Source organism: Aegilops tauschii, chromosome 1, assembly GCF_002575655.3.
Source record: "Aegilops tauschii subsp. strangulata cultivar AL8/78 chromosome 1, Aet v6.0, whole genome shotgun sequence".
Lineage (NCBI taxonomy): Eukaryota > Viridiplantae > Streptophyta > Magnoliopsida > Poales > Poaceae > Aegilops > Aegilops tauschii.
Genome location: NC_053035.3, coordinates 121630800 through 121702622, shown reverse-complemented (window position 1 = coordinate 121702622; position 71823 = coordinate 121630800). Strand labels below are relative to the sequence as shown.

Genomic DNA, 71823 nt, shown 5'->3' with positions numbered 1-71823 from the left:
TTTTCCTATAAACTGGACGAAATTCATTACACATTTCGCACAAACCATACTAAAACCTACTGTAAACCTAATCTAAACGATCGCCGGGCCCCGACCACCATGTCCAGCCCTGAACCCGAGAAAGCCGGCCATTGCCTTTGCCTCCTCCTTATCCGCCTCGATAACCTCCTCCTCCGAAGCACAAGGTTATGTAGATTTCCGCCTCCACGTCGCTGTCAAGCGGCTAATCGGCCGCCGATTTTTATCCCACCAAGCTTGGCGTCGACTGAGTGGAGGAGCGGTGTCCTTCCTGGGACCAGAGCGGTGGCGACCTACCGTGTACTACTCTTCCTCGCTGCCGGCTACGCCCGCGCACGCGCGCCGGCTTCGTGGTCATGGCGGCGGAGGGTGGCCGGGGGGGGAGCCGGCGATCTTCTTCGTCTTCTCCTGCGAGAGTACATCCAAGAGAGCTTTGGAGCGCGCCCGGAGCGGAGCCACCGATGTCCTTCGTCTGCTCCTGCGACAGTACGTCCAAGAGAGCTTTGGAGTGCCCGGAGGCCATGGTTGGAGTGGTGCCAACAGAAGGAAGGGACCGGAGGAGAATGAGTGTGGGTCTTTGGCTATGGCTGGGAGCTGGGGCTCAAGTTAATATAGCAGGCGAATGGCAATGAGCCGCGGCAGACGGATGGACGGCTGGCACCGGAGTAGGTTCATCGGTAGGCGTGGCGTAACGCGGAGCAATCGCTTGCACCGGGATGCCGCGCGGGTGGTGCTCTCTCGGCCGTCGCGCTGCTGCAATGCCGGCGCCAGTGAGAGGTCGCGTCGGGCGTGAATGCGGACGCTGCTTCAGTGACTTAACCACAGGTGCTTTGTCTCACTGGCATGTGGGCCCAACGGGCATCAGGCCCGCATGTCAGTGACACACCAACTGCACTTGCAGTTAAGGCTGGTGAATGCGGCATTGACGTTCTGGAGAGACGGTGATCATTTCAGGCGGGAAGCGCGCGCTGGCGATGGAAGGGGTTTCGGTAGGCCAGGGCGGTCAGGACGCTGGCGTGGTGGTAAAATGTGAACTCATGGATGACGAGCCTTTGAAGCGTATGCGGCACGTATTGACAACCAGGCGTCCATGCAACCGCTCTTGTCGCCAGCTAGCATTCGACGACCACCATTAGACACCACAAAACCATACATAACTTACGAATAATGGACGAATCGCTCAGACACACACTCGTGTGCAGTGGCACTATGATCGGTTGCTCATGATAGTACATACTCCGCACCATAGTACCCTCTCTAGCTAGGCTGTTTTATAGATTGTCGTTGTGATGGATGATATACATGAGCAAGGCGCCGAGTCACGAGTATGACTGTTGGTGTTGATCCAGGTGAATACATGCTCGGTGTTCGCGGAGGCCTCCAGCAAACGTCTAAAAAGTAATGTCACATACGCATAATTTGTGTTTTTATTTCTTTCTCCACTGACAGGTAGTCCCGCATAGATAGATAGATAAAGAACACGAGCTGATGAGGCGCATGCGGACTGTTTGACTCGTCAACCAAACAAATACGGAGCTATACGCTGAGCCAGTGACCGTATAATCACCATATCTCGTATACAATGATCAAAGTGAGCTATCAAGACAAGTTCAATGACCGCCAATGCATTTTACTCGGTAATAAATGACCAGGATTGAAGGGGAATCCAAATTTCCTTCCTCTTCTGTCCTTGAGCTCTTGACAAACCAATGCACTTTACGGTTGTCCGGCCACTCCACCCCAGAGCTGTCACCAAGTGTCGTTCATGCCACCGCGCCGCACACTAACCGGTAAGGAAGCGATGGCATCCCGCCGCGCCGAGATCCTCGCCGCCCACGACCGCACATAGAATGGTAGGCAAGCGGTGGCATCCCGCCGTGCCGAGTTCATCGCCGCTCGCGACCTCACACCTATGTGGGCGGAATTTGAAGCTGCCAAGGCCGAATGGGCGGTAGAGCAAGAGGCGGCCAAAGCCGCACAGAGGGAGCGAAAAAGTCAGAAAGCACTCAAGAAAAGAGAGGCCCGCCACCGCAAGAAAGAAGAGGACGCACGCGTTGCTGCGGAGAGGTCGGCGGGGATCCAAGCACGGTGGGGTGTCGCCGACAAAGCCGGGAAGGAGAACGACGGCGTCTGGCCAGCATGTGAGAAGTAGTAGTACTAGTAGTTAGTGTGTGTGTCTGTGTCGCCCGTACGTTTGTTTAATTAATTACGAGCATGTAATAGTACTACTACTACTGTAGTTTTTAGAGCAAATTACCAGTACATTAGCCTAGACTCAATGGAAAAATTCCTATCCTATGCATCAAGTGGCATATCTTTCTCTATAGGAATTGAGATGCATGTCATCTCACTTCCTATGATTTTCATATTCCTATAAAATTCCTATCCTATGAACCAAAGGAGGCCTCTGCTGGAGTAACTACTGTAGCTAGCAGTACTGCTGGTACAGTAGTTTTCTTCAACAAGGGGAATTCAAAGTCATGATGGTTCCTTCATCCGAGCAACTTCACAGTGGGTAAGGTTGGGCCTATGATTTGACGGCTCATTAGTAATTACTGTGGCACGACGACCGGGGTGAGTCTCCCTTGGAGTTTTGCGGGCATGGCAAGTGGACCAGGATGGTCGACGTCCCACATGTCGGCGAGCGGAAGTATTCTTTCCGATATCGAGGAGCAAGGAAACCGCGTGGTATAGTATCACTGGTGATTTATATTTATTTTTTATTTCTAATGAATGCTAGCGTTTCAACTGTTACGACGAAGGAGTGCCAAACACATGGCACGTGCTGGATGTTGCACACGTCAGCAAAAGGAGTGGGACATGAACAGTGTGGTAGAGCGTCTCCACTTCTGGGTCAGAGACCACACGTAGTAGTACTACTATACTAGTGGTATGAACGATACAAAGTGCGACCCGGAGAGAAAGACACGTCTAGTTGGAAGGTCTCGGGGCATACACGTAAACAAATATAAAACCTAATGTGTGCCTCCAATTAATATAGTAGTAGTAGAGTACTTAGTCACGTACTCCATAACATCACCGGGCATTGCACGTACAACATTTAGTGGTAGAGACAAATGCCTATATGCCACGCATGTTCATACTATTTGTGCCTTTCTACTTCACTTACTGCGCTACGTTACACAGGTTCGCACGTCCACTCCTGGGTACATGTCCATCTCGTAGTTCTAGTCCCATGTGTTCTTCATATAGATGGAACGATCCTTGCATGACACGTGCACCTTGATGCTAGATGTGTCGCGTGTTGGCAAAAGGATGAACAAAGCTCACGTAAAAAAATAGAGTGGAAGAACATAGATTCCCGACGACCGAGAAGGAGCAAGGAACCTCGGGGTGGAGCGTCTGCACTCATAATATTTTATATTATTCAGCGATATAAAATCAACCAATCATCTCCACAGTGGACTGGAAGAGTACGAAACACGGCAGCCCAGTGTAGTTACATCATACTAGTACATGGCTAACCCACGCTATCATCATATTTCTTGGCTTCCGTGAGACACCTATCTCTAGTAATCCAGCAGCCCGTACCGCTTCTCCCTCCTCGTCTCTCTCAAAGGCCCTGTTTGGATACTCTAACTCAGTTAAAGGTTAGAGTTAGATTCTAATCCTGAACTAACCCTGAAGTAACTCTAGCGAAAGAGGTGTTTGGATGACAGGGTTAGATGGAGCGCGGATACGGCGAGGTGCATTCATGGGCGGTGCGAGAGGGAGGGAGGGAGAGGACGAGAAGCTTCGAGGAAGTGGGGAGGGATCTGCTACGGGAGAGCGAGAGAAAAATGTGTTTTTAGTGTCCCGAGAAGAACTAACCCAAATAAGCACCTCTTGGGTGGGTTAGATTATTTTTGGGTTAGTTGAGTTCAAACTAACCCAAACTAACTCTAACACGTGGATCCAAACAGTAACCCAAACTAACCCTCCTGTTTGGATATTTTTGGGTTAGTTGAGTTCAAACTAACCCAAACTAACCCTCCTGTTTGGATATTTTTGGGTTAGTTGAGTTCAAATCGCACAGCCCGACCTTTCCAGTTGTAAGTAAGTTGAATCCGCTACTCCCTCACCCTCCTCGCCTCTCTGTCAAACCGCCTACGCGAAAACTGTCGCGCGTACTGCCCGGGAAAAGCCCCGCCCTCAACTTTTAACTACGCGAAAATAGTTCGAGCTTGTTAGTTCTATATAAATACTAGTACTATATGTTTATTCACCCGTGGGGTTATTCAGTGAATGGAGGGCCGGGGAGCACAAGTGAACAATACTACTACTACTAGTAGTAAGTAGGAGTCGTACAGGTAGTCACCTTAAACAGAGAGTTTCTTTTCTTTAATGCCACGTACACAAATTGAAACGCTTGTTGTGGAGAGAAAAAGATAATCACTCCACTATATATGTACGCAGGGGCCTGAGCGCGCTTTACTAGGGTTGCTCTCTTCATTCTCTCATCCTCTCCAGATATAAACAAGACAGCGGTAGCAACATTTTCTCTCTGGTCACCGCTGGTCACAGATCCGGCCGGATCCCTTCGGCTGGTGTGTGTAGAGGACTAGGTGCATCGTTCACGTGGTCATCGCCGGCGAGGGAGGAAACCCACAGCTGTCAGACGGGCCCAATCCTCTGCCCGTGTCGTTCTCTCCGACATAGTGCCGGCTCGGGAGGTCCTCCGACCCTTCTTCCTCCCTGTCGTATTGTCCGTAGATCCGACCTGCCGCCACCGACATCCCGACGACCCTCAGGTATAAGTTCTTCGAAAGCGGCCTTGCTCTACTGCCCCAGCGCCCCATGTGTCTGCATGTGCATCTTTTTCTACTCCCATCAGCTCTTCCAAAGCCACCTAAATTTTTAGTATTATTAGAGGTAAAGCTACTTCATGCATTCGAATCTAGGGCTTTGTTCAAGCAACAAAGAAAGGGGGGAAAGTTGTAGCATGAATCTAGGACTTGATTCAAAGAGGAAATAATATGGTGAAAGTAGTAGAGACCGGATACCCAACCGGTCTCTTGGTTGAAAAGGGAAATAATGGGAAAACGCAGTACAAACTAGATAAGGAACAGATCTATTATTGGTTGAAAAAATGATAGAAAGTGGCGGCTGGTGGACAAGTCAACAGAGTATGTCTAGGATTAGATTTTTTGCCCTCACATAGTAAAAGGTCTCCAGGATTAGAATTGCTGCCCTCACATAGTAAAAGGTCTTAGGATTAGATTTGCTGCCCTCACATAGTAAAAGGTCTCCATGATTAGATTTGCTGCCCTCACATAGTAAAAGGTCTCCAGGATTAGATTTGCTGCCCTCACATAGTACAAGGTCTCCAGGATTAGGTTTGCTGCCCTCACATAGTAAAAGGTCTCCAGGATTAGATTTTCTGCCCTCACATAGCATGAACAAACTCTGCATCACCACTTTATGCCTCCTTGTAGGTACATTGTGTTGATGCGTCCACTGTCGCATGTCCTTATACCAACCTTTTGTTGTTGTTAATGTAAGGGCGCATGTAAAATGAAGCGATCACACTGTTACCTTAGGGACATGTCTAACCAGTGTTATTGTTAATCTAATGCCTCCAGTGATAAGATGCAATTAAACTGTGTTACAAATGGCACTCCTGCTATTTTCCCCAGTATGATAAGTAAGTTGCTCCTTTACGCTGCTCAGTGTCCTGGTGTCCCCACGGTCCCATGCCCTTAAACCAACTCTTTAGCTGCTGTTGATTTACTGTATCTGGTAACAAGCAATGCCACCATTAAAGTAATCTCATATTTGAGTAATCTCATTGTTGATCGTAATGCTTCTGGTAACATGAAGCATTGCTGATGTTTTAAAATTTCTACTGTCCTTGCGTGATTGCCATGAACATAATTAAGATGCTTCTTTTCATTTCGTATATGTTTCATATATTCTTATTGACCAGCAACTGTTTACTTTCTATCTTTTTGTGCAGATAGGGATATCCATTTCACCTTGTTGCTATTGTGACCTTTTGGTGAACTGCACAAAACACTTTTTTTTTTGAATGAGTGTCTTGTGCAGTTCAACTAAAATGTCACGTGGGCAACATCTCTCAATTTTGGTGGAACTGCACAAAATGGTGATTGGAGTTTCCAAAATCTCCGTCAAGTTCTGCTGGTAATCTCGTGCAACATTTTATTAGCCTTTGCAAGATGAGCCGTCACTGTCACCACAATGGCACTTTATTTTAGTGGAACTGCACAAAAGGATAAGAAAATTATAGTTGCACCTTACATGAGCCGGACAGCCAACCTTAATGTTCCTCAATTTTAGTGCAACTACTAAAGAAGAACCTGCCAGCTCACGAGAGCAAGTACTTCTTGCTAGCTGAATGATGCAATCTTTGCTTCATTTCAGGTGAACTGCAGAAAAAGGCGCATGAATTAAATCATGAAACTCCAGGCGGGCCTCATCCTAGTGGAGCTGCAGGTTGAGTAAAGGAGGCCACTATTAAAGTGAAATCATGCTCTCCTGGTTTGTTGTGTGCAAACAAGAATACTCAACTACAGATGTTGTGACGGTCAAGAGCATTCGCCAAGTTCTTAGATTGTATGACAAGGCTAGCCAAGATGGATTTAATCCCGATATTCACTTTATCAAAAGGCTCTAATGGGTTGGTTCTGAATCTTGCAAGCTGGGAATCAATGAGATGTGTAGGCATCTTTGTTGTACTTATTATTTGGATCTTATTTGTTGGTTCTGAATCTTGCAAGCTGGGAATCAATGAGATGTGTAGGCATCTTTGTTGTACTTATTATTTGGATCTTATTTGTTGGTTCTGAATCTTGCAAGCTGGGAAACACGGCATGATGATGCAGAGGACAACAACCATAACAAACAGTTCAAACTTGGTAGTATTATCTTTGTGAAAGTGCGACAAATGTGCTGATCATGTGCGTCCTGAGAATAATAATTCTAATTGTTGTGCATGTTGACGAGCCAATGCATTGCTTGTTTTAATTATAAATTTCTATTAAAGCTAATTAAATTTAAGTAAAGTGACCAGTAACTCCTGTTATTACAGGACCAACACAGACCCGCTCGTGAACCGCCGTGTGGCTGGAGTAGGTTTCTTAATGGAGGCGTTTGAATGCGCCGAGGGTGCATCTTCTGCCGGGCGTGCAGCGGACGAGGGAGGGGTAGTAACTGTTGTCGCCTGTACACACTCAGTTTACTGTTGAATCCAGTTCCCCAAGAGCTGAAAAATGAACTGTTGCCGCCGCCTACACACTCGTTCACTTGAAGAGACTCCAATGGCGATCCGAGGGGTGAGCCTGCTGGATATGGACTTCAGCAAGGAGTTCCCCTTTGAGTTCGCCGTTCAGTCCTATGGCTGCACCAAGTTGAATGTGATGTACACCAACGATCTGGACTCAGTGAAGCTCTGCCTCGCCGAGTTCAAGCAGTACCTACAGGACGAGAAAGCACAAGGTTCTAGGACTAGACCTTGTGCCCATCCATTCGTCTCCTGACAGGGACCAGCGGATCGCCGTCGCCCAGGTATGTGTGCGGGACGAGGTTCTCATCTACCACTTCTGTAGGGCCATCAGAGGTTCTGGAGCATTCGCCCGTTTCATCGGCAGCGCCGACTGCACCTTCGCTACAGTGGAGAGAAGGAAGAACGTGACGATTCGGCCATCTGGTGCAACAAGCTTGTCGACATCCAGAAGCAATACAAGATCATCAGCAATGGGCAGGAGAAGGACTCCGTGGTTGACCTTGCCGAGACCATCATCGGCCCCTGATACGCCAACATGAAAGAAGATAATGATACCAAGGACCTGAACACGTGGGAGGTACCTCTGAATCTAGCCTACATAACCTACGCGGCCAAGGACGCATACGCATGCTACGACATGTACAGGCAGATCTTGGACATGAGGGCGTGTCTGCTTCCTGTAACCGACGAGTACACGGACAGCCGCAGCGTCATGATCAAGTGTGCCAGGAAGGTCTAGATGTTGTACTTTATCTGTTTATAAGCACCTTTATCATCTGAGTGTTTCATGCAATAGCCTCAGTGTCGTAATTATCTGTTTTGTCCAAAAAAATTCTTTTAAGAACTCATTAACCTGTTTGCTTTTTTTAGTGGCTATTTGCTTATGTATGTAACTAGTTCACTTGTCCGTTAAAAAAACTAGTTCACTTGGCTGTCGTGCTTTGAATCTCCTTCCTCCCAACATATTCCCCTCCTCAGGTGGACCCAGCAGGTCTCGTACACAGACATATGGGACCAACCACCTATCCATTTGTATTTCTTTATTTTGTTCAATCTTTCATCCTCTTCCTATATAGCTCAGTTCTATTTTTCGTTTTCATTAATCCTATATCTGAATTTTCTCCCACTTTCTTTTTCGATGTAAACTAAGTTTTCTCCCAGTACTTTTCCCTAGAACCAACTCAACTGTCCCACGTCTAGCCTAAAAATAATAATACCCCATGTACTATTAACTCATCAAATTTAATTGATATTTTATTTCGTAAGTTGAGAGTTCTTACAAAATAATAATAATAATTGTTTATATATAACTTGGCAAGTTAACTCCTAGTGATTGCGTACATAAGCTTGCAAAGATTTTACTGACCAATGCAGCAATAGACATGCAATCATGTGTTTATGTTTTTATAACATTTCTCCGTCTAGCCCAACATGATATTTTCACCCAGCCCAGCAAGTCCGCGGATTTCGAGAAAAATGCAAATGGGCTTTAAATTCTGCCATACATATAAACGGGTTGTATAGATGCTACATCATTGCTTCACCCAGCCCACCAAATGGACTAAAAAACAAATGGACTTGCTGACATGTGGGTCAGTAGGTCGAAGCCTAAGAAGGCGTTGGATTTAAATCCAACGGCCGGCATTCTTCTTCAATCTCTTGTCTTCTTCCCCCAGCACTGCCGGGACCACCTGCTCCAGCCTCTGGCGTCCAGCGGCGTTGTTTTGCGCTCCTTAGCAAAATGCTACCCCACCGACGGCCAGGCCATCCCTCCACTCCGCACCTCCTGTTATTCTCTGCCGAGTGTAAGCCCACCCCGCACCCGAACCAGTCAAGTTTCCCACTCCTCTCCGTCTGCGACTCCACTGCCGCGTCTTCCCCATCTCCGGGTCATTCCAGTCTGGGTCCTCGCCGCCGTCCACCGCCTCGGTGCGCTTGGCGTGGCGTGGTCAACATACGAGAGTCATCGGAAGAGGACTGTACGTGGAGAGCCTGACGGCTGGGACCCACGAGGTCCATGGTCGCACGCAAGGAAAGTTCCTCCTTATTACGCACTGTACGTGGACTGTACGTGGGAAGGGCTTCTGTATTTTGCGAAAAAAACGTTCCCCCCGCTGACAGGTTGGACCCACCAGCTATATCTTTACACGCAAGGAAGTGCCTCCTTATTACGCACAAAAAAATGAATACCCCCCTGCTAGCTAGGACCCACCATAGTGGGTGGCTGACTTGTGGGCCTACTAAGTTGACGGGGACGGAGGGCTTTGTCAACTTAGTCAATATGAACGATTCTAGCTCCAGCGACCGTACGATGTCCATCCAACGGCCATAGTGCTTCTTCAACCTCTGGTCTTCTTGTTCCAGCCGCCCAAAGCAGCGCCGGGCGTGCCGCGTGCTCCTGCCACCCATGGCCGGCTGTGATGCCGCGGAGGCCTCACCGTCCCCTACTACTCCCACCGCTGGCCAAGGCATCCCTCTACTCACCCACACCCCCTGTTATTCCGCGGCGACGGCAGCCTCACGCCGCAGCCGAACCAGTGAACCCTCGTACTCCTCTCCGCGTGGGCATCCACTTCCGCGTCTTCCCCGACTCCACGTCGTCCCCTTCCTAGGCCTCGCCGTCGTCCACCGCCTTGGTGCTCTCGGCGCGGCGTGGTCAATGTGGTCAACGACCGACTTCCATCGGAAGAGTACTGTACGTGGAGAGGCTGACAGCTGGGTCCACGGCTGCAGCTGGGTCCGCAGCTACAGCCCAGTTTTTTGTGATTTGCCAAGTAAGTCGCTTTGTTAGGCCTGTTGGGCTACAAATCTTTCAAGACGAGGAGAGCTTCATTCGGCTGGCCGAGAAAATGGCCTATCAGTAATGAGAAATGGGCTGTACATTTTTAAAACACATCAAACCGGCAATTAGTTTCAAATTTCTTTTTTTCATTTTGAGATTTTAAATTGCATTGATTTTTATGCGTGGACAATTTGTTGGATTTTATATTGATATACATTTATTTTTAAAATCAGTTTGAATGTGACTCGAAATTTCGGGATTAAAAACAGCTCGGACCGCACCGAAGTATGCAAAATTTCGTATAATTTTTTAACCGTGGCCACAATATGCGCTATAATGCTAGCAAAAAGAATATGGGCTCCAAAAAAACCTTAAGAATTAGCAAATGGGCTGTAAATTATTAGAAATAATGGCAGATGGGTTGTATGCTGTTTTCCACAGATTTGAGGCTTTCCTAAAAAAAGGTTGACGCACAAGTAGTGACTGTTGGATTTCCATCCAACGGTCGTCGTGCTTCTTCAATCTCTGCTCTTCCTACTCCAGCCACTCAAACAAGCGCCAGCGGGACTGCCTGCTCCCTCCTCCCCGCGGCTGGCTGTGCTGCCGCGCAGGCCTCACCGTCCCACCGTACTCCCATCGCTGGCCTAGCCATCCCTCTACTCACCCACACCTTTTGTTATTCTCCGGCAACGGCAGACGAACCAGTAAACCCTCGTACAGTCGTACTCCCCTCCGCGTGGGAAACAACTGCCGAGTCTTCCCTGCCTTCGTGTCATTCCCTTCCTAGGCCTCGCCGTCGTCCACCGCCTTGGTGCTCTCGGCGCGGCCTGGTCAACGTGGTCAACGACCGACATGCATCTGAAGTGGACTGTACGTGGAGAGGCTGACAGCTGGGTCCACGGCCGCACGCAAGGAAATGCCTCCTTATTACGCGCAAAATAATGATTCCTCCACCTGACATCTAGGACCCACCGAAAGGGCCTCTGTATTTCGCGAAAAAAATGTTACTGCCGCAGACAGCTTGGACCCACCAGCTATATCTTCGCACGCAAGGAAGTGCCTCCTTATTACGCACAAAAAAAATGAATACTCCCCCTGCTAGCTGGGACCCAGTATAGTGGCAGGCTGACTTGTGGGCCTACTAAGTTGACGGGGACAGAGGGCTTTGTCAACTTAGTCAATATGCACGATTCTAGCTCCAGTGACCGTACGATGTCCATCCAACGGCCGTAGTTCTTCTTCAACCTCTGGTCTTCTTGCTCCAGCCGCCCAAACCAGCACCGGTCGTGCCTCGTGCTCCTGCCTCCCGTGGCCGGCTGTGATGCGGCGGAGGCCTCACCGCCCCCTACTACTCCCACCGCTGGCCATGCCATCCCTCTACTCACCCACAGCCCCTGTTATTCTGCAGCGACGGCAGCCTCACACCGCAGCGAACCAGTGAACCCTCATACTCCTCTACGCGTGGGCATCCACTTCCGCGTCTTCCCCGGCTCCGCGTCGTCCCCTTCCTAGGCCTCGTCGTCGTCCACCGCCCTGGTGCTCTCGGCGCGGCGTGGTCAACATGGTCAAGGAATGGCTTCCATCGGACGTGGACTATACATGGAGAGGCTGACAGCTGGGTCCACAGCCGCAGCAAGGAAGTGCCTCCTTATTACGCGCAAAATAATTGTTCCTCCACCTGACAGCGGGGACCCACCGGACGGGCCACCGTATTTCGTGAAAAAAACGTTTCCCCCTGACTGCTGGGACCCACCAGCTACATCTTCGCACGCAAGGAAGTGCGTTCGGGCAAAAAAATGATTCGCCCCCTGACTGCTGGGACCCACCAGCTACATCTTCGCAGGCAAGGAAGTGCCTGACAGTCGAGACCCACCTGGTCGAAGCGTACGTAGTGTTGTCATTCTGGTCGCGAACGTGTACGTACATATTGGTCGTTGTAGAGGCGCACACGTGTCGTAGTAGAGGCGCGCACGTAGCATGTACACGTACGTGCAGCGCCAGGGTGCAAGAAAGAAAATACGGCCACGTACGTACATACGGGCAGGGTCTCAAACGCCTACTCGCGCATACGTACGGCCAGGGCTCGTGTACATGGCTGGGTCGGAACGGAGAAACTGCGTCATCGTCGTGTTCATGGGGAGCCAACCGGCTGGGTCAGAAGGGAATATGCCGTCGTGTTCATCGGGAGGGCTTGGACGGAACAGCCGATGGAAACGAGGCCTGGCGTACCGTAGAACGGAGGAAACGGCCTTGTGTTCGACCGGCCATGTTCGAAACGGGATCCTGTTCATCGGGAGGGGTCTGGCGTACCGCAAAAGGGAGGAAACGGACCTCCTACAGTCGAAACGGGGGTCCTGTTGATCGGGAGGGGTGTGGCGTACTGCAAAACGGAGGAAACGGACTTGTGTTGGAGCGCTATGGTCGAAACGGGGGTCCTGTTCATCGGGAGGGGTGTGGCGTACCGCAAAACGGAACTCCACAGGATACTGTTCATCTCCATCGTCGACCCCCTCCAGCCTCCACAGGCTACTGTTCATCCACCGTCGACCTCCTCCAGCCTCCACCTGCGACTGTTCATCCACGGGCTCCTGTTCATCTAGCCTCCACCGTGCGCTACTCCACCGGCTACTGTTCAACCAGCCCTCTCCATGGGCTCCTATTCAACCACCCTTCCACGGGCTCCTGTTCATCCAGCCCTCCACCGTCTACTGTTCATCCTGCCCTCCACCGGATGGTCCTGTTCATCCTGCCCTCCACGGGGTCCTGTTCATCCAGCCCCAACCGGCTCGAACGATCAGGGTCCTGTTCATCCAGAGGCAATGCCATGGGGTCCTGTTCATCCACCCCCACCGGGAACTGTTCATCCAAACCCCCCAGCAACGTTCACTGTTCATCCAGAGGCAGCATCGATCGGCTTTAGTTAGCAGCAGTAGTGAAGGAATCGCTCGATCGGGTTCAGTTAACAGGCATCGATCGATCGCTCGGGTTCAGTAACGCGTAGCCTGCAGTGCAATCGCTCGGGTTCAGTTAGAGCCCACCGCCTCGCTCGGGTTCAGTTAGAGCCCAACGCCTCGCACACACGCGCGTACGTACAAGAGAAATGCGCATCACTTGGCCCCCGACCACCCACCGTAACCGGGGACACCCCGATATTTTCCTCGCCCTCGCTTCTACCACGGTTTTTTCCGTCATGGACGGCCCAAAGAATGTCATGCAGCTGCGTCTCCGGCCCGCCCAGGACGAAAAGCCCATTTTCTGTCATGAATTTTTGTCATAGAAGTAGGACCCCACCACATCTATGGTGATACCGTGTTTTGTCACAATTATCATCATAGAAGTGTCATAAGTATGACAGAAAAGATTTTCGTTCGGCCCAAAATGTCACGGATGTGTCTTTTTTTGGTAGTGATTGTCGGTGTAAATAAAACTAGGGTGGTGACAGCCTAGCACAACGGGCCTAAAACAATTTGGGTCGTACACTTTTCTTGGACAGGAAGGAAGGCTTTAGGAGGCTCTGCAACATCCGGTGGACTTTGGCCTACATCTATACATAATGGCTCAAGACATGATACCGGATGGACTCTTGGGATCACTTCGTGGGGTCCTCCCAGGAGGATGCGTAGATGCGTTCGAGAAGAGAAGACCTCGACCCCGGGAGAAGGATAGCAACCCATGCCCCGGAGGACGGCTACAGGCGCTAGGTGGCAGGCCGAGGGGTCTCAGCGTAGGCTCTAGTAGGATCCATGTGGACCAAGTCATCTGCAACGGCCACAGTAAGATTCACCTGCTGTCTACACTACTATAGTGGTTGTACTTCTCTGCCACCTGACGTTTACCAAATAAGGAGGAGGTGAGTACCCGGGGGGTAACATGCTTCCCTCGGAAGTCATCATCATCACACATACAAACGTTCCATGGGCAACCATACCCCCATGGTACATGCCAGACCAGCCTACTCCAATGTATATTCAACCAACTGGAACCTCCGTCCGGTCCTCCCTCGACACTATAAATAGGGGAGACCAAAGCCTCACAAGGGGTCGATGTATTCAGCTTGTAACAGACACATCGTAGCTCTCCACCATTGCAATACAAAACAAGGCAGGAGTAGGGTATTACACCAAGAAGGTGGCCCAAACCTAGGTAACTCTTTGTGTTCATCTGTAGTTCATCCACCACATTTTCATTCATGACTTAGGATTGCTAGACGTGTTCAGTCCCTGGCCAAACTCTCAAAGAGTTGTTGCTCACAAATCATGTGTAGGTTCTAGGAAATCGACAAACTGGTTCAACGAATTCTTCCTATGTCCGACTTCTTGTTCGTCCAAGCTTATCCGAAGAGTTTTCATGCCCTCCTTGTTTTCTGACAAGTGTCCCGCTGCTCCTAAATTGCGCTCACTCTCTAACCCACCTGGTCAAGAGGCGTCTTCTTCATGACAGTCACCACCATGTGTGAGCGTGGGTCAGAGCTCACCATCGCCTAGTCCCATGAAAAAAGGTGGTCGTGGGCTTTGAGGCATATAATAATTAACCGTCAGCCCCTTCAATCTTCACGCACGACGCACAGGAAATAAGTGGATTTAATTATCATGGCCCAGGTGTGCCGCCGTTGTTTTGCAAATTACTTGCACATATAAAGGTTGTGGGGTTTCAAGGGTGAATATTTTACATGCTCAGCTTACTCCTCTCCCTTATCTTTTTCCTTGAGCTCTACTGCCCCTATCCTTGTCTTACCTTAGCACCCTTTCCTTCTTCCGCCAATGGTGGCAACCATTTGCGGAGAAGATCCAGGGGCATCACTTCAGCATTAGCCTCATCCTCGCGCATGGCCGGCTCTGTCGAGGGAGGATGGAAGCATTGCACTATGTCTCAATGTAGACTGGACCGACTTCCCACAATCGGCTAGCTGCTGGCACCGGAGATAGTATATGCACGCTCGGGGCTAGTCGCCGTCGGCGAGGACATCTTCCAAGAATCCACCCCCAACCCCCAAGAGATCGAGCGGGTATGCTTTCTTACTTTCCTCCTTACGGGTCTGGGATTTCCAATCCACCCTTTTCTATGAGGCCTTCTACACTTTTACTGCATCCAACCGCATCATCTTTCCCCAAACCCCATCCTTCACATAGTGTTCTTTGTCACATCGTGCGAGGCCTTCCTCGGATGTGCACCGCACTTCGGCTTGTAGTGTAGATACTTGTGTGTCCAACCACACTCAAGGGGCGACATGTTGTTGGATTGTGGGAGCATCGTTATCTACAGGTTGGCCGATTCTGGGTACCTTGACGGCTTCGTAGAGGGGACCACCAAGGACTGACAAGATGAATGATTTCACCATCCTAATGTGCCACTTGAGGATCCTCCTTGGGTGGGATTGCCAATTGCTTTCACCACGACCCCGCTGAACAAAATGTACCCCTCGTATTTGAAGAGTCAGCTTCAAGAAGACTCATAAGCGATGGCCATGTTAGCGGGGCAGGTGGCGCGACTTTGTCAAAACGGTGTTACTCTGGCCAGCGTGATGGCAGTGGCACTCAACTGGGGAATCCAACCACTCCAATAGTGAAATCATCCAATGTGGGAACATAACGGCTCGGGTGATTCTACTCGGGCGATCCGAGGACGGTTCTATGAAGACAAGTCCCTAAAGGACATGCTCGCACTGATGTTTAGGGGCGGGTGACGGTGTCCTGGATTAGGGGGTACTCACCACGTCGTCTCCCGATCAGTTAGATTGGGCCGAGGACCCCGTGGCCGCATGCTCATGGGCCAGTTCGGACAACCCCTGCCGCATACAAGGAAGACTCCACAAGACTTGGCGCCCAAGACAAGGACTCTCCTAAACCCTAGGCCTCCGGTGTCTTATATAAACCGAGGCCAGGCTAGTCAATAGACAATCTCACATTCATTACTACAATCTCGTGGTAGATACATGTACTCTGTACTACACCCATATGAATACAATCAAAAGCAGCATGTAGGGTATTATCTCATCAAGAGAGCCCGAAGCTGGGTAAAACCTCGTGTCCATGTTACCATCGCTCCAAGACGCCTAGCTTAGGACCCCTACTACGAGATCCGCCGGTTTTGACACCGACATTGGTGCTTTCATTGAGAGCCTGCTGGGTGATCGATGCGGATCGATGGGATGATCAGGTGATATTTTTTCAATTACATGTGTTCTGTATAGACTGTCTTTATTGTAAATTATGACTACTGCCTCGGGATACCCTATTCACAGTCAAATCAAGATCATACAAAAGGTGTCCGACCTCTGATAATACGGCAGATCCGATCTCCGCTGTAGCGGCGTCGGCGCGCCATGGAGGTGTCGGAAAAACGGGCACGGAGGCAATGGAAAATCCATCAAGCGGTGCCGTAGCCAAGGAGCCACCCTGGACCAGTAGAGCTCACGCGTGGCAACTATGTACATCGGCCGATCAAATCAGCCTGACGGAACGCACGCACCGGGGAGATCCTTTTCCTTACCTTTTTTTATTTCATCTCCTGCCCGGCCGCCAGTCCTCTGCTACCTTTTTCTAAAAAGTGCATGGACCTAGAATCTTACTGTTTCACGTAGTTGAGTACTAGTATGCTAATCCAATTGACTACTAGTTTTGCAGTACAGTGTCCAGGACGTGGTTGGATCTAGTAATCCAAAATACTACCTCGTGCAGAAAGGAAAGAGAAGAGAATCTTTTCATGGCAGTTCTTACTTGTTTTGTACAGGCCATTGCCTTTTATTTGTTTTGGCAGATCATAATTGTGAAAATTGGGCAGTACTCCGGACCCGAGAAGTGCCAGCCTTGTACTAAGGTTTCATCAGCATCTGGATGTGGATTTTTTCTCCGCAGTCTGACGGACGCCATATCTGCAACCGGATTTGCCCTATAAAGAGTGTGGTACTAGTCCGATGAGTTCAGGCTTTTTCACCTCGAATTTCAGCGCCTCGCTACTCAAACAGAAATATCAGGTTATATTTTTCCAGTTACCTACACAGTATATATTAAATACGCACTGGATATTGTTCTGCTGGTTCGCATAATTTTTTCTGTGTAGACCTTCAGCGACCGATCTAAAATTTGGTCCGTCGACGCGGCGGCCCCATCCGGACATAAAGTCACAGGAGGAGATGATCCCCGCGCAAGCTGGCAAGCTCCGGCTTGATCGGCTTCTCAAGGGCGCACGCGCGGCAACGCATACATGAAGCGGCGGCAGCACGTCCCGAGCAACCACATGGGGATGAGGACCTCCGAACACACATCAGTACGGTACCTCAATTTTGGTCAGCGAATTTTAGTAATTCGGATCAGCCCCGTCCTCGCCGTTGAACATGTTTTATTTTTCCTAATTACTCGGTTAGCTCCCAAAATCATTGCACACAGAATATTTTCTGTTGTTTTGCAATGCATTATTTTTGCAGGGGTATTTTGTCGACACTTAGGCACGACGTCGATCTAGTCGGCGTCTTGCCGTCACTGAGGTTGGCCGACCTGTGTCGACATCGCCGCGCCACAATGCCATCATACCATCGAGCTAGCCTCAACGCTCAGGCCATATTTACCAAACCTTTTTTTTACTTCGCATAAATTAATTATGCACCTTTTTTCATTATTATTATTTCTTGGTTGCACTATGTTATGCGTGCAGGCAATCTATTTAGGTTGGGCCGCGCCAACACCTCGGCAAGCCGATGTTGTCGTCCCGCCTGCGTCGACCAAGTCATTGTGTCGCGTCAACGCGTGTCCCTGTAATCGACTTCGACTGCGTCACGCGGTCACTTCGGCAAGCCGACGACGTCGTCCCAATAGGCATAAATCGGCTCGCGTGATCATCTTGTTGGTCAAATTGCCATACTGACATGTTCGGTTGCCTCGGGGACTTCGGCATCGTTGAGAGAGCTCTACCTCATCGAGTGTTCGGCACACGGGCCAAATTTCTTTTATTACTCACTTTGCATAAATTATTAATTACGCAACAATTTTTTTATTACTATTATCTCCGGCTCACACTATTTTCTGTGCACAGGTAAATGATCCGGCTTGGGTAGCTCTGTCACCTCGGCGTACCGACGTACCACGTCACCTCAGCTAGACCGGGGGTTTCGCCATCACTTCATTAACCCACGCCCGGGACTTCATTGTCATACTGCCGGCATGCTCCGTCGCCTCGGTCGGACTGGGGGTTCCACCTCGCCGCACTGGCTGTACTATGTCGCCACTTCGGAGTGCCGAGATCTTCGCTCCCCCTCCTCGGGACTGGCTTGGGGGCTGGAACCTTGTCCCGCATCAAGCTCGGACCGCGCCATCAACACCGAGCACATTAACCAGCTAAGCCGCTTTCATGCTAAAAAAATCAGTTTTAAATTTTGTTCGGTTCGACCAAGCATTTTACTTTTTTGGCAAAAAGTTGTTTGTGAAAAAAACCCTTGTCAAAACTTTGTTTGTGACACACACACTCACATACCCCGTTTACTTGGGGGCTTCCTTTATGAAGCCTCTGCTCTTGCAAATGATTATACTTGTATGGCTTCGTTCCTTGTTCGTGTATTACGCCACAATATACACCATGTTGACTTAAGCGATTTGCAAGCTGGGTTGCCTCGCTCCTGTGTTTACCCCTACGTTCCCGATTATTCGGCTAGGGAGTAAAGGGAGCACCTCTGCGATTGTCACGATCGGGTCATCCGAGCCGGACCTCGGACTGGGTGAAGCCGAAAGCTAGCGCTCTTATTGTTTTCAATTATGGTCGGCACACAACGGAACTCATGAGTACAAAAAATCTATTGCACAAGTCTCATAGTAACAATGAGCACCGAAGAAAGGTATCGGTGGGGGTACTATTTTCTTTGAAGATGCTTCTTACACTTTGTCAGTAATATAGCATAAGTTCCCTGAGCGCGCTTTGTCTGTTACAGCCTTATGGCCTGATTGCCTGGTTATCGGAAACACCGTTGATATTCTCGACAGGTGGAGTACATAACACTTTTCGGTCCTTGACCGAAGAGGGAGAAGCCGACGGTCGGTTAAGACGCGTTTAAAGTTCGGGTGAACACAGATATGATACAAGTACTTCGGTACATACGATCATTATACATAAAATTCTTTTACCCAAGTCACTTGGGGGCTCTTAAATTTATATGAGTCGTTTTATAATAAGTGTTCTTCTTCTTAGTCGTCGCAAAGTTTTTTTAATTATTATTTATCACTCCTTTTTTCGACACGAGTGTGTGGTCACTAGCCGGGGAGCCTAATTTCTCTCTCAAAGCCGCTAGAGTTTAGTTTGCTAAGCTGGCCTAACGAGAAGTACTCCGCCTTCGGGATAGGAGGTTGAAGCCGTAGGCTGACCCGCTTGAGGTCTTGAGATAAGATGTGTCATGATAAAGCACGACAGAAGCACCTTTTTTCTAAGACCAATTTTCGATTTGGCACCGAACACTTGATCTAGTTCGAGCGTCCAGTTTTTACTGAAGTTTTCGGTTTTCCAAGCCTATGGCACTTTTAAACTATTTGTGTGTTTCCAGCATTAGTCTCGTAGTGCGGCACCGGACATCTTTAGGGATTCGGCAAAAACATTCTCGGACATTGTTGTATATGCATCGGTTTCGAATTGCGTCTTTGGTCAATAGTTGGGTTGCCCGGCTCCTGTGCTTGCCTCCTACGTTCCGCTTTGTTCGGCTAGGTGCACAACGGGAGAACCACTGTGATTGTGCTTCCAGCTAGCATGGTTAAGCGCCTCAGTGGAGAAAGCTGAAAACTGACTGTCATAATAAGCGTAAACTGGTCAGCGATCCGATGACTGTGTTAAATGACGGGCCATTCATACTATTGGCCGAAGTGTTTACGGCTTGACCTCGACTGTCGCCGAACACTAACCAGAGGCTAGTAACTAGCCTTCCAACTTTAAGCTCCTATGACTATGTGAAAGTTATAAAGCCCGCATATCTGATTGCCTCGTTTCTGCTAACACAACCGCCTTCGGGCACCGAGACGCCGGCTAAGGGTTGTTTTGTTAGTGCGGAAACACCCCGCATAGTATCTACCAAGGGGTAGAAGCCGACGATGGGCCACTTTCAACTGATAAACGGTCGCAATGGAGTCAAAATAATGATGTAAAGTACTTGGATACATAGAACCATTACACATAATCTGTGATTTTACTCTGGATATCGATCCTTAATTCGGCTACCCGGGCCCACATTAAGGCTCGGGGCCTACTGGGCTTCGTGCTCATTATTTATAAATATTAAAGGGGCACATCGATCCCCTGATCTGGTGTTGCCACCCGACCAGTGTCTCGGGGGCTACTGCATTGCCTATTCAATGCAGAAAATCCAAAGGGCTCAGTGTTCGGTTTGACCGAACTATGGGCAAACGTGTCTTCGGATAACAATAGGTACCATTTGGACCTATCCGGCGTCAAGCTAGTATATTGCAGCGACTTCTCACGACCCTCTCTCAGGGGCCCGTTCGCCGATCACTATTATCTCTAATATATTACACTGTGTTTTTATTCCTACGTGTGCTACCGAGCTAGGAGTTGATCCTCAGGCCGATTTCGCGCATCGACCTGAGTCTCAGGGGCTACTAGGATCAGCGGTTTCATGTTTTCCTTCAGGTGCATCTCGGGTTTTAGACCGACACACACCTTGAGGGCTACTAGTTATACATGTTGACAGCTAATAAATTTACGCGCATCGGAAATAAAATCCGTAAAAAATCAGCCCGCTGCCGGGTGGTGCACCACCTCGGAAGCAGTCCGGCATAAAGCTCGGGCGCCAGTGGCTGGCTCCATAGAGGGCATTTTCTGGCATTAAGCTCGGCAAAACTCCTTCAACTTTTTTGAACCAAGGTGATCTATGACACCTCGGATACAGTCCGGCGTTGGAGCTCGAATACAGTCCAGCGTTGGAGCTTGGATACAGTCCGGCGCTGGAGCTCGGATGCAGTTCGGCGTTGGAGCTCGACTATAACAAATCTCTTCAGATACCGTCTGGCGTTGGAGCTCGGATACATTCCGGCGTTGGAGCTCGGGTACAGACCGGCGTTGGTGCTCGGGTACAGACCGGCGTTGGTGCTCGGCTGCAAAAGATACCTCGACTGCAGTCCGGCGTTGGAGCTCGGACGCAAGAGGACACTGCCACCCAGGAACAACTTCAAACCCGAGGTGTGGCATAAAAATAACAAGGCGTTGATAAAGGCCGAAAACTCAAAGGGGCTCCTCGGATACCCGACGTGTAAACTCTTCGGATTCACTTTGGCGATCCTCAAGATCGAAGATGGAAAGATTTGTTGAACCAGTTTTCAAGACCGACGACCGAAGGTGAAGAACAGTTCGGAAGAATCGAGGAGCGTCCCCAACTTGAAGACCGGTTCAGGGGGCTACTGACGGTGTCCTGGATTAGGGGGTACTCACCACGTCATCTCCCGATCAGTTAGATTGGGCCGAGGACCCCGTGGCCGCATGCTCATGGGCAGTTCGGACAACCCCTGCCGCATACAAGGAAGACTCCACAAGACTTGGCGCCCAAGACAAGGACTCTCCTAAACCCTAGGCCTCCGGTGTCTTATATAAACCGAGGCCAGGCTAGTCAATAGACAATCTCACATTCATTACTACAATCTCGTGGTAGATACATGTACTATGTACTACACCCATATGAATACAATCAAAAGCAGCATGTAGGGTATTATCTCATCAAGAGAGTCCGAAGCTGGGTAAAACCCCGTGTCCATGTTACCATCGCTCCAAGACGCCTAGCTTAGGACCCCTACTACAAGATCCGCCGGTTTTGACACCGACAGCGGGGCGTCCGACTTCTTTGAGGAGCCACAGGTTGATGGATTCTCCTCCTCAAGCCCGTCTGAGTAGTAAGTTGATACGTCTCCAACGTATCTATAATTTTTTATTGTTCCATGCTATATTATATTCTGTTTTGGACATTAATGGGCTTTATTATACTCTTTTATATTATTTTTGGGATTAACCTATTAACCGGAGGCCCAGCCCAGAATTGCTGTTTTTTGCCTATTTCAGAGTTTCGCAAAAAAAGAATATCAAACGGAGTCCAAACGGAATGAAACCTTCGGGAACGTGATTTTTGGAATGAACGTGATCCAGAGGACTTGGACCCTACGTCAAGATATCAACCAGGAAGGCACGAGGTAGGGGGCGCGCCTACCCCCTGGGCGCGCCCTCCACCCTCATGGGCCCCATGTTGCTCCACCAAGGTACTTCTTCCTCCTATATATACCTACGTACCCCCAAACTACCAGATAGGGAGCCAAAAACCTAATTCCACCGCCGCAACCTTCTGTACCCGTGAGATCCCATCTTGGGGCCTTTTCCGGAGCTCCGCTGGAGGGGGCATCGATCACGGAGGGCTTTTACATCAACACCATAGCCTCTCCGATGATGTGTGAGTAGTTTACCTCAGACCTTCGGGTCCATAGTTATTAGCTAGATGGCTTCTTCTCTCTCTTTGGATCTCAATACAAACTTCTCCATGATTCTCGTGGAGATCTATTCGATGTAATCTTCTTTTGCGGTGTGTTTGTTGAGACCGATGAATTGTGGGTTTATGATCAAGTTTATCTATGAACAATATTTGAATCTTCTCTGAATTCTTTTATGTATGATTGGTTATCTTTTCAAGTCTCTTTGAATTATCAGTTTGGTTTGGCCTGCTAGATTGATCTTTCTTGCAATGGGAGAAGTGCTTAGCTTTGGGTTCAATCTTGCGGTGTCCTTTCCCAGTGACAGTAGGGGCAGCAAGGCATGTATTGTATTGTTGCCATCGAGGATAACAAGATGGGGTTTATATCATATTGCATGAGTTTATCCCTCTACATCACGTCATCTTACTTAAAGCGTTACTCTATTCTTATGAACTTAATACTCTAGATGCATGCTGGATAGCGGTCGATGTGTGGAGTAATAGTAGTTGATGCAGGCAGGAGTCGGTCTACTTGTCGCGGACGTGAAGCCTATATACATGATCATACCTAGATATTCTCATAATTATGCTCAATTCTGTCGATTGCTCATCAGTAATTTGTTTACCCACCGTAATACTTATGCTCTCGAGAGAAGCCACTAGTGAAACCTATGGCCCCCGGGTCTATTTTCCATCATATTTAATCTCCCAACAACAAGCTATTTCTGGCGCCGTTTTTATTTTGCTTTCTTTACTTTGCATCTTTATCATAAAAATACCAAAAAAATTATCTTATCATGTCTATCAGATCTCACTCTCGTAAGTGACCATGAAGGGATTGACAACCCCTTTATTGCGTTGGTTGCGAGGATTTATTTGTTTGTGTAGGTGCGAGGGACTTGTGCGTGGCCTCCTACTGGATTGATACCTTGGTTCTCAAAAACTAAGGGAAATACTTACGCTGCTCTACTGCATCACCATTTCCTCTTCAAGGGAAAACCAATGCAGTGCTCAAGAGGTAGCATAAGTTCATGATACTTCGTTGCTTTTTTATGACAGGCTACTAACTTCCTGATGTGTGTCTATGTTTTTCTCCTGTCCAACATGAATGGAGGTTATGGTCCACCAAACTTAACTTTTTGGCTCCTCAACTGGATGCAAAAAATCCAGAGTCGCTGGAGCTCGGCAGGGCTGAGGACTCCATCATCACAACCTCTAGTCATGTTGGTGTGATGTATCAGGTAAACATAGATGGTGTGGATGTCATTGTGATCGATGACCATCAAGCAGGACCCCCACCCCAAGAAGACGTCGCAGGAGCCAGTCATTGAGGTCGGTGGACATGGGATCCTAGCACGAGTGCTCCTTGGACCGAGGATAACACCCTATTTGAGGACGAACATTGAGGAAAACGTTCGAGGTCCTCGCGCTGTGTGGAGCCACCTTGTCGGTGTGAAAACCGGCTGATCTTGGGTATGGGGTCCCGAACTATGCGTCTGAGGATCGAGGGTAACAAGGGACAGGTGGGACACAATGTTTAACCAGGTTCGGGCCCTCTTAATGGAGGTAAAACCCTACATCCTGCTTGATTGTATTCGATGAGTATAGGGCTTACAAGAGTTGATCTACCTCGAGATTGTAATGGCTAAACCCTAGTTGTCTAGCCTATGAGAATTCGGATAGCCTCTACAGACTAAACCCTCCAGTTTATATACACACTGGAGGGACCTAGGGTTGTACAGATTCGGTTTGTGGGGGAAGGAAATAACATATCCGGACACCAATCTTGACATCCACGCATAGGGGGTCCTACCCAGACACGGGGGGGGGGGGGGGGGGTCTTCTGCTTGTATCTTCTTCGGCCCATCAGTCCGACCCGTATCGATAGCCCGAACACCCGAGGACCCCCTAATCCAGGCCTCCCTCAGTAGCCCCTGAACCAGTCTTCGATGACGATGTGTTCGACACATGGATTGTCTTCGGCATTGCAAGGCAGGTTCCTCCTCCTGAACACTTTAAAACAATTCGCTGAACAAAGAAACTGTATCCGGCTCTGCATAATTGTTACAACCCTTAGCCACGAAGGCAAGATATCCAACAAAACATTTCCACTGACAACTTTTTCGGCAAAACGTCACGTCTGGCCTCTTAACACTTCGAACCGTTTTCACGCCTCCCGCTTCGCGTTTTGAGGCACAGCCTCCCTTGGCACGTCTTGTTAAAACAGAGATCGTGCCCGCCCATCACGAGATCCTCATCAATACGGTTTTGGGTAATCCAACTGTGCCATTCGCATGACCCCTTGGGAACAGGCGAGTTTTAAGGCTCGAGGAGGGCGTTTGGTATTCACCGCTTATATAAGAAGGTAAAGATTCCTCTTTTTCCCCACGCCTTCTTCCTTCTCCTGCCTTCCCATCTTCAAGCTCCAGTGCCCAAACTTCAATCTTTTCCACCGCCACCAACCTCTCCAGCCATGTCTGGATCCGGCTCTAAGGGCAAGTGGGAGGCCTCCTGTGTCACGGAGAAGGACATCAAGGAGCTCCGAGGTGCGGGCTACCTGCCCGCGGATGTCGCGCACCGGCTTCCCAATAAGAACCAAATCATCCCCATTCAGAGCCCGACGAGAGGGTAGTATTCATCCCCTATTTTCTCCGAGGTCTACGGTTTCCCCTCCATCCCTTCGTCCGGGGCCTCATGTTCTACTACGGGCTAGATTTCCATGATCTAGCCCCAAATTCTTTCCTTCACATCTCGGCGTTCATCGTCGTGTGTGAGGCTCTACTCCGCATCCCCCCACACTTCGGCCTGTGGCTCAGTCTTCAACATGAAGCCGAAGGTGGTCGATGGGCAGCACGCAGATTGCGGTGGAGCCATGGTGAGCAAGCTCCCCAACACCGTCTGGCCCAAAGGGGCGTTTGTGGAGACGGTCAAAGTGTGGCAGCAGGAGTGGTTCTACATCACCAAACCCCGCAACACCAACTGGGCAGCCGCACCCGATTTCAGATCTGAACCCCCCCACCAGGCTCACCTCCTAGACCCCTAAGGGCCTCGACTGGGGGTCCACGTCAGATGTGCAGATGCTGCAACAGCGCATCACCAACATGATCGGCAAGAAAATCAGTCTCACAGGTCCAGGTGATGCGATTCCGCCAGACTCTCCCTTGCCAGCTCCGGGCCTCTCATATGTGGGAGTTTAATCCAGAGGAGCCACGGATCTTGAAGCACTTATTCGGCATGACACACGAAGATATTTGGAAGTTGCTCTTCAAGGCCCAGAAAATGTGGCCAAAGAATGAAGGAAATATGCCCTAGAGGCAATAATAAAGTTGTTATTTATATTTGCTTATATCATGATAAAGTGTTTATTATTCATGCCAGAATTGTATTAACTGGAAACTTGATACATGTGTGGATCAAAGATGGTTAAGTTTCCTAACCATAGACATGAGTTGTCATTTGATGGACGGGATCACATCATTAGGAGAATGATGTGATGGACAAGACCCATCCGTTATCTTAGCATAATGATCGTTAAGTTTTATTGTTATTACTTTCTTCATGTCATATACATATTCATTTGACTATGAGATTGTGCAACTCCCGGATACCGGAGGAATACCTTGTGTGCTATCAAACGTCACAAAGTAACTGGGTGATTATAAAGATGCTCTATAGGTATCTCCGAAGGTGTTTGTTGGGTTGGCATAGGTCGAGATTAGGATTTGTCACACCGAGTATCGGAGAGGTATCTCTGGGCCCTCTCGGTAATACACATCATAATAAGCCTTGCAAGCAATGTGACTAATGAGTTAGTCGCGGGATGATGTATTACGGAATGAGTAAAGAGACTTGCCGGTAACGACATTGAACTAGGTATGAAGATACCGACGATCGAATCTCGGGCAAGTAACATACCGATGACAAAGGGAATAACATATGTTGTCATTACAGTACGACCGATAAAGATCTTCGTAGAATATGTGGGAACCAATATGAGCATCCAGGTTCCGCTGTTGGTTATTGACCGGAGAGGTGTCTCGGTCATGTCTACATAGTTCTCGAACCCGTAGGGTCCGCACACTTAACGTTCGATGACGATTTTGTATTATATGAGTTATGTGATTTGGTGACCGAATGTTGTTCAGAGTCCCGGATGTGATCACGGACATGACGAAAAGTCTCGACATGGTCGATCCATAAAGATTCATATATAGGACGATAGTATTTGGACACCGGAAGTGTTCCGGGGGTACCGGGTACGTATCGGGTCATAGGAAGGGGTTTCGGGCAACCTGCGGCAAACTATATGGGCCTAATGGGCCAAGAGTTGGATAGACCAGCCCCTAAGGGGCTGGTGCGCCCCCTATAGGCCGAAATAAAGGGGAAAGGAAAGGAGGGAAGGGAGAAGGAAAGGGGAGGATTCGGCCTCCCCCTTTCCTTCCCCTCCCCCTCTCTTTCCTTCCCCCTCCAATGCATATGGAAGGGGGAGGCCGACTTGGATGAGGCGCCCAAGTAGGATTACTCCTACTTGGGGCGCCCCTTGCAACCCCTCTCACTCTCCCACCTATATATATGTGGGGGGGGCACCGCTAGAACACACAACATTGATTCATAGCTGTGTGCGGCGCCCCCTCCATAGTTTACGCCTCTGGTCATATTCACGTAGTGCTTAGGCGAAGCCCTGCGCGGATTACTTCACCATCACCATCACCGCGCTGTCGTGCTGACGAAACTCTCCCTCGACACTTTGCTAGAGCAAGAGTTCGAGGGACGTCATCGAGCTGAACATGCGCAGAACTTGGAGGTGCCGTACAATTGGTACTTGATTGGTCGGAACGAGAAGAAGTTTGACTACATCAACCGCGTTGTCAAAAGCTTCCGCTTTCGGTCTACGAGGGTACGTGGACACACTCTCCCCCTCTCGTTGCTATGCATCTCCTAGATAGATCTTGCGTGAGCGTAGGATTTTTTTTTTTGAAATTGCATGCTACGTTCCCCAACAAAGAAGACCGAAGACATCGGTCTTAACAGCGAGAATCCGACCTCACCGGTAAGTATAACTTTCCCGAGTACCTATTCGGTAAATAAGTTTAGATATAATGTATTGCATGTTCTTCGTACAAGGCTGGACGACCAAGGCGGAGTAGATCAAGTGCCTGGCTCCACTGCCTGAAGACCCAGCCACACCCCAGCTCATAGAGATGTTGGTCCCGACGCCCTATCAGGCGCCGGAGAAGAAGGCCAAGAAGAAGAAGGGCAAGGAGACCAAGAGCGCCCCCCGCCACAAGGGTCATGCGGACGCTATGTCCAGAGAGACCGAAGCCCCTTCCTCCCATGAGGGAGACGAAGAAGAGGAAGAGGAGGTGGAGAGCGATCCCCCCCGCAAGGGGAGGAAGAAGAAGAGGGTGGCCACCGAAGACCCGCAGGGGGAGGCGGCCAAGAGGGGGAAGATGACCCTCCAGGACAATTCAGACTCAGATGCTGAACTGGTCCCCAAAAAGCCTCCCAAGGCGAACCCCTGGCCGAATCGTAAGTATCTAGACACTTACTATTTCATCTTGGGTTTTCCTATTTTCATTATATAAGTTACCATGTTGTGCATTTTTTCAGCCCTCCCTGCGACCTCCCGAACCCCTCGCTATCAGAGGGGAGTTCTCTGCCACCTGAAATGGCAGAGAGAGAGACGCCGCCACGAGCCCCCTCGCATACCGCCATGGATGACACCAAGGTGTTATCCCGAAGGACCTCTCCAGGCCGCGGAGGGGTGGGCGAGGCTGTCGAGAAGGCGTCCGAGGGTAATACCTCGGTCGCCGAAGACATAGGGGAGGCTACCCCTTTGGCAACCGACGGTGGGGACCGTCAACAATCCGGGCCCCAGCCGGACACTCTCCCGGAGACCAATGTGGCTCCGGGATCGGGTGAGAAGCCCCCCTCGAAGAAGGGGGCATCAGCTCCGTCGGCGACCTCCACTACTCCAGAGGCGCCGAACACTATAGTGGAAGCATTGCAACGTGCTTCCATCATGGAGGAGCACCGCACCCTGATGGGTGCGGTGGTAGAGAAGGTTCAGTCCGCCAAGAGCGGGCTGAATGAAGCTTTTACCAGCCTGCTAACAGGCTTCGAGGTATGCGATGTAATGCTCTAGATGTTTTTTTTTTCATATAAAGGAATATACATGTGCATAGATAGTAGCCCCTGAGACTCTGCCTGGTTTGGAGAAAAGCCAGACAGAGGATCACCTAGTATTCGGAAGAGCTAACATACTTGCCTGTTTTGTAACAGGCTTCCCTGTTGGCGGTAACCGCCCAGGCCGTCGAAGTTTCCGAGCTCAATCAGAAGCTGAAGGTGGCCGATGATGAAATCGACCGCATCAACAAGCGGTTCGATGAGACGCAAGGTATGCGTATAATTTTAAGAGTTTAGCTATATATCATTGCTATGTTCAGAGATTAACTCATGTAATGTATTTAATTATAGTGAGTGCGGCCGAGGTCGAGACCCTCAAAGGCGCACTTGCCCGAGCCTAGAAAGAGGCAAAGGCAAACAAGGCAACCGCTGACAAAGCGGCTGCGAAACTGAAGACCGAACAGGCCGCCCGCCGACAACACGAAGCTCGGGTGGCCGAGGTCGAGCAGGAGCTAAAGGACACCGTCCTCAAGTGCGAGGGTTTGGAGGAGAAGGCTTCGGCTCAATCTTCCGAACTCGCCAAAGCTCTCCAAGATGCTAAGGCGGCACGGGTGGAGTCCCGAAGTGCTCGCGAGGAGATCCACCAAGAAGCGGCTGGTAAGCCCTTTCTTTTGCAAGTATTTTTGGAGGTCAGCGGTATGCGTTACTCACACGGCTGTGGAGTTCTCCAGACGCGTTTGCGGATCTTCCGAAGAGTGTCGCCGATGCCGCGCAGTTCTTCCAAGCCCAGGAGGGGAACTCGACCGAGAAGCTGTTCTGGTCGCAGTTTCTTGCGCAGAGAATCCGACGCCTCTGAACGACCAGATGAAGCAGCTGATGGAGCTACATAGGATTGTCGATTTGGCCATGAAGGATTTAATAGTCTGTTTATGGCCAGCCGAACCAATTCCTAGCAGCTACTTCGGTTTGGTGAGGCGACTCGTCGATGCGCTGCCCCGAGTTGAAGCTGTGAAGCGCTCGGCGTGCATAGAGGGTGCTTGGATGGCCGTCGCCCGTGTCAAGATGCATTGGGCAAAGATGAAGGCCACCGACGTGGCGACCGCAAGCCCGCTCGAAGGCAAGAACCACTGCAAGCCAGAGAGATACTTTGAAGACGTCCTGGCGGGTGCCCGAATAGTAGAGGGCCAATGCTCGAAGGACATCATATTTGAGTAGATGTATCCGGGTTGTAAAAATCATGTTTTGTGAACCCTAGGCTTGTAATATATTTGCGCTCTTTATCTTAAGTTATTTTCCTCCTGTGCGGTTGTTTAATTCTGAAAGTTTGCCAGTCGTCGGCCTCAACCCCCATATAGATACTTCGGGGGTGTTTGGCTTGGAGCGTTACCACACTTTATCCAACATCTTGGTCCGTGAAGGAGGTGTAGGCGAGGTGAACTAGTCAATCGGACTATGCGGCTTTATTACTTTCACTTAGCCATAGGAGTTTGACTGTGGGGCCGAATATTAGCCCTTTGTACGTCTGCGGCAGTCCGAACTAAGGTGCCTTTACCACGTGGCTGGACGAAGACCAGCCCCTTGTATAACACTGAATAAATCACCAATGATTTATAGTATAAGACCATGTCGCCAAATCGCTGACCAGCTCTCGCCTTATCATGACAGTCAGTTTTCGGCTTTCTCTACTGAGGTATTTGACCAGACGAACCAGAAATACAATCGCAGTAGTTCTCCCTTTACGACCTTATCCGAACGAGCGAAACGTAAGGTGGTAAGCACAGGAGCCGGGCAACCCAACTACAGACCAAAGACATGATTCGGAGCCAATGCATATAGTGCAATATTTGGGACTCCGAATAGTACCCGATAGGTGTTCGGACTTGAGAATGTGCGGAGCCGAATACAACCCCCGGTGTTTGAGACCGGACTAAAGCACGAGTGGCAATCTGAAGTAAAGAGGGAATGCAGATGAAAAAAGAAATCAGTACCAAACAAAAAATGGTGACCATCTGCTTCCTTTATATCTTGTATAATAAGTCAAGACGTGCTATTACAGATAATGCCATGAATATGAGGGCTATTTTACATGCTGAGAGTTTACACAAGGGAAAGTTTTACACGGGGCCATTAGTAAAAGTAGCGGCTTGAAGGTCCTAATGTTGCCCTGTTGCACGTCTGCGCCGTTTCTCCTTGATTAAAAATCCCTTAAGAGGAGAGGTTGATGGTCGTCTATAGGAAGGCCGAGTTGTAGAGAGTATCCCCTGTACAACCGTGAATTAGACAGGTTTTAATGAACCTGTAGTTTAAAGAAATAGAAAGAGAGAAAGAAGCTTAAGGTCTAGATAGGGTCAAGCCGTACTATAGACCTTTCTCCGCAGTATGCCTCCGATGTTGCCCAAGGTATTTTTAGTGCGTCGTTATGCACGTGCGGTACATATCTCGCAACCTTATGGGGCGATCGGCAGAGGCTGAACTGCTAATCCATCTCCGGATCTGCCGAACTGTCATGCTGTAATGTGGACCGGACTCGCTTGGCAGTTGATACATCTCCGTCGTATCTACTTTTCCAAACACTTTTGCCCTTGTTTTGGACTCTAACTTGCATGATTTGAATGGAACTAACCCGGAATGACGCTGTTTTCAGTAGACTTTCCATGGTGTTATTTATGTGCAGAAACAAAAGTTCTCGGAATGACCTGAAACTCCACGGAACATCTATTTGGAAAATAAGAAAAATACCGGAAGAAAAATCCACGTCAGGGGGCCCACACCCTGTCCACGAGGGTGGAGGGCGTGCCTACCCCCCTAGGGCGTGCCCCCTACCTCATGGGTCCCCTGACGCTCCACCGACCTCAACCCCAACTCCATATATTCACTTTCAGGGAGAAAAAAATCAAGGAGAAGGATTCATCGCGTTCTATGATACGGAGCCGCCGCCAAGCCCTAAAACCTCTCTGGAGGGCTGATCTAGAGTCCGTTCGGGGCTCCGGAGAGGGGAATCTGTCGCCGTCGTCATCATCAACCATCCTCCATCACCAATTTCATGATGCTCACCGCCGTGCGTGAGTAATTCCATCGTAGGCTTGCTTGACAGTGATGGGTTGGATGAGATCTATCATGTAATCGAGTTAGTTTTGTTAGGGTTTAATCCCTAGTATCCACTATGTTCTGAGATTGATGTTGCTATGACTTTGCTATGCTTAATGCTTGTCACTAGGGCCCGAGTGCCATGATTTCAGATCTGAACCTATTATGTTTTCATGAATATATGTGAGTTCTTGATCCTATCTTGCAAGTCTATAGTCACCTACTATGTGTTATGATCCGGCAACCCCGAAGTGACAATAATCGGGACCACTCCCGGTGATGACCATAGTTTGAGGAGTTCATGTATTCACTATGTGCTAATGCTTTGTTCCGGTACTCTATTAAAAGGAGGCCTTAATATCCCTTAGTTTCCATTAGGACCCCGCTGCCATGGGAGGGTAGGACAAAAGATGTCATGCAAGTTCTTTTCCATAAGCACGTATGACTATATTCGGAATACATGCCTACATTACATTGATGAATTGGAGCTAGTTCTGTGTCACCCTATGTTATGACTGTTACATGATGAACCGCATCCGGCATAATTCTCCATCACCGATCCAATGCCTACGAGTTTTTCACATATTGTTCTCCGCTTATTTACTTTTCCGTTGCTACTGTTACAATCACTACAAAACACCAAAAATATTACTTTTGCTACCGTTACTTTTGTTACCATTACCACTACTATCATATTACTTTGCTACTAAACACTTTGTTGCAGATACTAAGTTATCTAGGTGTGGTTGAATTGACAACTCAACTGCTAATACTTGAGAATATTCTTTGGCTCCCCTTGTGTCGAATCAATAAATTTGGGTTGAATACTCTGCCCTCGAAAACTGTTGTGATCCCCTATACTTGTGGGTTATCAGTAGTGTCATGGGCCTTAATGGCTGACGAGTTGCTCGGCTTGATGAGGCCGTTCTGTACCTCGGTTGTGAGGGCCGCGGTGTGCTCCTCAGTACGGAGGGAGCGCTTCATATTTCCATTGAATGTGATGACGCCGCGCGGTCCGGGAATTTTGAGCTTTAGGTAGGCATAATGCGGGACTGCATTGAAGCGGGCGGAGGCAGTTCGTCCGAGCAATGCATGATAACCACTGCGGAAGGGGACGATATCGAAGATCAAGTATTCGCTTTGGAAGTTGTCCGGATAACCGAAGACTACCTCCAATGTTAAGGATCCCATACAACGGGCCTCCACGTCGGGTATTACCCCTTTAAAGGTAGTATTGCTAGGCTTAATTCTTGATGGGTCAATGTCCATCTTACAGACGGTGCCTTGATAGATCAGGTTTAGACTGTTGCCGCCGTCCATAAGGACTCTAGTGAGATGGTATCCATCGATGATGGGATCGAGTACCAGGGCCGCCGAACCTTCATGACGGATACTGGTCGGGTGGTCCCTGCGGTCGAAAGTGATCGGACAAGCCGACCATGGGTTGAATTTTTGGGCGAGAGGCTCTACGGCGTAGACGTCCCTTAGTGCGCACTTGCGCTCCCTCTTTGGGATATGTGTGACATATATCATGTTCACTGTTTTCACCTTGGGGGGAAACTTCTTCTATCCCCCTGTGTTCGGAGGGCGGGGTTCATCATCGTCCTCGCTTTGAGGCCCTTTCCCCTTGTGTTCGGTATTTAACTTAACAGACTATTTAAAAACCCAGCAGTTTCTGTTGGTATGATTGGCAGGTTTGTCAGTAGTGCCATGAATCTGGCAGGGCCTATCTAGTATCTTGTCCAAATTAGATGGGCCGCCTCTATTTCCTTTGAATGGCTTCTTCCGCTGACCGGGTTTGGAGCCACTGAATCCAGCATTGACCGCCGTATCGTCAGTTTCTTCATTGTTGTTTTGACGCTTATTTTTGTTACGCTGTGGCCTTCCGTTGCCACCCCTGGCTTCAGAGGTGCCAGGGTCGCTGGTATTGTTGCTTCTACAAGCCAACCAGCTGTCTTTGCCCGCACAGAAGCGGGTCATAAGTGCAGTGAGAGATGCCATAGTCTTCGGCTTTTCCTGACCGAGGTGTCGGGCGAGCCATTCGTTACGGACGCTATGTTTAAATGCTGCTAAGGCCTCGGTGTCCGGGCAGTCGATAATTTGGTTCTTTTTTATTAAGAAGCGTGTCCGGAGTTTACAGGCTGACTCTCTGGGTTGCTGGACTATGTGACTAAGGTCATCAGCGTTCGGTGGCCGGACATAAGTTCCTTGGAAGTTGTCTCAAAAAGCATCTTCCAAGTCCTCCCAGCTGCCAATGGAGTTTCCTGGGAGGCTATTCAACCAGTGTCGTGCTGGTCCTTTTAGTTTTAGGGGAAGGTATTTAATGGCGTGGAGATCATCGCCGCGAGCCATGTGAATGTGGAGAAGAAAATCTTCGATCCATACAGCGGGATCTGTTGTTCCATCGTACGCCTCGATATTTACGGGTTTAGACCCTTCTGGGAACTGGTGCTGCATTACCTCATCGGTAAAGCACATGGGGTGTGCGGCGCCTCTATATCGGGCAACATCACGACGGAGTTCGGATGACATCCGTGTTCGGTTCTCGGCCCGAACTTGGTGATGCTTGTCGCGCCAGGCTTGATGGCCGTCGTCTCGTGTTGGAGCACGTCCCCCTTGACCCGTAGATTGATCTGGTCTGGCCGGCTCTATTGTCCAGGTCCTAACGTAAATCATACGTGTAGCCTGGAGCCGCTGCCTCTTTGCCTCTTCGGCGAGGTGGTGCGGTCTGGTGTTCGGCATAATTAGCCGCTTTGTCCCGTCCACGTGGTGGTCGGTCCGGTTCATCGACATGGTTGTATCTGGACGATATTGGCTCAAGGGCCTCATCGTCAAATTGTGGTAGCAGTCTGCGTTTTGGGTAGCTCTTTGTTGGGCGCTCAAGGCCGTATTCTTCGGCGGCCAGGACCTTGGTCCATCTGTCGTTGAGCGTATCCTGTTCGGCTTGAAGCTGTTGTTGTTTCTTCTTCAGGCTCCTCGCGGTGGCGATAAGCCGTCGCTTGAAGTGTTCTTGTTCGAGGGGTTCCTCTGGTACGATAAAATCTTCGTTACCGAGGCTAACATCCTCTTCGGAGGCCGGTAGATAGTTACTATCCTCCGAATCCTCATGATCGACAAGTTCGTCTGGGTTGACTTGTCCTTCTTCCCACTCATCCTGCTCGAGCGCAGGCTTGACGGGGTGGTCGGAGTCTTCGGCATTGTCCGGGGTGTTGTTATCTCCGGTTCCGGTATTACTTTCCTTTTCCCAACGCGATCGTGAGCGGCGCCGCCGACGTCGGCGCTTTGGTGGTGCCTCGACGGGCTTGTCCTCGGTCGGATCCTGAGTGCCATCGTCGTCCTTCTTTTCAGGCGTATCCACCATGTACACGTCGTATGTAGAAGTGGTCGTCCAACGCCCAGTGATGGGTGGGTTTTGGCCTGATTCGGCTCCGGCATCGTCATCCATGCCGTCGATGTCTTTGGAGGCATAGTCTAGCATGTCGGTTAGGTCCTCGACAGTGGCTATCAAGTGGGTGGTGGGTGGGACATAAAATTTCCTACTCTCAGCCCCTAGTTCGGGCTGGGCGTAGTTCAGAAGTGATACTTCTGTAATGGCGAGAGATTGCATTAAGTCCAGAGCCTCGTTTAGGAGCGAAAGCTGGACGGGTGACTGAGGAACTGTTGAGCTGGGCCTGGTAAACGCCACCTGACTGTGCTCAATGGACGCAGACCTCGAGAGTTCAGAGTTGACCTCCAGAGATGAGTCCGGTTTCCTGATGACAGAGAGAGTCATGTTTGACTCCGGGCCCGTTGATAACATGGCCACCTATGGGTTTCCGGTTGGGAACTCCGTAACAGGATAGAGTCCGGTGGGGCTTAGCCTCCCGTCTTCGGACAAAGTGGTCCGCTCTGGATCTAAGGTTAGGGCAGGAACGAGAGTTGATCCTTGAACGGAGCCTGGTGGTGGATTCGACGGGCTTCCTTCATGTAGATGAGGAGCGGCGGCCGAGGCCGAGAACCCTTCGAAGATCAAGTCTCCTCGAATATCAGCGATGTAATTCAGGCTTCCGAATCTAATCTGGTAACCAGGGGCATAGCTGTCGACCTGCTCGAGGTGACCAGTTGAATTGGCACGCAGAGCGAAGCCGCCAAACACAAAAAGTTGACCAGGGAGAAAGGTCTTCCCGGAAACAGCATCGTCGTCGATGACAAGCTGAGCCATCGATCCTTTTGTTAACGACATAGTGGAACTCTCAATGAAAGAACCAATGTCGGTGTCAAAACCGGCCGATCTCGGGTATGGGGTCCCAAACTATGCGTCTGAGGATCGAGGGGAACAAGGGACATGTGGGACACAATGTTTACCCAGGTTCGGGCCCTCTTAATGGAGGTAAAACCCTACGTCCCGCTTGATTGTATTCGATGAGTATAGGGGTTACAAGAGTTGATCTACCTCGAGATCGTAATGGCTAAACCCCAGCTGTCTAGCCTATGAGAATTCTCATAGCCTCTACGGACTAAACCCTCCGGTTTATATACACACCGGAGGGACCTAGGGTTGTACAGAGCCGGTTTGTGGGGGGAAGGAAATAACATATCCGGACACCAATCTTGCCATCCACGCATAGGGGAGTCCTACCCGAACACGGGGGGAAAGTCTTATGCTTGTATCTTCTCCGGCCCATCAGTCCGGCCCGTATCGATAGCCCGGACACCCGAGGACCCCCTAATCCAGGACTCCCTCACACCTCGAGTATCATGGACAATAGCATTGTTGCAAGGCAAAGCAGAAGAGGGGCCCACAACCTCAAGAGAGCTAACTTCATTCTCAATAGGAGCATCAGGTAAATAGTCAGTAGCAACAGCCAGCTCCTCATCCGCAGGAGGGATCACAGCAGGCGACGACACTTCAACCACCACCGGTGGGGATGAAAGTGCAAGTTATCAACCATAGGGGGGTTGAATAGGAGATTTTTACAAATTCATCAAAGGAATAGGTACTTGACGAATATCAGAGTTTTGGTACATGGAGATTGCAACTAATCTTGGGAACCTAGTGGCAAGTTGGTACAGTCCTAACCACACGTCTAACCAAAAGACGATGGAGTAACCGTTCCCAATATAATGTACCACCCCCACACGAAGTAGATGCTGAATTTTCACAATTGCTTTCCAGAATTGGGATCCATTTCTATACGAGGCAGCTGAGACCAGAGCATGTTGGAGGTATTTATGCTTGATGATGTCTAACCATAGTCCACCTTGACCCGTCAACATTTTCCACGCCCACATGGCCATTAGACACCAATTCATGTGCTTGGTATTCAAGATCCCGAGGCCCCAACCTCTTGTGGAGCACATATTGCACTCCAATGAACCATGTGGTATTTTTGCTTTCCAAGTTCTTTACCCCAAACGAACCTGGATCTAGCAAGATCAAATTTAGGATGAACCCCATCTTGAAGCAAGAAAAAGCTCATGATAAACATGGGGAGGCTAGAGAGACATGCATTGATCAATGTAGTTTTACCACAAGTTGATTGACATTTACCAACCCACGGTTCAACTCTTGCAGCCACATGATCAATAATAAAGAGAAAATCCTTGACTGTCAGATGCTTATTGGTTAATGGCATACCTAGGTATTGGATCTGAATCCCAATCGACAGTTCATAATCTGGGCGGCCCTAAGCGATGCTCCAGACTCCCTCTGGTGACATACACCCCGCTCTTTGTCAAAATTGATTCTAAGACCAGATATGGATTCAAAACACATCAGCAGGAACTTCAGGTTTATCAAACTAATCTAATTATTCTTGATGATAATAAGCGTATCATCGACATACTCCAAGTGAGTAATACCCCCTTCACGAAGCTCAAGTGAGTAATAACCCCTTTGATGTGACGAGCCATCTTAGCACCTTCTAAGATGAGGGCCAATGCGTCCACGACTATGTTAAACAAAAGCAGGGCGATAGGGTCGTCTTGCCTGACCCCTGAAATTTCTAAAGAACGGAAGGGACTCCCCATTAATATTGATGGTCGTCTCACTGGCACAAACCAAACTCATATAACGCATTGTTCGTGCGTAGACCACTTCTCATCGAACGATTTTTTTTTGTGACATGGCAACCAACTTTGCTCCAAGGTTCGCGCACTACATTTCTGTTTTCTATTTCTGTGATTTTGCAATCTTGTGAATCAAAGAAGGACAGACATTTTCTGTTCAGACCACACGAAACCTCAAAACCTTCCATCGGGCGATAGATGGGAATCCAATCCCAAACGGACGGCCGAGATGCATCCTGCCACCCCTTCCTTCTTCCGGTGGCCATCGTTCCCCGCAAACAGCTGTAAACTCCAGCTCCTCTCCCCCGCTCGGCTCCCACTGCGATTCCGCCCAAAACGCCAAAGGCTCTGCACTTTCTGCCCCCCTCCTCCGAGATCCCATCCATGGCGGCGGCCTCGGCGTCCCGCCTCCGGATCTAAAACCCCCACACAGCCATTGCGGGGTCTGTGAGCGGCGCCCCGACAGCTGCACGGGTCGCGGCAGCCGACCCGGTTCGTTGCCTTGCAAGATTTGCTTTGCCGCTGCGTGTCCTGGGTGGGTGGCGGGTAGTGGGTTTACTTCTCCCTGGTCCGTCCATGGTTCCTTGAAATGGGTGTCTAAGCGAGGGGGGTCGGCGCTACGGACTGCCTGCTGCCGCCATGTGGAAGCAGTTCCTTGGTAAGCTATCGGGCAAGTCGCCGAAATCCGGCGGAGGCGGGGGCTGGGGATCTCCGCCGCCCAAGTCCCCAACGTCGTATGACGTGAATGGGAGGCAGTGGGACTCGATGCGGGCGTCTCCTCCGCTCGCAGCTATCGCCGGAGCGGAGGGGGAGACAAGGGAGGACGTGTTCCTCCGGAAGCTGAACGTCTGCTGCGTGTTGTTCGACTTCTCCAACGACCGGGGCCGGGACTCTCCGGAGAGGGAGAGAAAGCGGCAGGTGCTCATGTCTCTCGTCGACTGCCTCGGCACGGCGGAGGAGCCCCTCACGGAGGCGATGGTCTCGGCCTGTGTGCGTATGTTCGCCATCAACCTGTTCAGGGTCTTCCCGCCCAAGGTCCGGCCAGGCACCGGGGCAGCTGCCGAGGCCGACGAGGACGATCCGTTCTTTGACCCCTCATGGTACCACTTACAGGTCGTGTACGAGCTGCTCCTACGGTTCGTCACCTCTCCTGTCGTTGATGTGAAGGTGGCTCGCAAGTACATGGACAATTCGTTCATCTCTAGGCTGCTTGATTTGTTAGATTCCGATGATCCTAGAGAAAGGGATTGCCTGAAGACAGTATTGCATAGGATATATGGAAAATTCATGGGTAATCGGCCCTTCATCCGCAAGGCTGTGAGCAATATCTTCTATAGGTTTGTATCCGAGGCTGATCGTCACAATGGGATTGCCGAACTCTTGGAGGTGTTTGGGAGTGTGATTAGTGGGTTTGCGAAACCACTGAAGGAGGAGCATAAGTTATTTCTGTGGAAGGCATTGATTCCTCTTCATAAACCGAAGACAGTGGGCATGTATCTGCCGCAGTTGACATACTGCATTACACAGTTTATTGACAAGGAACCAAAGCTCTCAGGGACTGTGATCAGAGGCCTGTTGAAGTACTGGCCAGTGACGAACAGTCAGAAGGAGATGATGTTCTTGGGGGAGTTGGAGGAGGTGCTGGAATTGACAGAAATGCCTGAATTCCAGAAGTGCATGGTCCCATTGTTTCGGAGGGTTGCACACTGCTTGAATAGCTCTCATTTTCAGGTGAAATTTTGTCCCAGGATATCAATCTGCAATATATCCTATTGCCAGTGTTTGTTGTTTCATTAAGTTTCTTTACTAGCTTATAGCGCTTATAGTTGGTTGTCAGAACACTCATTTAGTTCAGGGAGTTATTTCAATTGAGAATCTCTTGCATTCTTGTGGGTGGTATTTGTCTTTCGAACCAGCATCACATTTACTGCCAAGATATGTTCTGTTGTATCCATTTTCAAATTATATTTTGCTCAAAGAATTCCCTTCAGAGATTCTTCACACTTGGATTTAGCTGCTATTTAATTGGCCACAAGGGATAATGCTGAGTAATCACACCAATGCAAAATACATTCTTTCCTTTCTCCTTATGTTGTTTGTTGGAGATTTTGTTTCTTTGTATGTATATAAAGCTTTGCAGATGCAGAACACTTATATGCGCCATGCGCTGATAGATGGAGAAACCTGTTGTTTTTGTTTGTGACATGATTTATTCTACAATTCATACACTCCTAGCCTAGAAACTAAGAATATTATTCCTGCTTACAGGTTGCTGAAAGAGCCTTATTCCTGTGGAACAATGAGCACTTGTTCGGTTTGATCTCTCAAAACCACCAAGTTATCTTGCCAATCATATATCCAGCTCTCGAAAGGAATGCTCGTTTGCATTGGAACCAATCGGTTCTGAATGTTACAATGAATGTCAGGAAAATGTTCTTTGACATGGATCAGAAGCTGCTGTTGGCTTGTCAGAAAAATTTCCAAGAGGAGGAAGAGAAACGAGCCGCAACTGAGGAGCGGAGAAGGCTTATATGGGAGCACCTTGAGAGGAATGCCGCATTCCATCCAGTAACCAGAGACATCAGCTTTGCTGCTTTTCCTAAACCCGCTCCTCTGGTAGCTCCAACTATGACATAATATATGTGTGTTCAAATGTACTTCATTCCACTCCATTTATAGCACTATGGGTGCTGTGCAGGGCATTTTGTCAACTTTGTCTCCCCCCCCCCCCCCCCCCCCTCGTTTCAAAGTCTGTAATTAATAGTTTCTTATTTGAGGACGAACCTTGATTCTTTCATGGTGTATTCTCAAGTGATGGACATTTCTTTCTTTGACAAGATAATGCCCAATTCTAGTCAATTGTTCTGTGAAACAACTTTGGATATGGGAGGTCGTGATTTTTTACTACAGCTGGTGTCATGTGGGTGCCAGTGTATTTCGAATTTTCCAGATTCTGATGAATCTGTTCACCAGATTTGATGGATGAGCAAACAATGAGGTAAGTCCACAGTGCTTTTCATGCTTGATAACTCAACTACATTGTGTCACTTGCTTAGTGGAATAGGAAATCTGAACTTCACACAGTAAGCATTGCTACATGTTCTGGTACTGCACATCTTGCCAATTCATGACAAGAACATTTCTGCATAATTAAGGATGATATGCCTTTGACATGATAAATATCAAAGTCTTGGCTCCACACTGAAAAATGTCCTTATATTTCTAACGTCTGGATCAATATTATCAATCAATGTGTAAAATCTCTTTCTTTTACCTTTATTCCCCTTCATTGTCAGCAGTGGTATTATGATTAACTGTTATTATGGATGATGTTGTCATGAATAATGATAAAGGCACTTAGTTGATAAAATCAAGTCTGGTCCCTGGTGCAAGTAGCAACCATCTACCAATGAATGCAAGAGGGACCTAATTTCACCTAAATATTCAATGGTAATCAATTTCATCCATCTGCAAGCTCAGTGCACATTTCTCAGTCAGATGGATACTCATAAGAGATCTGATTCATGGCATGACTACGGATTTAGTCCCATCCAAGTAAGATTTAACCTGTCTAGTTATCCCCAGAAAAGATACTCTTACAGGGTTTGGTGCGATAAGCTTGATGGACAGTAATAATACTTAATACTAATTATTGGCTTGATTAACACTGATTCAAGGATCTAGAAATACATATACTGATAAAATGAAGAATTTCCTATGCTGCTATTTTCTGTACATTCCTTATTGAACAAACTGTGTTATATATGATTGTTCATTAAACAAAATTGTGCTATCTCTATTGCACTAGCAAACAACACATCAACTGCCACAGTTACGTTTACCCTGGTCAAGTCCTTTTTGTTCCTACTGGTGCTTGATAGTTGGACACTTGGTTCGACCTGACACACTGCAAACTTGAGTTGGTCTATAAAAGGTCTCACACCCATACAGATAGCCACTGTCCACTCCATATATTTTCCTCCTTTGTTCTGCTCATGGTCCTTTTCTTCTCTTTTGGTGTACTTAGATACTTGTGTAGAGATATACATCAAGATGGACAACCCTCCGAGTACGCAGGACATGTCCTACTATGATCATGTTCAGAAGCGCCATGAGGAGAAAGGCTGCTTATATGCATGGTAACCTTTCTGTTCTGTTATAGTTATGGATAACTCTTGTTACTCTGTTAATTATGCATTTTGGTCGAGTTCTTGTCGACGTATTCTGCAATGAGGAATCACTCTGAATTTTGAACTTGCCTTAAGGTGTATAAGGCCACCTTAGTGAATTTTTAGTATTTATTTTATTTTATTTCAAAAATAGAGTAAATTTGCATGATATTATTCGTGGCGTCTAAGTTCTTTACAAAAATAGTACTCCCTCCGATCCATATTAATTGACGCTGCTTTAGTACAACTAGGGAGTATTATGTATTTCTGACTTATCAATAACCTGTTTGATGTAACAAGTAACATAGACAAGATTTATGTGTCATGCGATCATTCTAACATACGCCAGAATACTACTTTATGTGTCACACGCTAACAAACTAGGTAGGCAGTTTACGTCGTTTACCTTTCTCATATTTCCCGAGTCCCGTATCTTGTTATTAAACCTAAGAGTTAGCAGTACCTAACTGTGTATGAAAGAAAAGGAATCAGTATGATTTAGGGCCTCTTTAATTCAAAGGAATTTCATAGGAAGTTTGGAGGATTATGCTTCTTCGCAAAAGTTCTTGAGAACATATGAATTTTTCCTATAGACTACTTTGCATGCAATTTCAAAGGAAAATTTCCACCTAGTCCAACCTCATGGAAATTATTCTTATTTTCAGTGAAAACTATGGCAAACACTATGCCTACATTCTGTGTTTTCCATGTGGTGCAATCAGACAACCTGTGCTACACTACATATTTGTGTGTTTTTAGTTCATGTGAATTCAACATGGCATGGCATCCAGTTTCTTCATTTTTCTTAGTTTGAAATCCTACAAATCAGAGAGGCCCTAGCAAACGTCACGCATTTGGTACAAAAGCATTTTAAGTTTTTAATTGAACTTTTATTGTGTTATTGTAAGATTCAGAACATGGTGAAAGTGATGCGGGTACAAAGTCTAAAAATTTAGGATGGCCTCCTTAACAATAGCCCGGAAATGCAAAAGGTGCTCTTGGGCTTGTTACAAAGCTTTGTTTTCCCAGAGAAACTAATTAGCTTCATGATTCAACTTCCTTCCTCATTTCGGTGATTTAATCACAGTTGGGTGGGGTACATTTCTTCCTTGCCGGCAAAGCTTTCTTACAAAACATTTCCAGCACCTATCGTCATTAAGGGCCTAGTTTGCCCTCCCCCCCTAGAAGGCCCCAGTTTGGTGAGGGACTGCCATTCAGGGAGGTAGGAAGTGATCTTTCACCTTTATTCCTGAAAGGGATATCCACCAAACAAGTGACCCAAACCTTTGGTTCATTAGATAAAATGGAAAATGATATCCTGTTGGCAAGTGGTAGTAGTTACTGGTCATTTTCATGCAGCTTCGCCTGGATCTTCTCTTTCGCACTGCATCAGAGAATTTAATTATACCATCAAATCAGTTTGAGATCACTCCAAGATGCAAGTAATTTTCAGATACCGGTACGCAGGAAGGGCCCCGCGTCGCCCAGCCCAGGGCGACTCGGGCGCACGTCCTACCCTAGCGCCGCCACCCGATCTATCCTCTACTCCCACTGCGCCGCCGCCGGAGGACGCCGCCGGGCTAAGCCCGCGCGGCCGACGGCGGCGGCGGGGCTTCTCCTCGCGGCGGCTCCCGTGCTGCAGGGCAGCAGTTTCGTGGCGGCGCGTCGACGGCGACTCGCCAGTTGGTGGCGGGGCTTGGTGTCCGCTGGCGGGGTGGCTCCTGGTGGCAAGGTGGCCCGGTTCTGTGCCGGTGGCGCAGGGTTGACTTGCCGTCTTGGATGCTGATTGTTTCACGATCCTCCATCGCGGCTGGCTTGCTTTGGCTGAATCTTGGATGCAAACTGTTTCAAGATCAGAGTCCTCCATCGCAGCTGGTACCGCCTAACAAAGATGCGACCGGGCTCATATCTTTAGCTGTCGCATGTAGGGCGCCTACTGCATTGAGTCGTCGACGTGGTCTAGCTTAAGCGCATCTGGCCATGGGGATGGCGGCGCGAGGCCCTAGCGTCCTCAACTGGATCAGGATTCTCCGCTGCTCTTCCGCAAGGCTTTTGGCACGGCGGGTGCGGATCGCGGCAAGACAGGATGAACTCACCAGCGTGGCAGCGGCCTCACGGCAGATTGCGATGGACACTAAAGGGTCTTTGCGAGTGATACTCTTCAAGATCTAGTGGTCGCTTTGGCGGTGATATGCAATCTATGGATGATGACTTGATGCAGAGGGTATGGTTGCGCAGCGGTTGCTATCGGTTTTCAAACCCAGCACATGCTGCTGCTAGAATTGCGGAAAAGTAGTGGATACAACACATGCTTGAGTCCGATGGTGTTGCTTTTTGAGTACCTGGTCTCAAGCTCCGGGGTGAAAACCTAGGTCTGGCCCTTGACGGTTATACCTGGCAATGACGATGTTCTGTCATCGTTACCTTGTTGAAGGCATTGCTCGGATATGCTCGGACTGTTTCTTCAGGGTGAAAACCTAGACACTGGCCTTTGGTGGTTGGTTCCAGTGACGGCGGCACTCGAGCGTCGCTCCCTTCTTGAAGGCGTTGCTGTTGAAGAACATCATTGTCCTTGTGGTGTTATGAGATGGTTGATGTGGATATGGTCATTGTTGTAGTTTGTCGATCATGATTTTGATCGCTTCAGGGCGTTTTTCTTTTTACTCGCTTAGGCATAGCTTTGGTCTTATATGACTTTGCTACTTGCTGGCGGTTTTTGTGTGTGCGTTGGTGTTGGCTGTGCGCATCTTAGCTATGTAGAGGCCGGGTGTGTGCTCACTATGTTTGTATCCTCTTGATGCTTAATTTTGAGTAATAAAATCCACCCTTTATCGAAAAAGTAATTTTTAGATATTTCACTATGAAATTATGCAGCGAATCTCAGTTCAAGTTGCAAATTAAGTACTCCCTCCGTCCCATAATATAAGAGAATTTTTAATAATAGTGCAGTGTTAAAAACGCTCTTATATTATGGGACAGAGGGAGTACTTCTGATACTTAATCTTGCACCGGTTTCTGGTTAACAACTGTGGATTTTACATTGGAAGCCTGTCGCTTGCAGCCTGTTTACACTGTGCTGTTGCTTCTGCTGCTACGAGACCTGCGAGTGCTGCATGGAGTCCTTGTGCTGCTGCGGCTAATTTTAGCTGCACATTTCTGCTGTTGCATGGAGATCTGGCAGGCTGGGCTGTACTGTGGAAACCCATATCGTTTCGCCTCGGTGAGATGATGAACAGGCATATGTGCTTGTTCGAATAAAAACTGTAGTTACGTCTCTATTGTCATGTATATTGTTGGTCGCCAAAAATAAGAGAGTATGCTGTTGGTGTGTGTTTGCCTTTGACAATTGTCATGTTTAGTGCTGTCATGTTTATGGGGATATCCTCCGATTTGTATTGAACTTTCATCTATATCTATACTTTTAAACGCCCCACTATATACCAATATAAAAAGAGCGAGTTGAGAAGATCCAACACATCTCACCCGTTTAACCGTGTCTATGCAATGGTCTATGTCCCTTCGGTGTTTAGCGGTAAACATGTTTAGCACCATGCGTGTTTTCATTAACGTGTTTAGCACCTTGCTCTAATTAAAACATACTAATATCAAAGATGCAGTTAATATCTGCCTAATATACTAACGAGAAATGCAACTAATATCTTGTCTAATATCGTGTGCATTGATTACTAGTGGAAATAAGCATGGAAATACTGGACGGGGCATTTTGGTGCCCAGGCTCAGCTACACCCTAAATCCAGATCGTCCGTTGAGCCATTGGGATGCGAGAAAGTCCAGCTGGTGCAGCAGTTTAGGCCCGTGGAAAAGGAAGATATGGTAGCGAATACGTGGTGCACAGTGTCGTATGTGGGCCTTTTCGGTATGGGCGTCCGTCGTCGCGCGTGGGTCCGCGGACGGCTCCGTCACTGGGATGGGCAGTGCCATGGCACAGGTCGTTAGTCGAGGGAGCGTGGAAATCCAGAGCCGTCATCCCATCGGCTTGGGCCCGTCATTGCAGGGTTGCTCTTGGATCTCGAGGGAACGAGGGCGACGTCGAGGACGGCCGGCGGCGTGGCAGGATGGAGGAGAACGGCTTGGAGTTTGTGCTCGATCTGGTGGTCAGGTAAGATCTTTTTTTCTGCGGCCCCTCTATTGATTCACAGACCATTTCTTGAACTCCGGCGCCTGCAGGATCCCAACTCGGGAAGAGTTCGCTGATAACCTTGAGCACCCGGATCCGGTGCCGCTGAGGCTGCTGCCCAGGGGGGAGGCTGGCGCTCTTGGCCCGTATGATTCAAATGGTGAATTTGGTTGCGCCCTGAGGCGCGGCGGAAAAGAGCCGCGTTGCCAACAAAGTCAGCTCAATCTATCGGAAAGGTTAATCGGGAGGCACCTGGATGATGGACGAAAAGGTGAGCCGTCATGTCCCCGTGGTCTGATTGTATATTGAATTTGAGCGCATTTGTCGACAGGTAGTTAAGTTCAAGGGAGCAGGTATTTGGTTTTGGCGTGTTTCAGGTAGTTAGATGTCGTAAGGTGTTTAGAATTTCAGATAAGAGAAACGTTGCCTTGAACCAGGCTGCATATCAGGACTCTGTCGATTAAATGTTTTGAGAAACCAGTTCATAATTTTCAGGGAAAACGCTACTGTCTGCAGCACACCAGTTTTGTGTTAATTGACTGGACGAAGCATTATTGCTGTAGGTTAAGACTAGGGAGTGCACCGCCGGACAGAAATTCGTGCGCTTCATGGATGAGCGCACTGGAGCAATCCATACGGAAGTTTGCTGAGGAACGGACGAGGAGTGTGATTAAACCAGAATTAGGAACACGTTCCGATTCGTTGAACGAGGCATACGACTTCTGCAGTCTTTATTCATGGGAAGTTAGATTCAGTAAAAAAGCCGACTGAATGCAGAAAGAACCAAGTCGATGCAGGAGAGAGTGTGCGGTTGTTCGCTAGGTTCTGTGGTACGAGATACAATGTGGGTTTCTTTTTTGTGCAATTTTGGTTTGAAAAAACAACATCATGGAGTGAGCTGATGTGCCATCACTTTTTTTGATTTTTTTCCAGGGAAAGCCTGAGGCAGAGAATAGCTGATCATGCAGGTGCGAGTGCCGAAAGTTTTGAATGAGTTTTTGCTGAGTCCTGAGAATGTTGGGTGGATCACCGCCTACGACAATTTTGACTGGTATGTATGGGCTAGCATAGAACTCTTACTTGCTGGTAGCTCCCAGAAGCTGAGTTATTGTTTGTTGTTATTACAGATCAAAACAGAGCAGCCGGATTTTGAACCCTTACTTGCCAATCAGCCGAATTTTTCGTATAGATTTTTTGTGAAAACTGTTTTACCTAAAGAATATTTCAATTAGTTAGCTGAACTAGGGTAAATTGTTCGTAAATCAGTACCTGCATAGATATTGCATTAGTAGGGAGAACTACTGTACTGAATTAGCACGTTTGCAAATTTTCACGCTATGCCTTGGCAGTGCACCACCAGACAGGGCACCATGTGCTTCTAGGATGCTTAAACTGTTTTTTGGTTGATCATTGCAAAAATTAAATGTTGTTATCCTGCAAGAAATGGTTCAAGCACTTCCATCCACTGCTGGCGGTGGCATCCGGACAGGACTTGATGGATGAGCTCACTCCTGGGGGTGAGTTAACACTGAATTTGTGTGCATTCAACGGATGCCCAGTGAGAAAGAGAAGAAAATGTACCACGGATGGCTTGACAGATGGAGAGAGATTTTTTATCATGTTTTTGTGGTATATATGACTCGCTTGATGATTCCTTCTGTTGTGTGTTGTCTCCACTGCATATGAACCTGAGTCTGGTGTGTTTGGATTGAATGCAGGATGAGCTTTGTAAGGAAGACGACGAAATAGACTGGGATTAAACCAGTAAGTGATGAAGTAATGAACTGCATGCTTCGTTCAGTCTGGTTTCTAACTGAATTTTTCAAACCGATGTTCAGTTCATGTTCCCTGTGATGTTCATGGATTGCTGGTCCTTGTACATTCTCGACACTGAGAAGAAGATTGCAATGGTGCTTGATCCAACAGAGACAGATCCATCAGATGAGATGAAGAGGAAGCATGAGGCGCTGGCGAGGAAGTTCCAGCGTAGGTTTTACAACCTTTTTAATGACAAGTTTGGAGCAGGCTTGGTCGAGACGACTGGATGGTCATTTGTGTACCCGTTGGTTGCGCAACACGAGCCATGCACCAGGTTAGTGATCCTACATTGAGCATACATAGATGAAGGCTAAATCCAGTTGGCTGCAGCAACCCTAAAAACCCATGTACTCTGCACGCAGGGAAGACGGTGTGGTGTATGTCGTGCACTACATACTGGAGTTCACTGGCCTTTACCTGAGATCGAATATGAACCAGGTATCAAACTGGGAAAAACTTTTAGTTGTGTACAGAGTCTAAATATGCCCCATTGACTATGCATTGAGCAGATTTCTGCATTTTTTGTTTCTCACAGGAGCAGATCGAGCACCTCCGCAAGAAGATTGCATGTGAGATAGTGACGATGAAGGGGAATAAGGGATGCATCCCAGAGTTCCTGTACGAGGAGATCCTCGACTAAAGTGATGAAGTATTCGTTCACTCTACGTGCAGCCCGGCAAGATCTTTTGGTTGAATTGTCCCGATTTAGTTGCTGGGGCATTTTGCAGCACAAACACCTGCCACCTTGTAGATGAAAAACTATGGACATGTACTGCATTTTTAGATGGATTCTTAAGCAGTTTAAGTAAATGTAAGCGCTGATATGATATGTGGATGTATGTTCATCTCTCAGAATGTGCAATGCTATTGGTACTAGTGGTTATTTGATCCCGTGATTTTCATACCAGAATTGAGTAGCTGTGTCCGAAGCAGACATAATCCATGTATGACTTTGACACTGAAAATCTGTTTGGATGACAGATATGGCTGTTTTTCATTGCAGCAAATGCGGTTAAGGCGTACTAGAGCAGCAGGAATCTTGTATTATATCTGGATTGTCGATTTATTTTTTGTTTTTAGTGTTTTCAGCCTGTAGTTTCATATATATAGCAAATCTGGGACAGGTTTATGCCTGAATTTGGAAAGTGTAAATCACTAAGGGGAGTGGTTTTGGAACAAGATTTTGATGACAACTAGTACCTTTTGATGCCAAGTGTGACACCGTACGATGCAGTTAGAGGACCGCTAAGGAATTTACTATAGATCCGTTGCATGAATGCTGAACCTAGCTGAATATGATCAAAGCAATGTGCAGACGTTCAAGACGGACATAACTTCTGTTTGGAGATACATGACACATCATACAGAAGGATGATGTACTTGTAGAATCGATGCCCGACTAGTCTCTGGTCCCCCCGCAACGTTCGTCTCGAGCTCGTCACCACAAATGGAGGAACATGGACAAGAGATGAGAGGGAGGAGGAAGTCAGCTAGAACAGACATGGCGGCAGGACTAGAAAGGGAATGGAGCGGTGGCGATGGGCAAAATCTGTTCTAGGGTTGCCCCACCAACCCTGCTGGGTTTACAATAATGATGGGCTGGAAGGGTGTCCGTTAACGATTTCCGTCGACGGAGACGGCTCAGCCCGCGGCACAGGAGAATGGCTGGTCCGTGCGTTCACTAGGCTGGTCCGCATCTACAATACGCTCTGCCATCGCATTCAATGCTACTCAGAGCTCGCCTGTTTTTCTCAACGTACGATGGAAATACTGGCAGAAAATACCACGCATGGCACAGATCTACATGCAAACCAACGTTGCTGATTTTGGGAGCATCTGAGCCCGAGCTTACAAACGAATTTTCGGGAAATACTCGGCTTTTATGTCGAAGGTTACATACAATCTTGTTATCAACAAGCACCTAAATCAGTGAAATTGTATGTAGAACCTGATCCTCGGCCATGTTCATTGGAAGAAAGAGGTTCGCCAACTCGTTTGGGTCCTTCGTTATCGTCAACTCGCTGTTGTGTGGTGGCCTCTACTTAGGCTCCGGCATAGGTGTGTCAGGTCCACAGGCACCGCCTTCCAGCCCGACAGTGCTTTGTACAACCTTTTAGACTTTAAAATTGCCAATGTATTTTCCAGTGGATCAGGCCTAAGCAAGAGGAGGGACCAAGAGAGGGATCATCCAGTGGATCAGGCAATGACACGGCTCGGCTTTACTTCTTGTTCTTTTTTCTTTTGCAATACTATGTATCTCTGTAAAGCAAAACATCTGAGTGAATGAGATAAGCTAGATCGGAACCTAACATCATGGTGTCAGAGCCCAACCACTACCCTTCCGCCATCGCCATGTCTCCCACCGCCACAACCATCTGCAAGTTGGTGACTCATCACCAGCAAGCCCGACAAGCGCTGTCCGAGGCCATGGATCCGAGTTGCGTACCTACCTCAACAAGTTGGACTCCACACCAATGACCGCGCCCTACAACATCATCGACGCTCAATCTGCTTCCATCCTCAAGGCGCTCGATGCGCCGATAGAGCGGATCGACACACTCACCATGTGGAAGCCAAAAATCAAGGCGTGCTTTGTTGGAAATATGCCCTAGAGGCAATAAAATTGTATTATTATATTTTCACATTCATAATTATGGAGTTCATATTCTATGCTATAACTGCTATGATCCTGGATTATGTGATTCAGTGGAAAACTCATATGCACGTGTGAAATGATAAATGATTAAATAAAACATTCCTAGTCTTGCCTCTGCGACTAGCTCAAGTGTTGTTGGTGATCACGTTTTCCATATATTAGGATATCGTTAAGTGTAACGATAGTCCTAAAACAACATTGAGATTATGACGTTAGAAGAACTGTCATATTGAATCGACTCAATCTTGTCTGTTATGAATTGAGTTAATATTGTTTGTAATCAATTGTAATAACACGAAGTGTTAACGTGTGATTTTCTCCTTAGAACATGAGAGTATCTTGATCACTTCTTACATACGGTGGGCTTTGGGGTTGCTCAAACGTCATCTTTAACACGGTGATCATAACAGCGACTTACTGGTTCATCGAAAAGTTTGACAAGTGGCTGGATAGCTCGAGAGTGGGATTTGCTCCTCCGACGATGGAGAGATATTCTTAGGGACCTCTTGGTGTGACGGTATCCATCATCGTATGGATAGACACAAGTGACTACGTCACGGGGATACAGGAACACAACAACGAGAAAGAAGAACAAAAGCGATGACGAGGATTTCAGCATAGTGAGCATGGTGATGACTCAGGAGGATACCGATGCATCTCAGGTTTTGTAAAGTTTTGGGAAGCAAAAGGAACATCACATGATAACCACAGGTTCACCCAAATATCATTCATGTGCTCATAGGGATCGATATGGACGTCCACGGTCCTGCTATCGGTGAGTGAACGAAGGGTTTCGTTCATGTCTATGAGTTACTGAACCTACGGGGTCACAAGCTTAAGGCCATCACGATCTGCTGAGTGTTAGTAGGACGGGGGTGATGAGAATATATTTGTGGAATTGTTTCATTAATATTAACAATAGTTCTGAGAGGATCCAAAAGCGTTTCGGGGTCACCGGAAGGGTTTCAGTGAGTATCGGGTAATACGAGGTATTACCCATAAATCACATATAAGTGGAAAATGTTTTCGGAGATGTTAATATATATATATATATAATGGTCTAAAGGTATTTAGAACATTTTTTTACTTAATTTAAATATCAGCGGGCCTAAAAAGGCCAAGAGGTGGAAGGTAACTTGGGCCACAAAGGCCCAAGTGGAGGTGGCCCCCCCCTTTTCCTTATGTGTGTGTGTGGGGGGGGGGGGTTCCTACTAGGGGAGGGAGTCCAACTTCTCCCCTAGGCCGACGCACCAAAGGGGACTCCTTACCCCTGGGTGGCTGCCCTCTCCCTCTCCTCCAACCTATATATACTAGGGGATTTTGTCCTTTGAGACACACAAGTTTTTGGAGCCTCCTCTAGTTCTTCTAGTTCTAGTTGGTCCTAGTTGACTAATTAGAGCTTAGATAATCCTCTTGTCCTAATAATTAGAAGCCTCATGTGGTTCTAATCTCCTCCCTCTAATTTGTGACGCCCACGATTCAATCATACACTAATCATACACGCAAATGTGTACGATCAAGATCAAGGACTCACGGGAAGATATCACAACACAACTCTAGACACAAAATAAAATAATACAAGCTTTATATTACAAGCCAGGGGCCTCGAGGGCTCGAATACATAAGCTCAAAATCACAAGAGTTAGCGGAAGCAACAATATCTGAGCACAGACATGAGTTAGACAAGTTTGCCTTAAGAAGGCTAGCACAAAAGCAACAACGATCGAAAAGGCAAGGCCTCCTACCTGGGAGCCTCCTAACTACTCCTGGTCGTCGACGGTCTCCACGTAGTAATATGCATCGGCGGTGGCATCTGGCTCCTGGGCTCCGACATCTGGTTGCATCAACTGGAAAGAAGAAGAAAGGGGGAAAAGGGGGAGCAAAGCAACCATGAGTACTCATCCAAAGTACTCGCAAGCAAGGATCTACACTACATATGCAACATTATCAAAGGAAGGCTGTATATGTGGACTGGGCTGCAGAAATGCCAGAATAGAGAGAAGGCCTAGTCCTATCAAAGACTAGCATCTTCTGGAAACCACCATCTTGCAGCAACAGGAGGGAGTAGAGTAGCATAAAGTAAAGTAGTAGTAGTGTTATCAACCTCGGCCAGAGATCCTTTCTCGACTCCCTGCGAGAAAGCAATCCCAGAGCCATACTATCCAGTTATCATCACAATCCATTACTCATCACAAGTATTCAGTTCTAGTTGTATCGATCGGGATACAACTCCAAGTGTCCGTTACCGTAGGACAGGCTATCGATAGATGTTTTCTTCCCTGCAGGGGTGCACCAACTTACCCACCACGCTCGATTAACTCCGGCCGCACACACTTTCCTGGGTCATGCCCGGCCTCGGCCAAACAATACGCCGCAACCCGACCTAGGCTTAATAGAGAGGCTAGCACGCCGGACTAAACCTATGCCCCCAGGGGTCATGGGCCATCTCCCCGGGAACTCCTGCATGTTGCGAGGGCGGCCGGTGAGCCGACCTAGCTACCTCCTTCAACAAGGCAGGTGCTTACGCAGTCCAACCCGGCACGCACCGCTCAGTCGCTGACGTCTATTAAGCTTCGGCTGATGCATACGACGCAAAACGCCCATACTATGCCCACGTGATGGTTAGTGTTATCAGGCTAGAGGCCCCTCGGATCAAATATCCAAATCGTAGTGGATTAGGAACGCGCGGTAACAAGCAGAGACTCATGAAAGATGTGACCCCGTTGCCCGTCTCGAGGACTTGCGGCAAGGGCTAGGAATGCCCGGCCACGCCTCGTAATTATCTCGCGGGCTCCCTCCAGGTCAACCCGTCTCCACATCACTCGCAATTAAGCTCGCGCGGGTACCCCTCAGGGCCGACCCGTCTTTAGTAACATGGTCCAGTGTAAAGTCATAGTAACCATAGTAACTGTGTGTCCAAACATCAAGGGGAAAACCCGAGGAATCACCCCCGGTGAATTCCACTCGATGTAATCATCAAGGTGAACGTAAGAGGAACCACCCCCGGTGTTCAAACTTGAGGGGTTGCACGACAGAGTCGTATCGGAAGTGGTTAAGACGGAATCACCCTCGATGACCACGACCGGATAGCTACACTACAGGGTTAACATCAGAAGTGCTGTAGAGGTCTCACCCTCGGCACTCGATAGTAACCAAGTAGTGTCGAGCAACTAAGGGGAAAGTGATGTGCGGTGCCGGGGCCTGGTCTTCAATCCCGTTGATCGGGTCTTCGATGATGAAGCAGGGGCAACAAGGACAAGGTGGGGGTCACTGATGGATCACTAACCAACCTATACTAAGCAGTCTAGGATAAGCAGGTAGGTAACAATGAGCAGGTTACAAAAGCAGGCTATGCATCAGAATAGGAGCAAACAATAATAGTAGCAAAATCTAATGCAAGCATGAGAGACTGGAATGGGCGAAATCGGGATGATCAAAGGGGGGGCTTGCCTGGTTGCTCTGGCAAGGAGGGGTCGTCGTCGACGTAGTCGATCACAGGGGCGGCATCGGTCTCGGGGTCTACCGAAGAGAAGAGGGGGAAGAAACAATAAATATAAAGCAAGCATAGTATCACAAAGCATAACATGGCAATATGTTGTGCCGGGTGTGACCTAACGTATGGCTACACGATAAAGGTGAAGGGGGAATTCAACCGGGAATGTATTCCCGGTTCCGGACCTGTATCAAACAGATGACCGGAGGGGGAATGTTCCATGTTCAGCATGCTAGGGGCATGTGACAGATGAACGGACCGCGTATTCGGATTCGTTGGATTTTTCTGAGCAACTTTCATGTAGAAAACGTTTTCATCGGAGTTACGGTTTATTTTCTATGAATTTCTAAAGGTTTAAACATTTTCTGAAATTATTTAAATTAACAGAATTAATAGAAAAGGAAATATGACGTCAGCATTGCGTGGGGATGATGTCAGTGGTCAACAGATACGCTGACCAGGTCAAAACTGACCTGTGGGTCCAGTGGGTCCCACTTGTCAGTGACTGGACTAATTAACAGTGGTTAATTTAAGTAAACTAAGTTAATTAGCTAGTAGGCCCCACCTCTCAGTGTCTAATTAGTTTAACTAAATAAGTTTTAATTATTAAAATATTGATTAAAGTAATGGGGCCTGCCTGTCAGTGGCTTTGGGCTGCCCGGTCAGCGAGTTGACTGGGTCAACATAGTCAACAGGGCCCCATGAGCCCACACGTCAGCCTCACAGGGGAGGCCACGCGGCGCCACGTCGGACGCCGGTGACGGAGCGGCTCCGACGACCAAAGAAACGGCGGCGCCTCGCCGGAGTTGGCCGGAGCCGTGCTACAGGGGGCCTCCGGACCTGCGGCTTGGACCTAAGGGTGCGGCCCGGCGCCGCGCACACGATGGTGACGACGACCGGCGTCGGGGACGACCGAAGCATCGCCGGTGGCGAGCGGAGGCGGCAGCGGCGTTCGGGAGCGCGTCGAGAGAAGCCTACGGGGCGCCAAACCGGCCGCGGCTGGTCGCGTTCGAACGGGGAGTGAGCGGCGCAGCTAGTGGTGGTGGTGGTCTTGCCAGAACAGGCCGGAATCGGCACTGGCGACGAGCGAAGGCGGCGGCATTCTCGGGCGCTCGTCGAGCTAGGTGCTTAGGGGGCACGGGAAGGCGCGTGCGCGTGCGCGTTGGTCTCCTGGGAACCCCAGGAGCACAACGGTGAGCTCGGGCGAGCGTGTCAACAGCCATAATGACAACAACGAGCTCGTCGGCGGCGACGCGTGCGGGTGCTAGCGGAGCGGTGGCTACGAGCGGCGAAAAGCTTCACGGAGACAGGGAAAAGGGGAAGAGGCTCACCGTGCGGCTCACACGTAGGCCCGTGACGGCTTAGGAGCTGCAGAGGTCGACGGAGACGGAGAAGATCGCCGGAGCCCCAGAAGAGAGGGGGCGGCTCGATCCGCGGCCTGCGGTGCTCCTCGAGCTCGATGGCGAGGCGTAGTCGAGGTAGAGGTCGACGGCGCGTCTTGTGGACGTGCTGGCGAGGCGCGGGGTGTGTGGTGGCCGCGGCTACGGCACAGCCATGGCGACAGCAGCGCTCGGTTGAGGTGGGGAACGAGGGGTGGGGAGCAAGGAGGGATCTGGTGGGAGAGGGAGAGGCGGAGCGGGCGACAATGGAGAGCGGGGGAGAGGACCGAGGCATCCGGAGCCTTATCCCTTCGTCAGGCGTCGCCGACGAGGTGGTTGGACGGCGACGGGCGCGCGCTGTCCCGCCCGGTCGGAGGAACAGGAAGCGACCGGGGAGGGGGAGTGGGCCAACCTGCTGGGCGAGTTGGCTCGGGGCAGGCACTGTGCACTTGGCCCAGTGCACAGTGGCCTGTGCTCTTTCTCTTTTCTTTTTTCTTTTTTTTAACTTTAACTTTTTCTTTTAGCAGCTTTTGCATTTTCTTTTAGCCACAATTGACTTTGCAAAAATATGCCACTGGCCAAAACAATTTTAAACAATTATTGGGCGCTGTCACAAAAAGTTTGGGGCCATCAGGAGTTGTCCAAGCATTTTAGAAAATGAAAAGGACATTTTAAATACTGCTGGACCAGATAATAAATTCCCAGGGGCAAATTTGGGAATTCCAAAAATGTTGGCTTCAACATGACAAATATCTAGGGATTATTTGCCATAGGATGAACTATTTTATTTGCATGAAAGAAGACGCAAATATTTGACATGCAATTTGAAGCAGATTTTGGACAAGTGGCATTTTGGCATGATGATCATGATGACATGACCTTCATTAGGGGGAGATTACTGTAGTGTGATGCTGGGGATGTTACAAATCTCCTCCACTACAAGAAATCTCGTCCCGAGATTTAAGTGGGGAAGTAAAGAGTAACTTCGGGTGAACTGACCCTTATAGGGTTAATTGTCTGGTGAACAATGCAGGGAATGTGACAGAAGTATCTCTCGAGTTGAAATTTAAGAAAACGTCGAGAGCAAAATATGAAGGTACAATAAGAAGTTTCAAGCAAATGGACAAACGATCGATACCTGAACAGAGTGTGAGAAAGGGGGTTCAGAGCATCGGGAATAGATCATCTCTCGGAGGGTGGCTCGCGATAACACACAAAGCCAAGAGCATAAGATACTTCGGCATTAAGGTTGTACAGGAGAGTCAGGCTTCGATCCTGTGGAACTGTGGGTTATGGGCCCACCATGTGGGTTAAAAGTAGAAGGAGCAGTGACATGTTACTCGGTTATGATACAAGCTTTGTCGGAGGATAGTCTGTCAGTTATGTTGGCAACCACGTTGGTACCAAGGGCGAGGGGCAAAGAGAACCATATTCCTGCTCGTTGAACGAGGCGGACCAATCGGCAAGGTTCGCGTCCATCGGTGGTTCCAGAATGTCATCAACAATAGTAACAGGGTCTCACTGACAAGGTTGTACATCGGGGCGTTTTATAAGCAGGGAATTATTTCTGCTTATATCATATAGATCACAAGAAGGTTAAACAAACCAATGGAAAGGAAAATGAAATTATCAGATTAATCAGACCAATGGAAAGGAAAATGTGTTTACACACCAGAATTGGGAGTATATCCTTCCCAAGGGGAAGCGGAGCAGGATATACATGATATGACAGCAAGTTCAAAAGCATTTAGATAAAAGGGTGCGAGGGAAGAATCATGATATTACCCATACAACGGTGTTTGGATAATAGATCAAGAAACATTCGACAATGTGCTTCCAATGTTCTTGTTGATATTCGGAATACCTCAGTCATGCTTCGAGGTAGCATTAACATGGTGTTCCAAGTAGGGGTTAGAGTTGAAGATCACAAGAAATACTCAAAGAACAATTGCAGGAATAGCAAGGAGTCCAAGGTATAACCAAGACATGATCAATCATGTGTTGGAAAGAAGACAAGGGGGTAGTCGATGATAACTCAAATCATCATAGGTAAAGGATGGTATTTCTCACCATGAATTCAATTGTCATTTCAAAAAAAGTCAAAATGTTGATGCTGATCATGACGCATTTGTCGAGAGGCTCTATGAAGATGCCATCGAGCAGCGACGACAATAAACAAAAAGGGGTAGATGAAGTGAAAGGCCATGAGAACCACGGATTCGACACAAGCTCGAAATCAAACTTGTTGTTCGAGATGAAATGATAGGATGAGGAAGATCGACGTAAGCTTAGCTCATCGTCGGAAGTTGCACTCCGGGAAGGACCGGGTAGTACAGTTAAAATTAGCGCGATAATGATATAGCCGATCAGGCTAGGAATAATGTGATGGAGTTTCATTCCAATGAGAATTCACAAGAGGTAGTGCAATGACACAATATCCTCGAGATAACAAGGGGCAATACTCGAGGTAGATCAAAAATAGAGGTTGGACAGATGAAATGATCTGCAGAAGACAAGTATTTTAACTTGTTCGGGAAATGGAATTAAGGAGAAACTATGGTCGGAACCACGGTTATGAATGATCAAACCACCGATACAAGATGAACTTATAACAAGGGGTAATCATTTTTACGAGCAGCTTCCACGATAAGTTCTACATCGGGTCCATCGGCATGAACACAAAGGTTCAAGGTCGACTCCCACTTCTTCAATGCGTAACCTTTCATTCACTCCTCGTTTTTGAAGAAATTGTAGTGCAGAAGATTTATCTGGCGAAGTACCAGAAGAGTAAGACTCACATCTCTTTTGAGTTCACACGGATTAGGGAAGGCATAGGTTCAACCCGTAGGGTATCTTAGGAACACTACCACTAACTTCCAGAGCATATAACATCAGCTCAATAGCAGAGCATGGTTGACAATAAGCAGAGGATACAATTTACCGAAGGCAATATGTATCAGGGGAAGAGCGCATGAGATTTTGAATATGAAGGACATTGCTGGATAATAATCCAACAAAGGACCTTGTGGTCCAAGGGATCTGATGTGAGTATCGGTACTCGCCCAGAAGAAGAAAGAATGCAAGGATATCAGATTATAGAAACAACTGACTAATTCAAAGTTCAAGTGCAAAGGAATTATGATTTCCAAAATGGTGGATCAGAAGCAGAGGCTCTGATCAAAGACAAGTAAGTTGAATAGGCATAGATCGACTATCAATCAAGGTTTGAATTGTCAAACACCAGCTCACGTCCGGGGTGACGTCTGAGCAGAAAGGAAGAATTCTAATTCGAAGTGATGATCGCGAGCATTCACAAACAAAACGAATCAAATGCTCGAAATTACGGTGACAAAGGGTGCTAATGAACTTTGGTAGACATATGGAAGTAACCATAACGCAAGCAGATAAGGATCAACAAGAGCAATAGGCTACTGAGGATTTTCGGAAGATCGAATAGTATTCCAAAGAATTTTGTGAAACAAATGAACAGCTGTGGACGAACGGATACTCGACAAGCGCGAGTAATTATCCGTAGGGGTATTCATGTGGCAAAGAACTGCAAGGCAGTAGGCACAAAGTATTCTCAGAACAAAGGAGAGAATTTCGGGGTATCTTGTAGTAACAAGATCACCTGGGAATAGAAGTAAGAACGACATGTGTATGTATTTATCCATAGGGATATTTCGGTGGTAGGTTGTTGCAAAAGCAACGCGCACAAAGTCTGGGGAGAACATCGGAGAGTGTCTTCGGAATCCTTTGATGCACCAAGCAATCATCTGCAGTGAGGGGCTCTCCGGGTGAAAGTATTTACGAGAACCTAGAGTTAGAGTTAGCAAAATCATTTAGCCCGAATAGAAGAGAGATCAGAGTCCCAGAGTATAGACGAGGAATAAAAGATCCTAATACCACCAATTGGCGACGTGGGCCCGTAAGCCACACAACCAAGTTGGTAAGACGGTTTTCGGTTTCTAGACTCAACTTTGGCCAGGGAGTTGGAAAGGGGGCTACCTACAGGCAGTCGGCTCTGATACCAACTTGTGACGCCCTCAATTCAATCGTACACTAATCATACACGCAAATGTGTACGATCAAGATCAAGGACTCACGGGAAGATATCACAACACAACTCTAGACACAAAATAAAATAATACAAGCTTTATATTACAAGCCAGGGGCCTGGAGGGCTCGAATACATAAGCTCGAAATCACAAGAGTTAGCGGAAGCAACAATATCTGAGCACAGACATGAGTTAGACAAGTTTGCCTTAAGAAGGCTAGCACAAAAGCAACAACGATCGAAAAGGCAAGGCCTCCTGCCTGGGAGCCTCCTAACTACTCCTGGCCGTCGACGGTCTCCACGTAGTAATATGCATCGACGGTGGCATCTGGCTCCTGGGCTCCGACATCTGGTTGCATCAACTGGAAAGAAGAAGAAAGGGGGAAAAGGGGGAGCAAAGAAACCGTGAGTACTCATCCAAAGTACTCGCAAGCAAGGATCTACACTACATATGCAACATTATCAAAGGAAGGCTGTATATGTGGACTGGGCTGCAGAAATGCCAGAATAGAGAGAAGGCCTAGTCCTATCAAAGACTAGCATCTTCTGGAAACCACCATCTTGCAGCAACAGGAGGGAGTAGAGTAGCATAAAGTAAAGTAGTAGTAGTGTTATCAACCTCGGCCAGAGATCCTTTCTCGACTCCCTGCGAGAAAGCAATCCCAGAGCCATACTATTCAGTTATCATCACAATCCATTACTCATCACAAGTATTCAGTTCTAGTTGTATCGATCGGGATACAACTCCAAGTGTCCGTTACCGTAGGACAGGCTATCGATAGATGTTTTCTTCCCTGCAGGGGTGCACCAACTTACCCACCACGCTCGATTAACTCCGGCCGGACACACTTTCCTGGGTCATGCCCGGCCTCGGCCGAACAATACGCCGCAACCCGACCTAGGCTTAATAGAGAGGCTAGCACGCCGGACTAAACCTATGCCCCCAGGGGTCATGGGCCATCTCCCCGGGAACTCCTGCATGTTGCGAGGGCGGCCGGTGAGCCGACCTAGCTACCTCCTTCAACAAGGCAGGTGCTTACGCAGTCCAACCCGGCGCGCGCCGCTCAGTCGCTGACGTCTATTAAGCTTCGGCTGATGCATACGACGCAGAACACCCATACTATGCCCACGTGATGGTTAGTGTTATCAGGCTAGAGGCCCCTCGGATCAAATATCCAAATCGTAGTGGATTAGGAACGCGCGGTAACAAGCAGAGACTCATGAAAGATGTGACCCCATTGCCCCGTCTCGAGGACTTGCGGCAAGGGCTAGGAATGCCCGGCCACGCCTCGTAATTATCTCGCGGGCTCCCTCCAGGTCAACCCATCTCCACATCACTCGCAATTAAGCTCGCGCGGGTACCCCTCAGGGCCGACCCGTCTTTAGTAACATGGTCCAGTGTAAAGTCATAGTAACCATAGTAACTGTGTGTCCAAACGTCAAGGGGAAAACCCGAGGAATCACCCCCGGTGAATTCCACTCGATGTAATCATCAAGGTGAACGTAAGAGGAACCACCCCCGGTGTTCAAACTTGAGGGGTTGCACGACAGAGTCGTATCGGAAGTGGTTAAGACGGAATCACCCTCGATGACCACGACTGGATAGCTACACTACAGGGTTAACATCAGAAGTGCTGTAGAGGTCTCACCCTCGGCACTCGATAGTAACCAAGTAGTGTCGAGCAACTAAGGGGGAAGTGATGTGCGGTGCCGGGGCCTGGTCTTCAATCCCGTTGATCGGGTCTTCGATGATGAAGCAGGGGCAACAAGGACAAGGTGGGGGTCACTGATGGATCACTAACCAACCTATACTAAGCAGTCTAGGATAAGCAGGTAGGTAACAATGAGCAGGTTACAAAAGCAGGCTATGCATCAGAATAGGAGCAAACAATAACAGTAGCAAAATCTAATGCAAGCATGAGAGAATGGAATGGGCGAAATCGGGATGATCAAAGGGGGGGCTTGCCTGGTTGCTTTGGCAAGGAGGGGTCGTCGTCGACGTAGTCGATCACAGGGGCGGCATCGGTCTCGGGGTCTACCGGAGAGAAGAGGGGGAAGAAACAATAAATATAAAGCAAGCATAGCATCACAAAGCATAACATGGCAATATGTTGTGCCGGGTGTGACCTAACGTATGGCTACACGATGAAGGTGAAGGGGGAATTCAACCGGGAATGTATTCCCGTTTCCGGACCTGTATCAAACAGATGACCGGAGGGGGAATGTTCCATGTTCAGCATGCTAGGGGCATGTGACAGATGAATGGACCGCGTATTGGGATTCGTTGGATTTTTCTGAGCAACTTTCATGTAGAAAACATTTTCATCGGAGTTACGGTTTATTTTCTATGAATTTCTAAAGGTTTAAACATTTTCTGAAATTATTTAAATTAACAGAATTAACAGAAAAGGAAATATGATGTCAGCATTGCGTGGGGATAATGTCAGCGGTCAACAGACACGCTGACCAGGTCAAAACTGACCTGTGGGTCCAGTGGGTCCCACTGGTCAGTGACTGGACTAATTAACAGTGGTTAATTTAACTAAACTAAGTTAATTAGCTAGTAGGCCCCACCTGTCAGTGTCTAATTAGTTTAACTAAATAAGTTTTAATTATTAAAACGTTGATTAAAGGAATGGGGCCTGCCTGTCAGTGGCTCTGGGCTGCCCAGTCAACGAGTTGACTGGGTCAACACAGTCAACAGGGCCCCATGGGCCCACACGTCAGCCTCACAGGGGAGGCCACGCGGCGCCACGTCGGACGCCGGCGACGGAGCGGCTCCGACGACCAAACAAATGGCGGCGCCTCGCCGGAGTTGGCCGGAGCCGCGCTACACGGGGCCTCCGGACCTGCGGCTTGGACCTAAGGGTGCGGCCCGGCGCCGCGCACACGATGGTGACGACGACCGGCGTCGGGGATGACCGGAGCATCGCCGGTGGCGAGCGGAGGCGACAGCGGCGCTCGGGAGCGCGTCGGGAGAAGCCTACGGGGCGCCAAACCGGCCGCGACTGGTCGCGTTCGAACGGGGAGTGAGCGGCGCAACTGGTGGTGGTGGTGGTTTCGCCGGAATAGGCCGGAATCGGCACTGGCGACGAGCGGAGGCGGTGGCGTTCTCGGGCGCTCGTCGAGCTAGGTGCTTAGGGGGCACGGGAAGGCACGTGCGCGTGCGCGTTGGTCTCCTGGGAACCCCAGGAGCACAATGGTGAGCTCGGGCGAGCGTGTCAACGGCCACAATGACAGCAACGAGCTCGTCGGCGGCGACGCGTGCGGGTGCTAGCGGAGCGGTGGCTACGAGCGGCAAAAAGCTTCGCGGAGACAGGGAAAAGGTGGAGAGGCTCACCGTGCGGCTCACATGTAGGCCCGTGACGGCGTAGGAGCTGCAGAGGTCGACGGAGACGGAGAAGATCGCCAGAGCCCGAGAAGAGAGGGGGCGGCTCGATCCGCGGCCTGCGGTGCTCCTTGAGCTCGATGGCGAGGCATAGTCGAGGTAGAGGTCGACGACGCGTCTTGTGGACGTGATGGCGAGGCGCGGGGTGTGCGGTGGCCGCGGCTACAGCATAGACATGGCGACAACGGCGCTCGGTTGAGGTGGGGAATGAGGGGTGGGGAGCAAGGAGGGATCTGGTGGGAGAGGGAGAGCCGGAGCGGGCGACAGTGGAGAGCGGGGGAGAGGACCGAGGCGTCTGGAGCCTTATCCCCTCGTCGGGCGTCGCCGGCGAGGTGGTTGGACGACGACGGGCGCGCGCTGTCCCGCCCAGTCGGAGGAACAGGAAGCGACCGGGGAGGGGGAGTGGGCCAACCTGCTGGGCCAGTTGATTCGGGCCAGGCACCGTGCACTTGGCCCCGTGCACAGTGGCCTGTGCTCTTTCTCTTTTTTTTTCTTTTTTTTTAACTTTTGCTTTTTCTTTTAGCAGCTTTTGCATTTTCTTTTAGCCACAATTGACTTTGCAAAAATATGCCACTGGCCAAAACAATTTTAAACAATTATTGGGCACTGCCATAAAAAGTTTGGGGCCATCAGGAGTTGTCCAAGCATTTTAGAAAATGAAAAGGACATCTTAAATACTGCTGGACCAGATAATAAATTCCCAGGGGCAAATTTGGGAATTCCAAAAATGTTGGCTTCAACATGACAAATATCTAGGGATTATTTGCCATAGGATGAACTATTTTATTTGCATGAAAGAAGACGCAAATATTTGACATGCAATTTGAATTAGAATTTGAAGCAAATTTTGGACAAGTGGCATTTTGGCATGATGATCATGATGACATGACCTTCATTAGGGGAGATTACTGTAGTGTGATGCTGTGGATGTTACATAATTCTTCGGTGATGATTAGCTCTGGATGACGAAGTGCTGCCGGATCATGAAGGCTGCACACTTGCAACCAAGTAGAGAGACCGTGCTTTCGGTCTTCGGTTTGAGGGACTGTTCGTGGGTGCTACGAGGGATTTCTCATCGACGGTTAGAGGTACTCCAAGTATGATCTACACCGACACGTTCTTCTTGCGCTGCAACTCAGTGATGGTAACGATCGTGATCTCAACCCATTATGCATCTTCATATTGATCTTGGGTGTGTGTAGGCGCAATTTTTTGTTTGTTTTCTACTACGTCTCCCAACAGTGCCATCATGAGCAGTTATATGAGTAGGTGCAGGTTGCGATCTAGATCACATGTGATTGTGAGGGTTGATGTTCTTGTTATGCTTCCCCCGAGTGTTGCTTTGGTTCAATTCATCGACGGCATGGTGCTGCTTTTCATAAGGATCTGGCAATCAATCGGCTCTGGTTGTCAACATCTGCTAATAGTTCCTTGGGCTTCACCATAGTTGAGTATAGTGAACCATCGCGTACACAAGAGGGTGCCAAAGATGGATGATTTTCTAGGGGGTCACGCGTATTTGACGATGTTTAGTGTGGGGCTAGAGATTTTCTAGGGGGTCACCTCGAAACTTAATCTAGCATCAAGAATCATCGCCTAATTTGTGGACGTAGGTAGCTAGTATTACTACTGCGTAAGTAAAATTTGCTTAAACGGATTAGAGGACGTCTAACTTGGTTTTGCAGGGTATGCATATGATGTGGTATATCCTTCATCATGATAATGAGTTTATGTATGAGATGGTTATATGTTGTAATGTTAAGTGTCCTGCGTGTCATGGCATAATGGCTGGAGCCACGAGATTGCCATGTTAATGTAAATATCGTAAACATAGCCTATAGGTTACAGGTGACGATGGCAACCATACACGAAGGACCCCGACGTGGAGAAATGTGTAGTTGGCGCAGGACGAGGAGCTATAGTTTCGTGCCACGCCGGAATTTCTGAATTTGGTGCCACGACAATGTTTTCTGAAATGGTCGCCACGACAACGTTTTCTGAAATTGCCGCCATGACAACGTTTTTGAAAAGGTTGCCACGACAACGGAATATTGGCTGTCATGACGCTTCAACTTGATATTGAAGATGATCACGGAAAATTCCCGGCGCCCAGGGCTATACCATATCATGCTTTTATGAATGTCCTGAGATGTTTATCCCTTTGTTGTTTGCTCCCTTTGATTGCGCAATAGTCAATTATTAGGGTGATCTCTCACAGTAAATATCAAGTTAAAATGTGCTCTTACCAGCGTTGCAACCATCTATAACATGTGGCCTTTCGGAGTACTACATGCTACCATGAGTACAAACGAGAAGTGAAGTGTAAGGAGGGTGAGGTAGGATTTCACAGCGATAACACTCGGTTGCCTTGAAGTTCTAGTAGAAAAGTGGTGAGCTCGGATCACGAAGCATCGAAAGATGAACAAGAGTCTGGGGTAGGGTGGAAACCCTAAGGCCGATCTTTCTTGATTTGGAGGGATTCCTACGAAGAACATGACGAACACACGAGGAGAAACACGAGGGGAAACTGAAGGAAATATGCCCTAGAGGCAATAATAAAGTATTATTTATTTCCTTATATCATGATAAATGTTTATTATTCATGCTAGAATTGTATTAACCGGAAACATAATACATGTGTGAATACATAGACAAACAGTGTGTCACTAGTATGCCTCTACTTGACTAGCTCGTTAATCAAAGATGGTTATGTTTCCTAGCCATAGACATGAGTTGTCATTTGATTAACGGGATCACCTCATTAGGAGAATGACGTGATTGACTTGACCCATTCCGTTAGCTTAGCACTCGATCGTTTAGTGTGTTGCTATTGCTTTCTTCATGACTTATACATGTTCCTATGACTATGAGATTATGCAACTCCCGTTTACTGGAGGAACACTTTGTGTGCTACCAAACGTCACAACGTAACTGGGTGATTATAAAGGTGCTCTACAGGTGTCTCCAAAGGTACTTGTTGGGTTGGCGTATTTCGAGATTAGGATTTGTCACTCCGATTGTCGGAGAGGTATCTCTGGGCCCACTCGGTAATGCACATCACTATAAGCCTTGCAAGCATTGTGACTAATGAGTTAGTTGCGGGATGATGTATTACGGAACGAGTAAAGAGACTTGCCGGTAACGAGATTGAACTAGGTATCGAGATACCGACGATCGAATCTCGGGCAAGTAACATACCGATGACAAAGGGAACAACGTATGTTGTTATGCGGTCTGACCGATAAAGATCTTCGTAGAATATGTAGGAACCAATATGAGCATCCAGGTTCCGCTATTGGTTATTGACCAGAGAGGTGTCTCGGTCATGTCTACATAGTTCTCGAACCCGTAGGGTCCGCACGCTTAACGTTACGATGACAGTTATATTATGAGTTTATATGTTTTCATGTACCGAAGGTTGTTCGGAGTCCCGGATGTGATCATGGACATGACGAGGAGTCTCGAAATGGTCGAGACATAAAGATTGATATATTGGACGACTATATTCGGACAACGGAAGTGTTCCGGAGAAGTTTCGGATAAAACCGGAGTGCTGGAGGGGTTACCGGAACCCCCCGGGGAAGTATTGGGCCTTAGTGGGCCTGAGGGGAGAGAGAGGGCAGCAGCCCAGGAGGTGGCGCGCCCCCTCCCATGAGGAGTCCGAATTGGACTAGGGGAGGGGGGCGCGGCCCCTCTTTCCCTCTCTGTAGCGACCAGACCTCAAATGGCCTGTGCTGCTGTGCACCAGTGTCATCCCTGGATCAGTAATGCTGACACGCACAGTACAAATGGAGGATTTATAACAGAGTAGCAATCACACACTTATTATATCGAAAGATCTCCAAAGAGATTAAGTATGAAAACATGGCTTAAGGCCATCTAATAACGATAACAGCGGAAGACTTGGAAGATAAGTGAGTCCATCAACTCCAGCGGCATCAATGAGTATAAGACCACGACCTAAGGCACCTTACTCGTCGTCTGAAAAGTCTGCAACATGAAACGTTGCAGCCCGAAAACGGGTCAGCACATAGAATATGCTGGCAAAGTAACACATAGAGAACAATGAACAATGATAATGCTATACTATATGCATTTATGGCTGGTGGAAAGCTCTATGGTTACAATTTTGCGAAAAGCCAATTTTATCCTACTTCAAAAGGAATAAATTTTATTTAACTATCATGGTGGTTGAAACATTGAGAAGGTACCTCCAACTCAATCCCAATTAAGTAACATCATTAACCCAACAAAATTAATTATAAGTATCACGGTGATGAGATTCAAATGACATCCAGGTACTAGATACTCAAGTTGTCCATAACCGGGGACACGGCTAATCATGATCAGTTTGTACACTCTGCAGAGGTTTGTGCACTTTTCCCCACAAGACTCGATCGCCTCCGCTTGATTCTCGCGCTGCATGATGTTTGAGAAACGGATGACCGAGACACAGTCTTTCAGAAACAATCACTCTTTACTCTGGATGGACCGGTACACCTACTTTCCCCTACATCTGCTAGTCCACCTCTTCAAGAGATCCTGTAACCTACTCAGCTATGCTAGAGCCCATAATAGCTTGTGGCTGCACACGGAAGTTTCTAGCATGAATAATCTTATGATCCCTTTGAGCCTGGGTGGCGGACCTTATACATACAGACAACACTGGGTTCTCCAGGTGCCTCAATCCACCCAGATGTGAGTTTTAGTTGCCACCTTAAGTTGAACCATTATTAAACATCTCACATCTGTCATGAATATCACTCAAACCCAATCCACGTCTACGAGCATAGCATGGCAATAATAAAAGCAACGTAGAAGTAACTCCCAAGGGTTTGATAAAGTAAAACAGGTAATAGGTACTACCTCAACTACTTCCCAATACCCACAGTTTATTTAGATCCTAATCATGCAATGTGTTTGAGGAAATAGATCTAATACAATAAAACTGGGTATGAACGGGATATGGTCAAAGTGTTACTTGCCTTGCTGATGATCCGCAAAACCTAACGAGTCGAAGTAACAAGCGGCACACTCCGGGTACTCTATCGCAAACAAACAAGCATACAATCAGTACTCAACTAATGCACAGGTAAAACTCGAATGAAAGATCCAACCAGAAAGTTCAACTTAAGAACTCCGGTTTGCAAAAAGAATCAGCTCGAAAGAAGCAACGAAAGTCAAACGTCGAAAGAAAGAAACTTCGTTTGCTAATCTGGATCTAGGTCAAATTTTACTGTAGCAAAAACTTGTTTGAGTAGGTTAAACGGAAAGAGAATTTCGAGACGAAACTCTAGGCGCTTGAATCGCCTGATTCCGATAAACGAGCGAGAAGTTAAACAGAATCGAAGATTCGATCAGAAATCGAATCTGAGAAAATAACGAGAAAATCCGACGAAAAAGAAAAACGGACGAACAGTTAAATAACGGACGTTCGTTAACAGAGAAAAACCGACGAACGCGTTCGTTAAAACGAACGGTTCGGTGAACGCTCGCAAAATAAGAAAACCGAAAAAAAACCGATCTAGGGTTTTTTTTAAACAAAAGGGTTTTTTTTTACAGAAAACCGGTCAACGACGGAAAACGGCCGGCGGCAGTACCTCGACGGCGGGCTCCGGCGGGGCGGGGCTTGGCGGCGGGGTGCGGGGCTCGGCGAGGGCGCGAGGGGGCGGCGAGGGGCGGCGGCGGCGGCGGCTTCCCGGCGGCGGCGACGAGCGGCGCGTGCGTGCGGGCGGCGGCGGCGATGTCGGCGATGGCGGCTCGAGGTGAGGAGAGAGAGAGGGGGGGTATTTAAGGAGGGGGGGGGGGGTGCGTCGGCGTGGGGAAGGGGGCACCCGAGGCGGCGGCGGCTTCCGTGCCCGGAACGGACTCCGGCGGCGAGCTCCCGTGCGGGAGCAGGAAAGGGCGTGGGCGGGCCGTCGGCTGGGCCTTTGGCCCAGTCGGCGCGCGGGCACATTTTTTTTAAAAGTTCCGCGGAAAATAATACGTAGAAAAATAAATAAAAATCAGAAAAATATGAAATAAATTTTCCCCGTCTAGTTAGAAAATCTAGAATAGGGTGAACAGTTTTTAAAATCAAAAATAAAGATTTTGAAAACATACAATATTTTTAATGCAATAAAAATTGCAAATAAATTCCAAATAAATTCCAAATAATTTTTTTAACATTTTTCCTCCAGTATTTCAATTGTTTTGGAGAAGCCATATTTTCTCCTCTCATTTATTTAAAATGAAATATTTTTCCGGAGAGAAAAATAATTAAAACCAAAATCCTCGTTGGAAAATTAATTTGAAAAATTCGGGAAAATCCCCAACTCTCTCCGAGGGTCCTTGAGTTGCTTAGGATTTATCGAGGATTTGTCAAAATGCAACAAAACATGATATGCAATGATGATCTATGTATAACATTCCAAATTGAGAATTTGGGATGTTACAAACCTACCCCCCTTAAGATGAATCTCGCCCTCGAGATTCGGGTTGGCTAGAAAACAGGTGGGAGTGGTTTTTCCGTAGATCTTCCTCTCGCTCCCAGGTGGCTTCATCCTCCGTGTGGTGACTCCACTGAACTTTGCAAAACTTGATAACCTTGCTGCGGGTAACTCGACTGGCATACTCAAGAATCTTCACTGGTTTCTCCTCATAGGTCAAATCACTTTCCAACTGAATCGCTTCCAGTGGCACAGTATCTCTTAGTGGTATCTCAGCCATTTCTGCGTGGCACTTCTTCAATTGCGAAACGTGAAATACATCATGAACTCCAGACAATCCTTCGGGCAATTCTAGCTTGTAGGCAACTTCTCCCATACGTTCCAACACTCTGTATGGTCCGATAAAACGGGGTGCTAACTTTCCTTTAACTCCAAAGCGCTTCACTCCTCGAAGGGGTGATACTCTAAGATACACTCTGTCTCCGACTTTGTGAACTGTCTCCTTTCGTTTAGAATCAGCATAACTCTTCTGCCTGGACTGGGCTACCTTGAGCCTATCGCGAATCATCCTCACTTTCTGTTCAGACTCCTTAATCAAATCTGGTCCAAACAACTGACGGTCTCCAACTTCGTCCCACAACAACGGTGTTCTACACCTCCTTCCGTACAAAGCTTCGAAAGGGGCCATCTTCAAACTGGTTTGATAACTGTTGTTATACGAAAACTCCGCATATGGCAAATTGTCGTCCCAACTAGATCCATAATCTAGTGCACATGCTCTCAACATGTCCTCCAAAATCTGGTTGACTCTCTCGGTCTGTCCATCTGTCTGCGGGTGAAATGCTGTACTAAATTCCAGCCTGGTTCCCAATGTTTCATGTAACTGCTTCCAAAACTTCGAGGTAAATTGGGTTCCTCTGCCTGATACAATGGTCCTCGGAACTCCATGCAAACATACTATCCTGGTCATGTATATCTTTGCCAACTTAGCACTGTTGTAAGTGGTCTTCACTGGAATGAAATGAGCCACTTTCGTCAAACGGTCGACTACAACCCATATCGAGTCATAGCCTGAACGAGTCCTGGGTAATGATAAAATCCATGCCTATTTTATCCCACTTCCATTCGGGTATCGGCAATGGCTGTAGCAATCCTGCTGGCTTCTGATGCTCTGCCTTCACTCTCTGACATACATCACAAACTGCTACATACTCCGCAATATCCTTCTTCATTCCGGTCCACCAGAAAGTATTCTTCAAATCCAAATACATCTTGGTATTTCTTGGGTGAATCGAGTACGGTGAATCATGGGCTTCTTGCAAAATCAACTTCCTGATCTCCGGATCATTTGGCACATATACGCGGTCCTCGAACCATAAGGTATCGTGCTCATCCTCACGAAATCCCTTGGCTTTTCCGTTGCTCATCTTCTCTTTTATCTCTTCAATCTCCTTGTCTGTCTTCTGAGCTTCTCTGATCCTTTCCATCAAGGTAGACTGAATCTCCAATGTCGCTAAATAGCCTCTAGGGACTATCTCCAAACATAGCTCACGTAGGTCCTCGGCTAACTCCTGAGGTAACTCTCCGGTCATGAGGGTGTTGACATGACTCTTGCGGCTCAACGCGTCTGCTACTACGTTAGCCTTTCCAGGGTGATAATGCAATCTCATATCATAGTCTTTAATGAGCTCCAACCATCTCCTCTGTCTGAGGTTTAACTCCTTCTGCGTGAAAATGTACTTCAAACTCTTGTGATCCGTGTACACCTCACAATGGTTTCCGATGAGAAAATGTGTCCATGTCTTCAATGCATGCACCACGGCTGCTAATTCCAAATCGTGCGTAGCATAATTCTTCTCATGGGGTTTAAGTTGTCGTGAAGCATATGACACAACTCTTCCTTCCTGCATAAGCACTGCTCCAAGTCCTCGACGAGAAGCGTCGCAATAAACTTCATAATCCTTGCGTTGATCTGGCAGAATCAACACTGGTGATGTAACCAATCGTTTCTTCAACTCTTGGAAACTAGCTTCACATTCCTCAGTCCAATTGAATTTGGTGTCCTTCTTCAATAGCTCAGTCATGGGCTTAGCAATCCTTGAGAAATTCTCGATAAATCTCCGGTAGTATCCTACAAGTCCAAGAAAACTTCGGATTTCTCCAACTGCCGCGGGTGATTCCCAACTTGTCACTGTGTCAACCTTGGCAGGGTCTACTGCTATTCCTTCTCCAGAAATAACATGTCCAAGGAATCCAACTTCCTTCAGCCAAAACTCACACTTACTGAACTTGGCATACAACTGATGTTCTCTGAGCTTCTCAAGTACCAATCGCAAATGCTCCTCATGCTCTTCTTCATCCTTGGAAAAGATTAAAATATCATCAATGAACACCACGACGTACTTATCCAAAAACTCCATAAACACTTTGTTCATCAGGTTCATGAAATAGGCCGGTGCGTTTGTCAGTCCAAATGACATAACGGTATACTCATACAATCCATATCTAGTGGTAAATGCCGTCTTGGGTATATCCTGCTCTCGAATCTTTAACTGAT

The 71823-nt window shown here is 48.2% G+C and overlaps 2 protein-coding genes across 11 annotated transcripts; both read left to right on the top strand.

Moving 5' to 3' along the window:
• The first annotated feature begins 38016 nt into the window (after window positions 1–38016).
• LOC120961791 (serine/threonine protein phosphatase 2A 57 kDa regulatory subunit B' kappa isoform) lies at window positions 38017–40615 on the top strand. Its single transcript, XM_020306860.4, has 2 exons — window positions 38017–39471; window positions 40009–40615. The coding sequence occupies exons 1-2, from the start codon at window positions 38380–38382 to the stop codon at window positions 40375–40377; spliced, it is 1461 nt and encodes a 486-aa protein (XP_020162449.1). The 5' UTR covers window positions 38017–38379; the 3' UTR covers window positions 40378–40615.
• Window positions 40616–45085: 4470 nt separating this feature from the next.
• On the top strand, window positions 45086–48756 carry LOC109747827 (uncharacterized). 10 transcript variants are annotated; one of them, XM_073509680.1, is made up of 9 exons: window positions 45600–46029; window positions 46098–46318; window positions 46611–46877; window positions 46981–47098; window positions 47175–47564; window positions 47766–47811; window positions 47886–48139; window positions 48228–48303; window positions 48401–48756. In XM_073509680.1, exons 7-9 carry the CDS (start codon window positions 47889–47891, stop codon window positions 48503–48505), a joined length of 432 nt encoding a protein of 143 aa, XP_073365781.1. In that variant the 5' UTR covers window positions 45600–46029; window positions 46098–46318; window positions 46611–46877; window positions 46981–47098; window positions 47175–47564; window positions 47766–47811; window positions 47886–47888; the 3' UTR covers window positions 48506–48756. The 10 variants fall into 10 exon arrangements, with proteins under 10 accessions (XP_073365764.1, XP_073365781.1, XP_073365779.1 ...); XM_073509678.1 differs by having other exon boundaries at window positions 46611–46891; window positions 47489–47676; XM_073509672.1 differs by having other exon boundaries at window positions 45757–46029; window positions 46611–46891; window positions 47175–47676.
• The last annotated feature ends 23067 nt before the right edge of the window (window positions 48757–71823 follow it).

Excerpts from the sequence above, each read along its gene's own strand:
- LOC120961791 (XM_020306860.4), top strand. The coding sequence starts at position 38,380 with ATGTGGAAGCAGTTCCTTGGTAAGCTATCGGGCAAGTCGCCGAAATCC. Across the intron at positions 39,472-40,008 it reads TGAATAGCTCTCATTTTCAG|GTTGCTGAAAGAGCCTTATT; the intron begins GTGAAATTTTGT and ends TCCTGCTTACAG.
- LOC109747827 (XM_073509663.1), top strand. The coding sequence starts at position 47,889 with ATGTTCCCTGTGATGTTCATGGATTGCTGGTCCTTGTACATTCTCGAC. Across the intron at positions 48,140-48,227 it reads CAACACGAGCCATGCACCAG|GGAAGACGGTGTGGTGTATG; the intron begins GTTAGTGATCCT and ends CTCTGCACGCAG. Across the intron at positions 48,304-48,400 it reads TGAGATCGAATATGAACCAG|GAGCAGATCGAGCACCTCCG; the intron begins GTATCAAACTGG and ends TGTTTCTCACAG.